Below are 72,089 nucleotides of genomic sequence, written 5' to 3'. Positions count from 1 at the left end.
CGATTTCAGCTTATCGGCACCGATAATCACAGATTGGTGCATACTTAACAGAGGCGCCAATAAACAAAAATCTGCGGTTTTCGGGGGCTTATCAACGCCAGTAAGTGCCGAAAATCACAGAAAAAGCGCTGAAAATACCCAATTTTCGGTTATCGTCGTGCCATCAGAACAGAACCCCTGCCGATAACCAGAGACTGCCTGTACTTGACCAGCTGTTGACTTGAATAATAGAAGGTTGATGTGACAGAGAGGGGGTTAACCATGCTCTCTTCACATATGCCATCCAGTCTTTCATCAGCTGCTGTTGAGTGCAGGTGTGCCTCATAATTCTCTCCCCTATTTGCAGTAGTTTGGCTGAGTACCCAGAATTTTAAGTTCCTCGGACGGGTCGGTATCGTTCTTGGCTAGCACTCTGCTGGGCCCACGTTCGATTCTCCGACCGGCCAATGAAGAATTAGAGGAATTTATTTCTGGTGATAGAAATTCATTTCTTGGTATAATGTGGTTCGGATTCTACTATAAGCTGTAGGTCCCATTGCTAGGTAACAATTGGTTCTTAGCATGTAAAATAAGTCTAATCCTTCGACCCAGCCCTAGGAGAACTGTTTATCAGCTCAGTGGCCTGGTTAAACTAAAGTATACTTAACCCCAGAATTTTTTTTTTTTTTTTTTTTTTCTTTTTTGCTGTGTATTGTATGATACTTTGTGTGTGTCTGAGATGGCTTTAGTGTCTGTTGGCCCACTTTTTCTCTTTATTGTGGAGAACAAACAGGACAAATGCCATTGTGAGGGTCGCAAATGGCCATGTAACCACTTTTCTTGCCCTGATTGTGGTAGGGGCACATTCTGTATGTACACTCGGCAAGAAAAGTGAAGATACAGTTTTCTTTAGATTTCGTTCATCGAATTTTAATTTTTTTCTCACAGAAAACACATAATCTCGGTAAATTTACCCTAGAATATGAAAATACAATGCAAATGATATCATATATGTTAAATCTGCAAAACAAAAACGTTCAGATACTTAAAAACACCATGCATGTCCGAAGTAATCAGAATTTCTCAGATGACTTCGTTCATAGAGATCTAAAAGATAGTGTGTGGATATCTCGGTGTAGTACTATTTATCAGAACGGCAATATTTACTCGTTTTCCGTTATGGACAGGCTTATTATTGCATCATCATACGAGATAATGATAATTTCTTTAATTTTTACACATTCATATTTGTATTTCACGGTGTTAAAAGTCAGCTGGAATTAATGGCAGTAAATGTTGCAACAGCTACGGTAAGTTGACCAAATCTATTTAAATCCGCAAGAGCGTTCTCTATGTGTGGAGCGATTCGGCGCGAAAACACAAGTAACTGGATGTTTCTTGACGTTACCATAGTTTCTCTCTCACTCTCCATTGCTAAAACATACTATACAAATATAGTATCGCTCAATCTCTAAAAGAAAAAAAATAATGAAATGAGTAGCTCTACATATACTGTAGGCCTAGGCTTACACAACAGCAACTCTCTCTCTCTCTCTCTCTCTCATCGTAACATTGCATCCGTTCCTTTATTGTTCCCCACGTTTTTCCTTGGACATTGCTCAAATTTAACTCTTGATTTCACTATGGAAGATCATCGTTTCCGATTATTTAAAGCATTCCGTTCATTGTGGTGTCATAAATTTCATTTGTGTAAGGTTAATTGGTAGGCAAAGTCGAAAAATGTTTAGTTTGCTCAGAACTGTCGCTGCAAATTACAACTTGAACGAATACTGTAAAGCTTACTACTGCATTTAAGTATCAATGATGTCAGAATCGTAGAATATGATTGAAAGTTATAGGAGGTCAAGCAAAAAACCAACACACTAAGACTGAAGCTCCTCCCCTTTCTAAAGTTGCCAGATGTCGCATTATTGAGCACTGTATGTCCGAAGATTTAAAAAAACTGTATCTTCACTTTTCTTGCCGAGTGTACATCTTGTAGAAAGGAATGCATGTTCTCCTTTGTGATGAATGCATGCATACCTTGGCATCATCCCAGTGAGAGTATTATGGCAGAAGGAGAAGGAAATCTAAGAATGCTTTCTGGCTTGCTTAGAGCATGGCCCTGCACCAGAAGTGACATCCAGAACTTTCATAACTCCAGTTACCATCCTCCTTAAGGCAGGATAAGTCACTAATGTGCAAATCTGTTTGTCCCTCCTTAGATGATGAGTAAGCTAAAGATTTGATAATTTTTGAGTACTGTTGAAAATTTGGCCTTCACTTAACATTGCCAGTTCCCAATCTCTTTTTGGTCTTTAAGACTCCTTGGCAGTTAAAGAATGGGATCAACATATCTGTTGCCCTCTCTACCACCTCTCTGACAGACCCCTCCTCCATGCAGGTGCTCCCCCTTGAGTTTGGTGGCCCCTGTAGCTGACTAAGTGGGGTTTGTGACACTCCCCTCCCCGCTTCCCTGTTTAGCATCCCCCTCTTCCCCACTTCCAGGGTCCCAGCCAGGATTAGGGTTCTGCATCAGGGTAGCCTATCTCTGTGCAACTTTCGTGAGCTGTTGCAGAGTCATCCCGTGCAACCTGCTTCCTCTCATCAGTGCTCCTGGTTCTCAGGCTGCCAGCATCAGAGCAGCAGATAGCTCCCTCCCTATTGCTTGCTTCCGATAGAAGAGCCTCTTGTGGGAGAGCCTTTTTGTTATCTCACTCAGTGCATTTGTGACCCCCCCCCCTTGCAAAGTGGGCTTGTTCTTGCACTAGGGAGAGATCACCCATTCCCTCTACCTCTGTAAGTGTAGTCTGCCTTGGACCAGGGAGAGGGGGATTGGATTGGCATCACTGCATGCTCCTCTCCTGGCCCTCTGTCCTCCTCCTGCTTTAGTGCCACTCCCAGAATGAAACCAGATCTTCATTTGGATTGTAGCCTCATTGATGCTCATTATTCTTTGCCAGCAAAGTCTTCTTCTTTTGCAGGACTGTATCGGGAGCAAAAATCTGTGGTGTTTCCCCTGCCTCGTAAAATAAGTCTAATCCTTTGGGCCAGCCCTAGGAGAGCTGTTAATCAGCTCAGTGGTCTGGTTAAACTAAGGTATACTTTTTCCCCTGCCGCCTGAAGGGGTGGCCACCTGAACTGCTGGTGAATAAGGTACAGAGGGGCCTTCCCCCTCCAGAACCCCTTCAGACTGAGCTAGAACAGCAGTTCCAGGAGGTTATTCCACTTACTTGTGAGCTAAATAATCTTGGGGTGGCTAACAAAGGTGTCAATTTGGCTGACAATCTCATCCTCTTAGTGAGTGTCAGGTTCCACTCTAGAGGTGTGACCTTCAGTAAAGTTACCATGGTCAGAGTTATCTTGTGGTGTTTTGGCCAAGGTCAACTACTTGATTTGCAGGTCAGGAGTTTCTTTGCAGCCAGCACATCAAATACTCTCCCCCCAACAAGACAGAAGAAAATCTGCATGCCAAAGGGTGTTGAAGATCTCCCCACAATTATTAATCAATCAATCATCTCCCTCTCTGGCTGGATGCTTTGCTGTGCTGTCTAATGAATAATCTGCCTCTGTAGAGGCTCCATCAGTGCCTTTGAGGCCAATAATTTAGAATCTGTAACCATGGCCACCATTCGTGTTTCATGGCAGTGTGCTCTCGTAAGAGAACTCCTGTGGATGTCTGGCTATCAGTGAGGCGGTTACCTGTGTCAAGTGACAAGGCCCTTACTGTTATGGCTCATCAAGTCAGTAACATGGGTGAACATGATTCTTTATCAGAGTGTTATTAACCTGCTGTCATGCCAGGTATTGCTTTAAAACTGCCTCTCACTGCAACAGCTCATTCTTGGGTTTACATTTCTACTTCCCCTCAGGTAAAGTTGACACAGCTATAGAGCTGTGATGGGAGGATTCCTGAGATTCTCCTTTATCCCAAGAAGCTACGTTAAACCACCTTGGGGAAGCAAAGCATCACTTATGAGGCCTGGATGTACAGCTAAACCTTCTACTTCAGATGCACAAAGGAAGCCTCAACCCCAGAAGGCTAAGCAGGAGTAACAGCCATAATTATCATCTAAGAGGGGCTGAGGAAGAAAGAAAGGAGGGGGTTGCTGAGATTGGCAGTCCCCCACTCCTTGGCTGCCACAGATAGGAGGTTTCCTGTCATGCCATTGAGCAGTGTAACAGCAACATGGAGCAGAGCCCTGGGCCAGTGTCAGTCCTATGGGGCTAGTACAGGCTCTCATTCACAATCACCCTCCCCAGTCAATAACTCCCATTCACTTCCCAATATATGCTGTGGATTTGCTGAAGTCTTGAGCCCTGTGGGCAAAGGTAAAAAAAATTATGCAAACAGGTGCTGTTGAGAGCATTCACCATCGATCTCCAGGTTTATACAGTTTTCTCTTTCTAGTAGACTGGTCATTGACCTCTTGATACTAAACGAGTACACCCATCAGACCCCATTCACGATGGAGACCACTTGCTCAGTGTTAAGATTCCATTGGAGAGAAACTTCATGATCTCAGTCCACCTTGAGGGTACTTTTTTTTCAGATCTCTGTCCATCAGGACTCACAGATACTTCTGCAATAGAATGGTCTTTCCATCCAAGGCTCTGTACTTTGGTCTGGAGACAGACCCTCAGGTGTTTACCATGTTCTCCACTTCAACACACTCAAAGACATTCGCTTCCTAAAATACCTGGACAATTGGTTTATCCTTCTCCAGGACAAACACTTTTCTAGCCATTTGCTGTGATCTAGGTGTAGTGATAGATTGGTGGAAATCTGATATAGTCCCCAGGCAACACATCAGGTACTTGGGGATGCTCGTGACCACATTGCTATGAAGGCTTTCCCAGCTGTTTACTGCCTAGTCATTCAAGGCCATCACAGCCTGGTTCTTATTGAAGAGGGATCAATCAGCTTGGTAATGGCAGGTGATTCTGGGTCACCTCCTGTCCCTGGAAAAACATATCCCATACAGCCAGAGCCCCCTTCACTCTCTTTTGTGACACCTGAAACAGAACTGGTCCTCCTCGAAAGATCAACCTTAGCACCCAGTTCCTCTGCTGAGGACATGTAGGAGTATCTAGCTCGGTGGCGTAATGACACTGACTTTCTTTGGAGTCCCTTTGAGCTCTTCCCCCCTGGAGATGCTCCTTTTCTAGGATGCCTCAAGAGGAGATTGGGGCACACATTTGTGAGTAGAGTTTGTTTCAGGGACCTGGATCCCAAACTTCTTGTATTTACATACCAGTGTCTTGGAGATGTGGGCATCATGGTTGGCACTGCAGGTTTTTCAGGCCAACCTGCAGGGACACTCAGTGGTGGTCATGGGTGGCAACACCACCTTAGTGGTGTACATAACAAGTAAGGGGAGGATGTTGTCCTGCTCCCTGTGCCAACTAGCTCATCACTTATTGTTAACAGAAAATGTTGCCAACTGATGGAATATTTCCTCAGAATTGTCCTGGTTTCCTGAAATTTTTGTTGCATACAAAGTTTCTTCTCATATAGGAACAAATCACAGATTTTTAAAAGTAATTTGCATTTTTCCTAGTTATATAAAGCAAAGCATTTCATATAGGTTTTACCCACCTCACCCACCCCACTTTCTTCCTGCAGCCAAAGGAAGAATGAGAGGTTGAGGAGAGCTTGGTGACACACACACACACACACACACACACACACACACACACACACACACACACACACACACACACACACACACACACACACACACACACACACTCTCTCTCTCTCTCTCTCTCTCTCTCTCTCTCTCTCTCTCTCTCTCTCTCTCTCTATTACCATTCTTGTTTGTCAAGTCTGCAGCTGGTCCAGCACATGTGCCGAGGGATATTCCATGTATGGAAGACTCCAGTTTGTCAGTTGGTATAATTAGAAAAAATACAAATTCTAAAAATTTGTGATAGTTTATAAGTTTAGATAGTGTATAAATTTAGATAATTTGCATTTTTGATAAATATATAAACCCAAAATCTTATATCGTAATCCTACTTGTAACCTCAATTGCTTAGCTGCTGAAGGAAACGTGATACTGGAGGCATGTGAGTGGGTGGTTACCCTTTTTGCCTGAACAGGTTGCTGCCAATTTGAAAACTTTGTTACCAAGCTTCAACAACTAAAACATCTGTCACAGAAGATATATAAAATACTTAGGGTTTGTATATCAAGGAAAAATATAAATTGTAATCTTAAATTTTGCTTTATTTATACAAGTGCAAGCTGCATTCATATTATGGAAAGTAAGCATGTTTAAAGTGGAGCAAATATGACATGAGAATTAATGGACTTTACTGTTTTCAGTCTTTGCTGGTTGTTTGTACGATTAAGAAAGTATTATATCTAACATGTATTTTTACCTTTATTGTAATATTGCTTCTCTTATTTTCAGGTTGGTCATAATATGGGCATAATAAGGCAATGAGCCAACATTGCTTTCCATGGTCACCACTGTTTGATGTTGTGGCTTCTTTTTGTTACTGTTGCCTCATGTTATGTTGACTGGGAACATACGAAATGATTTAGTGTGTTAGTAGAGGTGATTGTTGTCATACCAAATGCATGTATTATTTTTCACTTCTCCATTTAGAACTGTGATGTTTTAGAATGAACTTAAAAAGCAAGATTCAGTATACCCATGTACAGTATGATAATGCCACTAGAGAATGCATTTTCTCATCATGTAGACAGTTGGAATGAAGTCCGGCATCTTTGTGAATTGTTGGATGTCCAAATGTTGTGTGTGGACTGAAAACCAGAGTGTTCCAGATAAAAAATAGTGACTGCCGTTTCCATATGTCCAGTTAAAGTGACGCATACCTACGAGTATGATGTATTATAGTAAGAAATTTAAGTTCTAGTAATTACAAATATGTATTATAAATTGTACATTCCAGTGTTTACAAACCAAAAGTTCAGCCTTGTGGGATTTGTAGTAAAAATATTAAGGTGTGGTTGATCTTTTGTAATATATTTATTCTTTTAGTTATCATTTGTAAAGTGTGATAATTGGGATGGAAGTATTTTGGACTTCATCTGAGTTCAGATCCATTTTAACTTTAAGACAGGTATGAAATATACTCAGCACTCGATAATTATTCAAGTCACACAGACTGAATTTATCAGTTTTACTTGCCTTAAAGTCAAGTTTCCAATGGTGCAACTTGGATATCTATGGGTACATCTGGCTATGCTTAATAATATGTTCACTGAAAGTTTTTTCTTTTCATGCTTTGGATGGAAAGCTATATTAGTACAGTTGATGAGAACAAAGGCTAGGTTATATGAGCATGATTTATATTTATTAAAAAGTGGAAGGTAATTACTGTAACCTTAATTTAATTTTAGAGCCAATATTTTACTTTCAGTTAAACATTTATGTAGAATTTAGCCACAATTTGTTTCACGAATGAATCTCCCCAGCAAATGCTGATCCAGTTTCTGGTTTGGAATAGCATTTGCCACATGAAACTCTTCTAGGTGTTACTCAGATCTATTACAAGAAATGAGTAGTTGTAAATAGGTGAGGATGTCTGCAGTGAATATGTAGGTATTGTGATGATACTGTGTGTGCATTCCAGTTTGTGAGAAATAGACACATAGTTATAATTTTTAAAGTCATGGTGCAAATCAGTGGGATCCTATACCCATGTTTGCAGGCTGTAAATGTATTAGCAACATTGTCAAAAATGAAAAGAGTTAAGGACTATATACTTCATTGGAGGGATTATTAATATAATAAAGGCCGAAGCACAGATAATAGCTGCTTGCTTCATGCCATAAACACATGACGCCTTAGAATAATACCTTTCAGCCTTAATGGCCAAAGTATTTTTTCGAAAGCCTGTTGATGATGACATAACCCAAAGTATAGAACATTTTAGGCTTGAAATAGTTTATTGGAGAAACTGACTCGTGCAGGAAATATATGTGTAAGATTTGGGATTACAGGCTGTCCCTCTGTCTCATGTAAAGTAACGCCTGCCTTAAGCAAATGTTATTCCTGTAATTAAATGTGTTGGTCACATTTCACGTTGATGGAAATTTTAAAAAAGCAATACTGGTAATATTGATGTTGATCAACCCAGTGACCAGTAGATGCTGTCAAGTTGGGCTGGTGTTTAGTGAATTAGAAATAAGTATTATTCCATATGTAACATAGCCTTAAACTGAGTACATTATTTATATATATATATATATAGATATATTACACTATTGTATCTATTCAGTTGATGAAGAGGTGTGAAGAGAGATTCTCAGACTAAATGCAACACATCATTAGGATATTGTTAATAATTTTATTATTATTATAATTATTATTTTTTTATATAGTGGAAGATAATAGTCTGAGAGTTGTCTTTGTAACTCCACGTGGACTTTGTTGTTTGTACATAAACAAAATCTCTTTCAAATTCTGTTACCAAGTTTTAGCATTATATTTCTTTTCCTCCAAACTGAAGTCTCCTGATATTATCCAGTTGAATTTCTCAACTAAATGGACCATATATCCATGATGATTTTAGATAAAGTATAGACAATATCCTCATTATCTTCATTGGCTCTGCTCATTTCACTACTAAGCACTTGAGCCCATGTCATTTTGTTTATGTACTATCAACTCGCCTTCATTCATTCTGTAGTGTTGGTGGCTGCCTCCGTGTTGTGGTAGTTGATGAAGAAGAAAAATTATTTGGTCCTGGAAAATATATTTATTTATTAGTTACTCAATCATGTACTACTGCAAAAGTCTTCTGTAGATACACTGGCATTAAAGTTGCAGTCATTTACATGGTGAACTTGTGATCAGTTTTTGGAACAATTAAGAATAAATGTTGAAGATGGGTTAGGTTTGTCATTGGTTTGGCCTAATACATGGAGAAAAACTCTTGATCAGATTGATGCATGTTAAGAAAGTAAGTTTATGAACACACTTCTGGAATAACTGCAAGATGTGAACTGTTGTCTGTCAGTTTCTCCATGATGGAAAAAAAAAAAGAAACTGTAGCTTATGGATGTTATTGCTTTCTTGACCTTCTTGCATGCTGCTCCAGGAGCAGAGAATGGTTATTGTATGGTGGGGTAAGCAGAAATTGTCAGATTATTCACCAAAGGTCATTGTAGTGAATAAATTGACAGAATTCCCAAAATTTATGATGCACAAGATCAAATACAGCAGCTTAAACTTACACTAGGCTATTTAGTCATGGCAGTGTAACATATTTGCATAATGACTGCCTTCGCATAACTCGGTTCATCTGTATTTGAAAAATACAATGCAATATAAACAAAAAACAATGTCCAAATTTCAGTTGGAGATGAATGCCCCAAAGAAATTTTATTAAAATTCATTATTTTTCAATTTACCCAGTTATGAAGTTTTAGAATGTTGCATTTTCAAGTAAAATCCAATACATTATTCATTTTATTGACAAAATTCCTGAAGCCAACCTCGTTACGATATTTCCAACTAGTCAGATAATTTTTTTCTTTACAAACTTTATTTCAAATTTTTCAGCAGAGCAACCATTCAAATGGAAGTGTTGAAGAGGACATGAACATCATTAAAAAAATTCCACAGAACAAAATGCTCTTTGTGTAAAATGGGAGCAGCACAACAGATTTAGAACAATATAGATAAAAATCAAAATGAACAAAGATAACTTGCATTAAATAAATGGAAAAAGATGAATTGATCTATATATAAAATAAATAAAAATCTGCAAAAAAATAGAACTATAGACAAACAGCAGTTTGTAAGTCAGAAAAAATAGAACTATAGACAAACAGCAGTTTGTAAGTCAGAAAAGGTAAGGAAATGGTGCATGGCATTACAGACTTTCTTCAATTTATAAGCATATATGGCCATCATTGATAGTGACAGGAAGACCAAAATTTCCTGTGTAAGGTTAGTGTATCTTGCTTCATGTATTTTTTTCAGGGTTTACTCTTTGAAGAATATAGATGTGCTTGGTCTACTGGTCTCCATTATTTAAAAGTTTGAGCCTTAAAAGGCATCAGTACCATAAAAAACAAGGGTGTTAACTCGGTGCATTTGAGAGAGTATCTAGGGAGTAAGATTTTCACATTCCTCCTTGCAGGGTTCCACCTTAGGATTTTAACTTGGTTGGTGTAGTTGAGGGAATTGTTGGGCAAAGATGAGGTTTCATGGGTAGGGGTGCTATACTACTAATGATCACTGCTAAGCAGGAACACCTCAGTCTGTGAAGAGTCGGATGCCGTGTGGTAAGTGGCTGAGTGGCAGTGGCATACTGGTGCATTTCATAAATAATTTGTTTCCGTGGGGTACTTTGTATTCCTTTGCTATACAGTACTGAGCACTTTTCAATATTCAAATAATGAACCAGTTTCAAGGGTATCATAATGAGTTTTCTTGACTATTTATGGAGCATTTCTATGAAAATTGCATTTTGGACTGGATTTACACATTCAATGTGGGTTTATAAGGTTTCTTAGACTTTGTGTTTGGTTAGAAGCACTGTATACTCTAACTAAACTACAAGGCTAAGGTAAGGTTTGGGGTAGGCCAATGTCGGGTATTTCATAGAAATTATTTTACTAAAGCGTGGTTTAACCATGCAAAAAACATTCAAATGGTTGACCCAAAGCATGTTTTTAATTAAGGGGTAAAATTGGAGCAAGAGAAAGTTGAAGAATGTGGCAAGATAAAAATGGTTAGAAAGCAATTCAACCAAGGCCCAAAGAGTTTCTACAAAACTTTCAGTACTGTATTACTAAATGGGTGCCTCACAGTGCATGCCCCCCTCAAATTCGGACCACCTTGGTGTGGTGAGGGGGCTCTCGAACTTAGGTATTTTTTTTTCTCCCCTTTTTTTTTTATCCCTAGGTTTGATCCCAAGTGTCCCATATATATAATGATATATTTCAGGAGTAATTTTGTGGATTTTTCCACTTTTGTCAAAATTCACCAAACCTAATGGGAAAACATATCACACCATGAAGTGGAGTTGGATCTGAAGCTAATTAGTGGGAACTGTGGTAGAACCATCTTCTACCTGATAATGTTTGGACCTGTTTTTCAGGTGGAACCATTCTGTGGAGCTGGACCACGTATTCCAAGGAGGGAGGGGGGCCTGGTTCTAGGAATAGGACTCTCGGCTTTCTGTCCGGTTAGCCCATAATGTGATTAGGATGGGGATGACTGTATTATTACAATACACTCAGTCCTAGCAAGCAGGTTTTGCTTACACTTGGGCCATACTAATCATGATATGCCATCCCCTTTTTGGGGTAGGGTAGGGATGGGGACATTTGGGAGTCAGTTCCCACTCGTGCCAGATTGAACTTCATAAAAAGCCAATGATATCTTTTCAAGATTTTTTTTTTTCCTTATGTAAAGTAGTCATAAAGATTTCAGTACCCCTGGGCCCAATGATGGTAAAATTCTGGCACAGTCGATGACTATTGGAACGTCACTCCTGAATCTCCTTAGTATAGACATAAATGCTACAAAGGAACATCCTGTTCCAAGTAAAATATCAATTCCTAAAGACTCAGAGTTTAGAAAATCAAAAAGAAACAAATAAACTGGTAAACTCCAGTATCATAACACTGGAACCATACATAAGGGACAATAATTCTAAAATAGAGACAAGTAATCCTCCTAAAACCCCATCAACACAAGACAACTCATCACCAAATAATGTGAAAAAATAAAAAAGAAATAACCATCGACTCAATCCAATGCTAGTTCATTTTGAACATATTTTTGGACCAGACAATTGGTCCCAATTTTTAGTATTAAAAGCAGAAAAACAAAAATCAACAGCATATTAGAGAAAAAATGATTAAATATACATCCCACACAAACTATGGAATGTCGACATATCAAAAACAATGAATGGCTAATACAAACAACAACCAAGCTCAATCAACAACCTTTCTACAAATAACCAACACAAATGAAATAAAAGTAACAGTAACCAGCCATGAAACACTGAACTATACACAAGGAACAATGAGGCCCCCACACAATGATGAAAAAGAGCTACCATCAAAACAAATCTTAATTGACTCCCTTAAATTAAGATACAACAACATACATGACTTGGAATTATATACTGTCCCAAGCAGAAAGGATGCAAATAAACATATTAGAATAGTCAAAATAAAATTTACAAACCAGGAACTACCACGAAAAATAAAAATTCTAGGACTAAATAGAGAAGTTCTTCCCTTTTTCCCAAAACCTCTCCAATGTTCAGAATGCCTGAAATACTACCATTCAACAAAAAGATGTAGAAAAGGGATTTTGACAAAGGAAAAATCTATTTCTGGGGGAAGACCTGTGTCACCCAGTGAAATTGGTTCCAATTAGCACATTTCTAGGTATAAGATTGCTATATATACCAGAAAAAAAGCTATGTAGAATGCTGAGTTACTACTCCAGTTGATCATCTTAAACAGATGTCGATATATATACCAGGGGTGAGCTATTACGCTTCCACAGGCCTTCGTCCAATAGACTTCTCAATTCTCAAAGTCCCAAATTGGTGAGCGTTACACTTGTAACCCAGAATACTCACCCGACCGCCAAGTAAGCGTCATCACGAGACTGACACGTCATCCCAAATTTAGCACCTACCAAGCTGAGTATTTCTCCCAGGTGGGAAAAAACGAGGGGTGGGTCACTGGGTGACACAGGTCTTCCCCCAGAAAAGGGATTTTGACAAAGGAAAAATCTATTTCTGAGGGAGGCCCTGTGTCACCCGGTGAAATTCCTATTACACGAATTTCTAGGTATAGATATTGCTAAATATACCAGAGAAAAAAAAGCTATCAGGAATGGGGTTACTACTCCCAGATCTAACATCTATTATGAAATAGACGCTGTATAGATAAGGGTGAGTGGATTGTTGTCACTGCCACAGGACTGCACTCTGAAGACATCCCAATGACAAACCCTAAACGTGAGGAGCCGACGACCGCTCAGACCACTGGGTTCGCCAACACCGACCCCAGCGCCTATCTGTACTATCTCAGGCTAGCACCCCCTCACAAGCTTGGTATGCCTACTCGGGAGGGAAACCGATCCTGGGAGGGAGACAAGACAGGCCCCTTCAGGCCAGATTTTCCTTTGTCAAATCCCTTTTCTGAGCTCATCCCTGTGTCAGCCAGAAATCATGACAGAGAATCATACTAAGCTTGGGTGAAAGTCTAAAAGGAACGAACAGTTAGTGAACATGTATAAAAACACTATTATCAAAAAATAGTTTTAATTATCCCCAAAACATGATTAAATAACAAAGGTATAGACAGAGAAACTGAGCTGGCAACTAGGGATACAATTAATACTACAGTAAAGGACATGAGAAACAACTATGCAAGCATAATTAATACCTATGGTGAAGGCACTAAAACTAAATAAACGACAGAAAATTTATAAAGGCATCCATTTAAAACTAAATCGTAAGTATAACATATCGCAAACTTAAAAACTAACACCGCAGAGATTGTACATCATAAAACTAGATTTCAGGCTGTGAAGCATGTCTCAGTCCAGGAGAAAATGGTGCAGGGGCGGGCTAAATGAGGCAGGCGGGCGGGGGGGGAAAGGATAGGGATTAAAGGTTAATTTAAGGCAGAGGGACAATGCTCCTACAGCCACCGTGAGGGAACTTCAGAGCTCTGAGCATTTCAGACAGTGGCGTTTAAACACTGATGGAGATTTCCCAGCCCGTATACTTCTTAGGGCTCATCAAATTCATATTATGAAAATAATGCGGAGGCAGCCACTGCCTCGGATATCATGAACCTTAGGGACTGGAATTCAAGTTAGCTTGCTTAATGAAGTATAGAATTTGTTGTCTGATAGCCTTAAAGCAAGTAAGTTCCTCCTTTTTCCTGATAAAAGAGGACCAGACAAACACTGATAGTTCTTCAATAGGCCTCAAGGTAGCAACTGGGCATAAAGACAGGTCTTGTGGAAGAGGAAACAACCTTCCAGGGGACCACCCATCCTGAGGATCTTCATTTTTTGCTAAGAACCTTTGATCTGGGGAGCAAACCCGACAGGAGAAAAATCCACATGATCTTCGCACCTCTAGAGAGCAGACAGTTTTACATTCTGGCACCTGAAGCTGACTAATTAGGAATCAACGTCTCTCCTTAACAGATCCAAAATAAGAACATTGATCGTTATTAGTTTCTGAGTTAATTTTTAGAACATCGCTAAGAAACCAGGAAACCGTATGGACGGGTCACTGGTTCTCAAACGAAGCACATGCTCTGGGAATGACGAAAAATATGAATCAGCAAATCAACTTAGCCATGCAAAACACCTTTTTCAAAGCTGATTTCGTTGTGGAATGGTGGCCGGAGCAGACCTTTTCAAACAGCACCTAAAGAATGATATTGCCAAATTGGTGGTCATGACTTGAGCTTCAGATTCCTTCAAAAGATGCCAAATCTTTTAACTGCTGAATCAAATGCCCGAGGGTAGAATCTCTTTATCTGATTCCAGAAACAGAATATTAATCGATCAATATCCGCACCTCTGGAGCAGCAATTTCATGGAAGTCCATACAGCGGGCATCAGAATTTTGAGAAGCTGACACAGTCCGTGTTTGCACTATTTCTGAGTCGGGCTGTGGCTTGCATTTGATGACACCGCAGTTTGAGCTCCAGAAGAAGAGGGAACCAACTGCTCTTCTCGCCAGTTGGGTTTTCGCCAGGCTACTTGACCTTTGAATGACCTGAGCTTAGCAACACTCTATCAAGAAGTGTTTTACTGGCGGAAACAGATATTTTCTGCCATTTGTTCCAGTCCACTGACATTGCATCCGTAGCATGAGCTTGAGGATCCAGGTTGGGAGCACATAACAAGTGTGAGTTTGTGATTGCTCGTGGGCAAACAAGTCCAATTAGCGCCCGAACCTGACGCGGATCCATTCGAAGAAGCCTTGTCCAGGGGACCAGGCCTCGACTCCAGCGGAGTTGTCGGGACAGGAGTCTGCAATGATATCTGACTCAGATGGGTAGCTGATGGTGGTGCCAGCCGTGTTTCTCCGCCAGGAGAAAATGGCATATCATCACTTGGTTTATCCGCCTGATTTGAACCTCTGTTTATGCAATGTAAACACCACCGCGCTGTCCAACATCAGCCTGATATGAATCTGGTTGTGCGCTTTTTCAGAGCTAGAAACACTGCCATCGCCCAAATGTTTATGGAACTGACGGAACAGTGCGGAACATGTACTCCTGTACCTTTTCTTTTGGTGAGTACTTTCCCAGCCGCTTAACAGCGCTCGTGTGGATTAGTTAGAGCTGTGAGGGAATTGAAGGGGAACTGACTGAAGACCCTCGACTGTGACCACGGCCGGAGTCTTCTCAGCACCCGGAGTGAATTAATGACACTTTGTCCCTGAGCTGACATTGACTCGCCTTCGCCTACACTCTGTTTATGCTGTTTATGTCTTCAGTTTTGCTTTAGGAGCAGATCTGTTACAGATGCGAAACTGAAGAGAAACCCAGGATTCTTCTCATGCTCTATGAGAGGCTTTCCAGTTTTGGAGGAATTGCCTGGTGGTTTGGCTATCTCTTCATGGGAAGTGTAACAGATAGTTTGAAAGAGACCAGGTCCCACTGGATACCCAGCCACTGAAATCGAGCTCTGAGTTAGGGCGGACTTCGCCCCTGTTTATCTGAAACAGGGATTCAGAAACTTCTGATTACTATGGTCAGAGCCGGGCACTCCCGGCGTTGGATGCCCAAATTATCCAATCATCCAGTACGCCGCCACATATCCTGGACCGTGAACTGCTGCACTCCACTGTTTCCGCCAGCTTCAGTAGAAAATTCTGGGCGCTGGTGTTGAGCCCAAATGGCATGACCCTGAATCCAGTAGGCTTGTTTCAGTCTGAAACCTAGAAGGGAGAGAAGCCTGGCGTAATCGGGACGCGATAATACGCATCTGGAAGATTCATAGAGGCATTTGGGCTCCACGAGGAAGTAGAGTCCGCACCTGCGCGATTGTAAGCATGCGAAATTTGTCGCATTGTATATAAAGATTGAGACGCGACAGATCCAAGATTACTCTTTGTTGACTGGAGTCTTTCTTGGGAACACTGAACAGCCTGCCTTGAAATTTCAGGTGTCTCACTTTCTTTGGTGGCTCCTTTTGGGAGCATCACGCAAAGTCCTGCAGAGCTTTCTTTGGAAGACGGCGATGAAATTCGATCAGAGTGGGGAGGGCCTTGATCCAACTCTACCCCAAACCTTGAGACTATACTGTGTCTATGGACTGAAGGTCCACTGGTCCCTGAACAGGTGAAGTCTGCCGCCCACCTGATTGGTCTCACTGGGAAGGTGAAGGCTTGCCTCCTCTACCACGGCCTCCTCTCCCCCGGGAGAGGGATCGCAAGGCAGCCTTGCCTCTGAAGGAGGCTCTTGTCGCTCCCCTTTCGCTTCCTGAAAGAGGCTTAAATGCACTCCCGGCCCTCATAGGAGGGGTTATACACAGGACGCACGGCGTAGGCGCTGCAAGGGAGTGCTGAGCTGGCTGCACATGCACGAACTGTTGAGGCTGGCCTCGAGGTAGAAGGCTGGCCAACTGATGAGACAGGTACAGCTTGACAACGCTGTTGGCGTTTGCTCCTCTCAGCCTCCTGTATCTCTTACCAGGCCTGTTTTGGGGCCCGGCGGACTCGGGGGTTTTCCTTTTGAAAGCAGGGATACCCCAGCGGGAGCGCAGACTCTGATTGGCCCTGGTTGCCTCAGCCAGGACATTATTGACTTCTCCTTCGGGGAAGATACTAGCCCCCCAGAACGAGCTTTTCATGAGCTTGTTAGGCTCATGTCTTATGGTAAAGGCCAGCGAAGATGGCTTCATGCAGTTCATCCGCAGCCACCATGGAGTCAAACAAGTCCTGAAACTTGCAACAGAGTACTTCACACAGACCTGGAAGATGGCTCGAGCACATTACGTGTGGATTCCGCCAGGCACAGGGGAGTTCAGTGACGGCCCAGCCGACACTCAGCCTCAAAACTCCCTGCTTTCAGGAGGGCTTCTGCAGTTTGGGGCTGCTCTCACTGAATAAGGTGGATGCGCACCTGGGTCCAGCTTACCCAATGGGCAAGTGGCTGGGCATCCTTCCAGAAATCATCGCCTCGGGAAGATCAGAGAGGGGATCAGTCTCCTCGAGCGGCGACGTTACCTTCCGCAGGCATGCCTGGGCTGGTCAAGAAGAGCCACCTTAGTCATGCAAGGGCTGGGATTCTATCACCCAACGAACATCGTGGAAGCTGCTCCTGAAGGGTCAACTTTGTGTTCTCCGCCTGCCACTCATTAAACGCAGCAAATGTAGACCGCGCCTGGTCCCTTGGGAAGATAACTGTCTCTCGGGACATTATCCGTCCTTACCAAGCTTCCTCCTGTCAATCTGGTGAAGCTCTGTAAAGGCAGGTCAGGAGGAAAGAATCTCAACTCCTGAAGTTACCTGCGCAGGTCGACTCCTCGACCGCAGGCATTCATGCCGGGAGCATGAAGGGCCAAACGCCAAGGATTTCTTGTCAAATGGAGGAGGGCGGAGGCATCTGAAATTAAATAAAATCGACCCACTGAGCGCATGAACCTCGAAGAGCATACTCCTGGCTCTGCAACCTCCTGCTTGTTGCTTAGCATCCACCTCCGAGCAAACTTCTGCAGAAGTATACCGGCAAACTCCTTCCAGGTCAAAGGCAGGTTGATGGTGAGGGTTAGCCTAGCTGCCCTCAACTCGCCTCCCCAGCAGAGGGAGTGGCCTTATGCCAGGAAGCCACCGACTATATCCCGTGGCTTCACCGGAGGGAGGGGCTGCTTTATGGGAGGTTGAGGACTGAGAGCCTTCGCCTCCAAGACTTTCTTCAACTTGGGGACAGCGGATTGCGCCCCTGTCCTCCAAGTAAGAAGACTTTGAAAGCCCGAAAAGAAGAAGGTGGATGAAGGGGAATCAAAAAGGGAGCCCACCACTGTCTCACTTTCTACCTCCCTACCTACCTCCTGGTCCCCATTCTGTGTTCATCGGCCCAGGTCAAGGTTTATGGCCGCCACTTCCTCCGACTAATCGCCACGCATGTGCCCCCGTCCTGGGGAGGCTGGGCTTTACCCGGATCTGTCGATGTGAGGAGAGCCACGACTTGGATGGAAACAGCCGCTGAGATCCGGGCACAGGTAGCAGATTTCGATGTTCTCATCCAGAACATATGGCTTCCCCGACGGAACATTCCTACCAAAACCAGCCACCCAGGCTCGAAGGGAACCCAAGGCATCACTGCGGGAAGCTTGGTCGGCCTGGAAGAGAGCAGGGACTTAATAACCGAGCGCTCAGTGAAGAGATATATAAGCAATATATCAGGAACATAACGACGGAAACAAGCGAGGCAACCAGGTAAACTATAGGCTTACCGATCATTCCTGGATTCGTGAAAGAGCTAAGCAAACTACAACCGTCTGGTGCTACACGATGAGGTCGTTCATCCGACTGCACAGCCCGAATGGGAACGGCAGACAACGTGCTCCATAGGCTTGGTGCAGCACTGCAGCACCGGCCTCACAACGCACTCGTCTGTAAGTGGGAAGATGGTTATGAACATACTACGCATGCGTGCCGGAGCAGAACCGGCGGAGATAGGACTCAAACTATAGCAGGCAATGGAGATAATTAATTTATATCGACCAGCCGAGCATTCCGCGTGGACGAGCAATCAGAGCAAACATGACACACGCAATTATGAGCAATGAGATAGTTCGACTGGAGCAGGACCTTAACCTAGATCATGTAACCTTAATTGTAAAATCAACTAGTATAATTACTGCCGGAGTCCAGCAGTAAGTATTAATTATACCGACCGGGCCGACATTCTGGCGGGACGAGCAAACTCAGAGCAAAACATGGACACACACTAAATTAAGGAACGCCGGAGATAGTCTCGATCGGAGTAGGACCTTAACCTAGGATCATGCAACTCTAACGAAAAACTCAACTTAGTATAATTACTGCCGGAGTCCGCAGGCAAATGGTTAACAACATAGATAGCAGTACACTGCTGGTCATAGTGTTCCGGGCGCAGACCCTCCAGATCCCGTGCTCGTCACTTGTTGGGCAGGAGGGCGGGGTAACCACATTTCCAGCACAGCGCTAGAGAACTAGGTGTGACTAAGGCCAACCTACTGAAACCGAACCACTGGAGTGGTGGGCCAGGTAAGAAGGCAACGGGAGGACCGGGACGGCGGAGCGGAAACCAGCGAGGAAGTGTTTGAACTTGAAGCGTGATCGGGTTCGCTCCACCGAGGAGAGGAACCAACTAAACATCGGGCGAGCTGCTGATACCAGAACGAGTGCCAGGAGGGTGGGTGACTTCAATCAAACCAGACTAGTCTCTGCTGGGTGACGATCGAAGAGACCGACTGTCCCCACACGCTAGGAGATGATATACCACTGGCAAAGCCAGGAGTGCAGTACTTAGAAGGTGGAATTTGAGAGTTATGTTCATGGACGGGGACGCCACATCTGACTCACCCCACGGCGTCGTGAAACAGACGATCGACTTCCTGCGCGTAGAGATCATATGACACTCACCAAAAGTACTAGGGGAGGATAGGACAATAGCACTATTCTAAAGCAACGCAACTCACCTCTGAAGGTGCAGCCCAGACAGTAAAAGGGAGGAGAGAGAGGAGAGGAAGAGGGGTGGGAAGTAGAGAAATTCCGTAACGCAGTCCAACTAACAATCGACCCATAGGCAGAAGGGCAATGCATAAAGAAGCATCCTCTTTATTTTTTCCTCTCTCCTCATTAGAGGAGGAGAGGATGGGGAGCCTAGATGCTCACAAACCTGAAACGAGCGTGTAAGGCGGAGGAACAACAAACAGGAACTCTCTCGACCAGCTTGCACCCTCCTCCCCGCTCGGGCTTGCCAGTCGGGAGAGATGGGAGCTAAGACAATGCCAAAGCCTAACTCTGAATAGCTCTAACCCACCGGGACAGCGAGGGCTAGGTTAGGATCCCAATTTCTGATAAGTACCGCTTAAAGTTAACCAATAAATTCATAAGATACTGCATATGGATCGAATATACAAAAATATAAGAACTTGTGCTGCGCATAGCCCAACCTATTTATAAGAACAGGAGGCAGGTAGCCAACTGAAAGCTGCTCCTGGACGCTGAGTCTGACCACAATAAATCTGAATTATCCATGTCATCCATTACACTACAAATCAGAGAAACTGACAAAAGAAAGCATCACCTTGGAGAGGGAATTTACTGAGCGAGAGGCTTCTGGTATAAGCTGGTGAATTAACTAGAAGAACTGTGGCCAGGGGAGAAGCTCTCCGTAGGAAATTTGACGCTAATCAAGGTACGCCAAGAACCGCCCGACAGCAGATAAACCTCCAAAAGGAACTTTTGAAGTGGAATTATGAACATGAATAAATTGAAACGATCTGAGGAGAAACCATGGTGAAACAAGCTGTAAGGGTAAAATTTCAAGTGTCATCTATGGCGAGGCGGCGAACGCTGGGAGCGCCCGATATGACCCTGTAAATACAACTTATGGGCCAATAAGAGCCTCACTGAGAAGAAACCGCCAAGAAGATGGTAATAACTCATAACGGAAATTGCTTTGAAGACACAATAACTCCAAGGAAAATTGGGCGAAACCAGCACAAGAAAAAGCCTCTCCTAAAGGAAATACATGCTAGAATGGAATGAGTACAGATGACGCTGGGGTTCGGGTTGGCGGGCAGGCAGTGTGGCGCAGATTGGCCCCTCACGCCCGGCTTCTGGTCATTGATGTCTTCAGAGTGCAGTCCTGCAGGACAATACTACCTCTTATTTATACCGACGTCTATTTCAGAATAGATGTCTGATCTGGGGTAGAATCTAGCATTCCTGATAGCTTTTTCTCTGGTTTAGCAATATCTATACCTAGAAAATTCGTGCTTAATAGGAATTTCACCGGCTGACACAGGGACGAGCTCAGAAATAGATTTTTCCTTTGTCAAAATCCCTTTTCTGGGTCGACCTGTGTCAGCCAGTGAAATAGTGACAGAGAATTAGCTATAGGAAAGCTTGGTGGCCCGCCTCAAAGAATACACAACTGGAACTAAAATAAAACATTTAAAGAAAACTTCACTGTGTTTTAATACTGACAATTCAAACATTATCCACAAAACCAGAATTCAGAGGCACACAGGTAAAAATTCAGAAATTCACAGTAAAATTTTGAGGTACTCAGATAAAAATTTTGAATACTATGATATTAATCCAACTAGGATACTTAAGGCTAACAAAATAAATGACAATGAGGCATTTGTGGAAATAAATGGGCTAGGCTAAGGGCAGAACTGACCCAAGGGTAGGCGTAGGGCAAGCTGGTGAGACAGGGGGTCAGGGACTAAATTCATATAAACTAAACCTGAGTTGGACCAGGAGGAACCATTACCCACATGCAACTGTGGAAAATTTAAGGGCCTCTAAAGACTTAAGATAGTGGCGTTTAAATACTTTTGGTGATTTCCAACCGTATACTTCTTAAGATCATCAAAATTCATATAATGAAAAAGTTAGTAGAAGTGGCCACTGCACAGAACATCATGGACCCTAGGTACTGATTCCGGATTTGCTTGCTTAATAAAATAAAGAATTTGTTGTCTGATGGCTTTGAGTGAAATATTGCCCCTTCCCTAACAAAAGGGGACCCAAGTTCTATTAGAGGTCCTATCTAAGTAAGCCCGTACAGTATTGACTGGGCACAGAGATAAATCTTGTGGAAGAGGGACAATCTTCCAAGGAGACCACCTATTCTGCGGGTCTTCGTTCTTTGCTAAAAAACTAGGATCTGGGGATAACAGAACTTCACCTGACGGGGAGAAATCAACATGATTAGATTCTCTAGAAAGAGCAGACAGTTCAGAAATTCTAGCCCCTGAGGCTAGACTTACTAAGAACAGAGTTTTCCTTAACAGACTCGGGTATGAACATGAAAGATTATCAGTGTCTGATGCCAACCTAAGAACATCATTTAAGTACCAGGAGACCGTGTGTGGACGGGTTGCTGGTCTAAGGCGCGCACATGCTTTAGGGATAGATGAAAAATACGAGTCTGAAAGATTAATATTAAAACCATGTAAAAATATTCTTTTTAAAGCAGATTTAGTTGTAGTAACAGTACTAGAAGCCAGACCCTTCTCGAATAATGACCTAAAGAAAGAGATTGCTAGGTTCGTGGTCATCTCATGAGCATTTGATTCTCTCAGAAACAAGGCTAATTTCTTAACTGCCGAGTCATACTGCCTGAGGGTAGATTCTCTTTTATCAGATTCAATGAATAATATATTAAGAGGGTCAATTTTGGCGTCTTTAAGCGCTGCGTATTTCATGAAATTCATAAAGCTAGGGCACTGAGAATTCTTGAGGAAGCTGACACAATCCGAGTTTGTACTATTTGTGTCAACTGTGGGTTGGGAATAGGTCTGGGAGTGAGCTTCAACTCTAGAAGTAAAGGAAACCTACTGCTTTTTGGCCAGTTGGGTGCCACCAGTGCTACTCGGCCTCTGAATGATCTCAGCTTGTGCAAAACTTTCATCAGCAAATTTACCAGGGGAAACAGATAGATAGATCCTTTGCCACCTGTTCCAATCGATTGTCATTGCATCTGTGGAATAAGCCAGAGGGTCCAGATTGGGAGCTACGTAACAGGGAAGTTTGTGGTTGCTCTCTGTGGCAAACAGGTCTACCTGGAGACCCGGTACCTGAAGACAAATCCACGCGAATGACTTCTTGTCTAGAGACCACTCCGACTCCAGTGGGGTTGTCCTGGAAAGTGAGTGCAATTTTCACTGGCTGACACAGGTCGACCCAGAAATAATGCTATATGTGCTGTATGTCCTGAAGATCAAACAACAAACTGCAAATTGAATCATCATGCAAAATCTAAAGACTATATTTTATCAATATTATACAGAATTACAAATGTTAATGGACAGAACTGGTATGCCCGTTAACGAAGCCAAACTCGTACTGAAGGTGAGAGGAATCAATGATCCAGAAATTCATCAAATCAACTCTCAACAAGATCAAAGAATTATAATAATAATAAATCTAAAAATTCAAACCAAAATCTTATACCAGCATATCGGATCCTATGTACCTACAACAGAAATTCCCAACAAAAATATTTCAACATCCAATAATGGAAACATAATTGGGACACAGATCAGAATCATTCCTTCAACACTCGGAACATGTTTCATCATAACATACAATCGTTTACCTAACAAAAAATGAAAATGTAACCCGAAATTTCATAAATAACTTTACTATGTTCCGAAAATGCCCTTTAACACTCCATCAAGATGGCGAATTATGCTTGGAATCCTTAAAACTTAGAAGAAACACGATCAAAACTCAAATAGATTTGCTAGTAAGGAAATATGAAGAACCAGTCAATGCATCAAATATTCCGCAATCAAATAAAGTTACAAAGAAACCACAAAGTAACACAAACTCCCTTGAAATGTTATGGGATATAGCTAAATCAGCAATTAACTTACAAAATTTAACTCCTTCCACCAAACAATGACCAATAAAATAATTCAATGGAACATGAATGGACTTTCTACTTGGCTTTGGCTAGGTGAAATCCAGAGAATACTAAAGGAACACAAGCCTATTTGCATATGTCTGCAGCATACTGGCACAACTCCAAATAGCTTTAGAAACTATAAAAAGGATTTTGACAAAGGAAAAATCTATTTCTGGAGAGGGGTCCCGTGTCACCCGGTGAAATAGTCCATTCAGCACTTATTTCTAGGTAATTCCGTTGCTAGATACCAGAGAAAGCTAAATGAAATGCTGGAGTTACTACCCCAGAGCGAGCTCCACTAGATGGAGTCGTGTATGGAAAAGGGTGAACTACAAAAACACGGAACCTTATCCTATAGAGATTCCCAATGTCAAAAGTCCTAACGAGAGAGTGCCGATACAAGCCCATGCACTACTCGCGGACTGTATACAAGGCAACACTAGCCGCGTTCCATGTTAGCACCACCTCACTAGAATGAAGTTTATCAAGGGAGGGAGAGAATGAAAAACAGGGTGGGTCACGGGTGACACGGGCCCCTCTCCAGAAATAGATTTTTCCTTTGTCAAAATCCTTTTTCTGGATCGGGTCCCATGTCACCCGGTGAAATAGTAACAGAGAAATAAACATCATTCTTATGCTATTAAAGACTTAAATAGAAACGTTGAAAACTAGAAGAATTCTACCCTGAACATTAGTAAGGTCCTCTAAGTTCATGTAATGAAAATAATGTAAGTGGTCACCGTCTAAGATCATGAGCTTAGAATAGCACCTGAATAGGCTTGTATTAAGAAAATACTTCCTGCCTAATAGCAGACCCAATGACAGTGCCCCCCCTCATCAATAGTGGATGGCAAGATAGGAACAGCTATATATGTTTATAGCGATTCAACTTATGAACCTGTAAATATTATATCACTGTCATATCAAATAACTGCAATCAAATTGCATATGCCAGACAATCAAATTATCTCTTCTAAATCTATATAATCAGCCAAATTTTAACTCAAACTTTAATGATTTATCACAAATACTAAATATTGTAAATGGCCCCTACTGATGGTAGGTGACTTTAATGCCCATAATCCATTAAGGGACAGCACACAGCTAGTAACTTGGCCAGCACAAACATTGAAAATTGCATAAATGATCAGAATTTACATTGCTTGAATGAAAGTGATTCACCAACGTACTTCTCAAAAACTCATTTAACTTTCTCTTCAATAGATATTTCATTATGCTCACTGGAATTAATCGAAAAATTGGAATGGAATGTTCTAGACGATTCACACACAAGTGATCACTTTCCAATTGTTTTGAATTATTTGAACAACAAAAAACAATAATTTCCCATAAAATATAACTTAATGAAAGCTGACTGGGATAAATATAATTTACAAACTAGAAATATGCCTCCCTTTCCACTAAATCAAAACCATGATGTCACAAATGATTTATTTTCCAATTTTGTAATCAATGCAGCAGATAAATGCATCCCCAAAACTTCTTCAACTCCTAATATATGCACCGTTCCATGGTGGTCTAACAATTTATCTCTCTTAAATCAAACCAAACACACTGGCACATAATTTGAATAGACTACAGCCTAGATTAAACACCCTTAATAAAGGCCCTTTTAACATAAACAAACTAAACAAGATAATAGTTATAAATAAAACTATTGATCACAATAAACCACTTTACAATAAATATAATGCAAAGTTTCAAAAAACAATAATATTTGAAAAAGCTCAATTGTGGAAAAATTATATTTCAGAGTTGTCACCAAATACTTCAATTAAGGAAATATAGCACAAAATTCATAAAATCAATGGTAAACGTACAAGACTACCTAGAAGCCCAATACAATATAATGGCAAACTAAATCATAACCTACAAGCTATTTCAAATACATTAGCCAAAGATATAGAAGATATTAGCCCTTATCCTAATTTAGATGAACACTTCAAAAGAATTAGAACACAAAAAATGAATCATACACTTAATTTTGAAACTGATGAGGACCTTGATTATAATCAAGAATTCAATATGAGTGAGCTTAATTTTGCCCTAAAATCATATCGATCATCAGCTCCGGGTCATGATATGATTTCTTTTGAAATGATCCAAAATTTACCTACACTAGCTAAAGAATCATTATTAAAATTATATAATAACATATGGCTAACGCATGTCTTCCCAACTACGTGGAGACATGCAATAATCATACCCATCAGTAAACCAGGAAAAGACCCTAACAACCCCACTAATTATAGGCCAATATCTCTAACAAGTGGCTTTTGCAAACTGTTGGACAAAATGGTTAGTTTGAGATTAACAAGTGTTATAACGAAAACTCAATTTTATCACCTACCCAATTGAGATCAATACAGTAGCTGGTAGATCTACACTAGACCCATTAACTCATTTAGAAGATATTAAAAAAGGATTTGAAAAGAAAAAGCTGACAGTGCCTATTTTCTTTGATATAGAAAAAGCATATGATACCACATGGAGGTACAATATTATGCACAAACTCCACAAATCCGATATTTGAGGTCACCTTCCAATATTTATCAACAATTTGTTAACAAATCGTACATTTCAAGTACACATAGAAAATACATATTCAAATTCCTACATACAAGAGGAGGGTATCCCACAAGGCAGTGTTTTGAGCTGCATCCTATTTGCCCTGGCAATAGATGATACTACTGTGAACCTGCCTGAGGGTGTACAAAATAGTTTGTACGTGGATGATTTTGTAATATATTATTCAAGTTATTCTCTGAGACATACTCAAAGAATACTTAATATAGCAACAAATAATATAACCACTTGGACTAACTCAGGAGGTTTCAAGTTGTCGATAAATAAAACAAATGGCATTGTCTTCTACAAAGACAAAAGATGGTTGAAACAACAAACCATTAAGTTATATCTTTATAATGAAGATATAAACATGTGCAATAGTGTTAAAAATATTTGGGTATAATTTCTGATCAACATTTAAATGGGAAAGATCATATCAAATATATCAAAGCCAAAGGATCTAAAGCCCTTACATTATTATAGAAAATCTCTCACACCAAATGGGGTGCAGGACGAGAAGGACGAGATACAATGTTATGTTGTACAATGCAACAGTACTATCAATTATAAATTATAGCTGTCCAATTTATTCAACTGCCTCAAAAGCAACTCTAAAATCTCTAGATGCTTTACATCATGAGGGAGCGTGTATATGTACAAGAGCCCTCTGCTCATCTCCAACTGTCTCTATTATAGCAAAAGCAGGCCAGCTGCCTCTAAATTATTACAGAGATCTAATTACTTTAAGAAGAGGCTTATCCCTTCAAGCAGGCACATCTGTATTAAATAAATTTCTCAATAATCAAAATACAAATAATAACCCAAATCAAAACTCATTTACTAAAAAAACTAATCATCTATTGAATTTACATAACATGATACCCAAATTTACCCAAGAAATAAATCAGATCACACCATGGACACTAAAAAGGGCAAAAATATGCACATATCTATCATATCTTTCAAAAAAATATATGTTCAACACAGAAATGTACCATCAACATGCCATGAAACACACAAGGCGGAAGGGTAATCCCTTCATAATCTATACAGATGGATCCAGAAATAAAGCTGGAGTGGGCTCATCAGCCTATTCAAGTGGTGAAACTATCCAAAATGGGTCTTCCTCTAATATCATCAGTATTTACAGCTGAATTAACAGCCATACAATTGGCTCTCCACATTATATAAAAAAAATGAATTCCTTCAGCACTCATATTGAGCGACTCAAGAAGTGCAATTGAACCAATAGGATCATTTAAAGCAAATAATCACCTTGTCCAAAATATCCAACAAGAAATTCATCAATTAATTACAAATGGCCTTCAAGTTCATATTTGTTGGATCCCAGCCCATGTAGGCATTGAGGGTAATGAGGAAGCAGATAAAGTTGCTAAATTGGCTTGTACAATCCCCCAACTACTATGAAAGCCCCCATATCAGACTGGCTAGCATCAGTTAAACCTTTAATTTATAGGGATTGGCAAAATGATTGGTCAAATGCACCCTCTCAAAACAAACTAGACAAATTAAGAACGAAGTTAAAAAGCAGCATTCTTCTACCAAAGAATTAATGGAGTAATTTTAACAAGACTCAGAATAGGACATTCCAGACTCACACATGGTCATCTGATGTCAACTCCACACACAAATCCAATAACTTGTGAAAGATGTAACATCCCAATACCAATCAAACATATCTTGATTGACTGTCCCAGAAGGCAACATGAAAGAAATATTTATTTACAAAACAAATCAATAAAGGATATTCTAGCTGAAGGTAATAACTTTTCAATTAATAATATAATTCTCTTCTTAAAATTAAATTAATAAATAAAATATAATTTCTTCCCCCTCCTTTTTTCCCTTGATTTTTTATGTTATTTTAATTTCTTCCCCTTTTTTATTATTTATTTATTTATTTAATTACTTAATTCTTTCACCCCCGCCTTTTTTATCCAGCCTGAGAAGAACCCTAAAAGGGTTCAGAGGTCTGGTTAAATAAATTTATAACTAACTAACAGTGCATGCTGTATGTAGACGAACAATGCTGATGTGTAGAGTATCTTGGATGAGGAAAGAATCAACATGCATTTTGAATATTCAGTTGTGTAATAAAATCAACTGATGTAAACATAATATCAAAATGGAGAACACATAGTACCAAGGGAAAATACAAAATAAAAATTAGGAAGCTGGAATTACAAAAGTTTGAGATGAAGATGAAGTACATGCATAGATTTCCTCTGTAGAGTGAGGCAGGATGAATGTTAGGTGAAGGTGTAGAGGACAGTGCATGAGAAAGAAAAACAAGGTTACCAAGGGAATAGGGAGAGAATAAATATTTTTTTAGAGGACCTTAATATAGTTCTGTGCCAAACCCAATGACTTTGTTGTGGGCAACAATGCAATATGTAATGTTATACGGGAATAACAAATTTATAAAATGTTGAAGTCTTGTTGCTTTCATATTCATGCTAGTTTCAAATGAACTGAGAATGCATGGGATGTACACCAGTTGGGTTACAGAACCACTCATCATGAAAATGGATGTAAGGTTATGATGAGCAAAGATCATACTAGCAGGCCTTCAAGGCACAGAAGTCATTCACCTTACCTTTCATTGCTTTAGGGTTACTATTTGAAGTCTTGCAATCTTGCCATGCCCTCCGATGAGGTGAGCAAGTATAGCAAATCACTTATAACAAACACTGTAACATTGCCATTACAGAAGCAGAAGCAGATACCTGGGTCTCTTTGCTAGGCTTTCAATTTTCTAAGGAAAAAGCAAAGCTTTCATGATTTATAAAGATATCAGATGGAAAAAAGAATTATAATGAAACAGAAATGAGAGTGTCTGATCATTAAAATCCAAAATGTATAATACTTTAGTGCAATTTTTATATACACAAAGTGGAAAGAACAGACAGTACGGGAGTCTGCCCCTCCTATTAAGTAATGAAAATTAGCATATAGCCTACAAAATACATTACCCTAGGACCAACTCACGCTGCATTCAGTGAACTGCAATTTCTTAAAAATTAATAAACAGCCTATTCTAGCCAGTAATTTGTATTTATCATTCAATTCAAAATGATATTTTTATGATAAAATAAAGTTTTGTACATACTTACCCGGCAGATATATACTTAGCTATAGTCTCCGACGTTCCCGACAGAATTTCAAATCTCGCGGCACACGCGGCAGGTAGGTCAGGTGATCTACCTTTCCCGCCGCTGGGTGGCGGGAATGGGAACCATTCCCATTTTCTAATCAGATTTTCTCTTCCACCTGTCTCCTGAGGGGAGGCTGGGAGGGCCATTCATCGTATATATCTGCCGGGTAAGTATGTACAAAACTATTTTATCATAAAAATATCATTTTTGTACATGCAACTTACCCGTCAGATATATACTTAGCTGATTGGCACCCTTGGAGGAGGGTAAGAGACAGCTAATATCTAAAAAACAGGAAACAACATATGTTGTAGGATATAAAAAACCATGGTTCTTACCTGATTGGGCAGAAGACTTCATGGATACTGTCTATGAGTCTGCTTGCCTCAAGAGCTTCAGCGAGGTTGCGACCTATGACTGACAGCCCTTCTGGATCGTGTCAATAGGGCTGACCGACTTACATGACAGAGCCTTATTATGGATCGTGTCAATGGGGGCTGACCCACTTACATGACAGAGCCTTTACCTGAATCATATCAATGGGGGCTATCCCTCTTACATGACAGAGCTTTAGGTATCAATAAACAACAAGGAGTACAACAACCAATCCCGACCACCTGACCAAGTCTAACCTTGTTAGTGTTACGAATTGAAAGGGGGCTTTACTTCCAACACCCTCTTCCAATCAACCTTAAAACACACATCACAAAGCATTAAAATCAACTAAAATAACTAAATTATAAAGGATTAGTTTCAGCTCCCTGTCCCAGCACCGAATCCGAAGATACGTACGCTCCTAGAGAGAAGCACTTATCATAAGTAACTCTAACATCCCTCAAATAATGAGATGCAAAAGTCGAATTACATCTCCAGTAAGTCGCCTCTATAAGAGCCTGGAGAGACAACGTCTTGTGAAAAGCCAATGATGTCGCAATGGCTCTCACCTCATGCGCTTTCACTCTAAGGAGCTTTAGGTGCTCATCCTCACAAGACAGATGCGCTTCTCTGATGACATCCTTAATGAAAAAAGCTTGAGCGTTCTTCGAGATGGATCTACTAGGATCCCTGACTGAGCACCAGAGACTCTCGACTGTACCTCCCAGCTGTTTCTTCTTATCTAGGTAGAATTTGAGGCTCCTAACCGGACACAGAGTCCTCTCCAACTCTTGCCCTGTCACTGACGAAAGACCTTTCACCTCAAAGCTTCTTGGCCATGGTTTGGAAGGGTTTTCATTCTTCGCCAAGAAGAAGGGTTTGAAGGAACAAATAGCTGAGTCTTTCTTAAACCCAACCCTACCTTCCAAAGCCTGCAACTCGCTTACTCTCTTAGCAGAAGCCAGAGCAAAGAGAAACAGTGACTTCCTGGTCAGATCCCTGAAGGAAGCTTTTTGGGGAGGTTCAAATTTCTTGGACATTAAAAACTTTAGAACAACGTCTAAATTCCAACTGGGAGGCTTTGAGGTCTTGGTCTTAGACGTTTCGAAAGACCTAATTAGGTCGTGAAGGTCTCTGTCTTCCGAAATATTCAGACCTCTGTGTCTGAATACTGAAGCCAGCATACTTCTGTATCCTTTGATCGTAGGAACAGCGAGGTTGCACTGCTCCCTCAAGTAAAGCAGGAAATCAGCGATGTCTGTCACAGAGGTATTGGAAGAGGATATCTTCTGAGCCTTGCTCCATCTTCTAAAAACCTCCCACTTCGATTGGTAGACGCGCAGGGTAGAGGTTCTTCTGGCTCTGGCAATAGCCTTTGCAGCCTTGTGTGAAAATCCCTTCGCTCTGACCAGTCCTTCGATAGTCTGAAGGCAGTCAGATTGACAGCGGGGAGATTCTTGTGGAATCTATCGAAGTGGGGCTGTCTGAGAAGATCGCTCCTGTGTGGAAGCGATCTGGGAAAATCCATCATCCATTCCAGTACCTCTGTGAACCAATCTTGAGCTGGCCAAAACAGGGCGATCAGGGTCAGTTTTGTGCCTTCTGAAGAAGCGAACTTTCTTAATACTTCCCCCAAGATTTTGAATGGGGGAAAAGCATATCCGTCTATTCCGGACCACTCCAAGAGAAGACCGTCTATAGCAACTGCCCTCGGGTCTGAGATCGGAGAGCAGTAGTTCTCCAGTCTTGCGTTCCAATGAGTCGCAGAGAGGTCTATATTCGGCCTTCCCCAAAGGCTCCACAGCTTCTTGCAAACCTCAGAATGGAGAGTCCACTCCGTGGGTAGGACTTGATCTTTTCTGCTTAACAGATCCGCCCTCACATTCCTTTCCCCTTGCATGAACCTAGTGAGGAGTCTGATCTTCCTCTCCTCCGGCCACAAAAACAACGTCCTTGCTGTTTCGTAAAGGGAGAAGGAATGTGTTCCTCCCTGTTTCCTGATGTAAGCCAGGGCTGTAGTGTTGTCCGAGTTTACCTGTATTACTGATCCTGTGACCAGAGGCCCGAAATGGATGAGGGCTAGATGCACCGCGGAAAGTTCCTTCTTGTTGATGTGCCAGGTCACCTGTTCCCCCTTCCAGGTGCCTGACACTTCTCTCGAGCCCAGTGTTGCTCCCCATCCCGACTCTGAGGCGTCTGAAAACAACACTAGGTGAGGGCTCGGCAACTGAAGAGGCAATCCTCGGTTTAATTTCTGAGGGTCCAACCACCAACGGAGATCCTCCTTTACCCTGTCCGAAATCTGGAATGACGCTGACAAATCCTGAGACTTCTGATTCCAATTCTCCTTCAGGTAGAATTGAAGGGGTCTTAGGTGAAGTCTTCCTAAGGAAACGAACTGTTCCAGAGAGGAAAGGGTCCCCAGCAGACTCATCCATTCCCTCGCGGAACAATGTTCTTTCTCTAGGAAGGCAGTCACCTTCTCTAAGCAGCGATCTCTTCTTTCTCGGGATGGAAACGCTTGAAAATCCAGAGAATCCATCCGAATCCCCAGGTAGACAATGCTCTGCTGCGGAATCACCTGGGACTTCTCGAGGTTTACTAACAGTCCTAGGGACTGGGTCAAATTTAGTGTGATAGACAAATACTCCAGACAAAGTTCCTTCGATTGTGCTCGAATCAGCCAGTCGTCTAGATATAGAGAGATCCTTACTCCCTCTAGATGTAGCCAGTGTGCTACATTCCTCAAAATGCCCGTGAACACTTGGGGGGCCGTCGAAAGTCCGAAGCACAGGGCCCTGAACCGGAACACTCTTCCCTGAACCACGAACCTTAGGTATTTCCTTGAAGAGGGATGAATGGGTACGTGGAAATATGCGTCTTGAAGGTCCAGGGACACCATCCAATCCCCTAGACGAAGAGCAGACAGAACCGAAGAGGTCGTCTCCATTGTGAACTTCGTCCTGATAACGAAGAAGTTCAGGGCGCTTACATCCAGTACCGGCCTCCTGCCCCCCGAAGATTTCGGCACCAGAAACAGCCGATTGTAAAAACCTGGGAAATGGAGCTCTTGAACTGGTTCTATGGCTTCCTTCTTCCTTCTCCAGCATCTGTTCTACTGCTTGAAGAAGGGCCTGGCTCCGGACAGGATCCTTGTACTTGGCTGATAACTCCCTTGGAGTTGTTGTCAAGGGAGGTCTCTCCCTGAAGGGGATGAGATATCCTTTCTTTAAAATAGAGAGGGACCAGTCGTCCGCCCCTCTCTGTGCCCAGACTTCGGCAAATCTCAGCAGTCTGGCACCTACTGTTGTCTGGAGGACATGAATATCACTTTGACTTCTTTGCTGGACGAGCTGAAGACCTTCCTCTTCTCTCTGGTCTTCGACTCCGGAAAGAGGCTCTTGAAGAAGGGCCCCCTCGAAAGGGCTCCTGAAAGGGTACCTTCTCTTCTTAGGAAAAGGAACAGCAGGTCTCATCCTCTTGGAAGACTGAGCCAGAAGATCCTGGGTAGCCTTCTCCGATAAGGAGCGAGAAATCTCCTTAACAGTCTCCTGGGGAAAAAGATGGGACGACAGCAGAGCAAACAACAGAGAGGACCTCTGGAGAGGAGAGACAGCTTTAGTGAGGAAGGAGCTGAAAACTGATCTTTTCTTAAGAATTCCAGCTCCAAACAAGGCAGCAACTTCGGAAGATCCGTCCCTCACTGCTTGTCTAAACAAGACAAAACGCTGACAAATTCATCCATGCTAAGGAATTCTGGGTCCTGCATCCTCCTGGCCAACGCCCCAAGAGACCAATCCATAAAATTAAAGACCTCCATAACTCGAAAAAGGTCCTTGAGGAGATGGTCCAGCTCACACATTCCCCAAGTCGCCTTCGCCGCAAGGAGAGAAAGCCTTCTGGAAGAGTCCACCAGAGACAAAAAGTCAGCATCCGCCAATGAGGGGAGACCCAACCCCATCGGTTCCTTGGTCTCGTACCAAATATCAGACTTCCCCGAGAGTCTAGAAGGAGGAAAAGAGAAAACAGTCTTGCCTGCTTCCTTCTTCGACTGCATCCACTCCCCAAAGCCCTTAAAAGCCTTCTTCATAGAAATTGTGGGGTGCATCTTCACAAATGAGGAGGGTTTCGACGACTTGGTACTTGCCCACAAGGACCCAAGAGAAGGAGGGGCAGCATGACTAAGAGAGTCTCCAAACTCCTGAACCAATAAAGCAGCCAGTCTCTTGTAGTCCGAAATACCAGCGTCTTTGGGGGATTCATCCTCTGAAACGTCCTCCAAAGGAGCAGCCGGAGAAGAAGGCTTGAAGGAAGAGGAGCGCCTATCAGGAGAAGAAAGCTTGAAAGGAGAAGCGTTCCTGTCCATCAAAGAGCGCCTGCCAGGAGTAGGGCGCCTGCTGCCAGACTGGCACCTGACAGGAGAGGGGCTCTTGTCCACCGAAGAGCGCCTGCTAGGAGAGCGGCGCCTATTACCAGAAGAGCGCCTGGCAGGAGAAAGGTGCTTGCTGGGAGGGGGGAGCTTATCATGCGAGAGGCGCTTGCCAGAAGAGCGCCTGTCAAGAGGAGAAGAGCGTCTGTGACGAGAAGAGCGTCTGGACGGAGAGGCGCTCCCTTCCGAAGAAGAGCGCCTGGTAGAAACGCGCCTGCTGGGAGAAGAGCGCCTACTAGGAGAAAAGCGCCTACTCGGAGAAAAGAGTTTGCTGCTGGAAGGGCGCTCGCTGGAAGAAGGACGCTTACTGGAGCTCTTGATAGGAAGAAAATCGTCCTTCCTACGAGAAGAATCCTTGGAAAGAGAACCCACAAGAGCAGACAACTGAGCTTGGAGACCGACCAAAATCTGCTTGGTCGACTCCTGTACTCCTCCTGGAGAGGACGAGGGGGATCTTCGGGCTCTCTTCTTGATAACCGGAGATTCCTCTGGGAAGCGCTCCGGGCTTGAATCTAAGGCGTCTCCTCTAGGAGCCTTCCAGGACCTCTTCAGAGGGCGCGACTCCTCAGCCGAACTCCATCTGCGCCTTGGAGAAGACGAGTCAGAAGCAGAAAAACACTTCCTTAGGATGCCTTTCCTGTGGCGATCCAAGGCAGCCTGGGACGCATCAACAGGGTCTGCCGAAGGGACGCCTGACCGTTGGGGATGCTCTACATCCTCCTTGCGGCTTTCGACATTCCTCCTCCACTGGTCCTGGGAGTTTGGAAGCGGTCTAGGCCTAGGAGCAATGCGGAGCCGATCAGACGCCCCCTCCACTGCACTGGGGACACTGCACAAATCACTATCACTCTTACCTTTCTCTTCTTTCATCGCATGCAGTTGCGATTGCATCCTACGGATCTCCGCCTTCATTGCAGCCATTTCTGATGACGAATCCGCAGGTTCGGTGAAGGGAGAAGGGGCTGAAACCAGAGTTTTAGGAGAATCTACAATGTTATTAGTGTCTACTTCAAGCTCATTAGAGCGAGACCTACTAGAGCTTCTAGAGGAAGCCTTCTTAGCTCTATCCTTCTCAAGTTTCATCACATAAGAATTCAAAGCCTTCCATTCCTTCTCAGACAGATTCTCGCATTCCTTACACCTATTGTCAAAAGAGCAATCATTCCCCCGACACCTCATGCATACAGTGTGAGGGTCTACCGAAGCTTTCGGCAACCTCACCTTACACTCTTGCCTAACACACACTCGAAACACCGGTGCGACATTAACATCAGACATCTTGACAGAAAAATCCTAAACAAATCCAAAAAACAGTCCACAATAGCGTATGCCAAGCCAAAGATCCAATACATCACCAAAATCCGTTCAAAAAGATCCTCAGCAAGCGAGAAAGAAATCCAAAGCAGGAGGAACCAACAACAGATGTTGCCGGAACCAGCGACAGAGAAAATCTGATTAGAAAACGGGAATGGTTCCCATTCCCGCCACCCAGCGGCGGGAAAGGTAGATCACCTGACCTACCTGCCGCGTGTGCCGCGAGATTTGAAATTCTGTCGGGAACGTCGGAGACTATAGCTAAGTATATATCTGACGGGTAAGTTGCATGTACAAAAATATAAATTTACATATTAAATTTCATAAAAATATCTGCTAACTGAATTACTTCTGAAATATGCAAAATACACTATTGTACAGTTTAGCCTTAACAAAATCATACCTGATCACAATATTTCTACCTCCTTGTGCTTACTGGATATGTACATTGCACAGAACTCATGCAGTATATGGAAAGCTTTAAACATTATTGTGTCTCTCTGCATAAAAATTCCTACTTATTGTGCCTCCCCTGCTCTCTCTTTGTATAGTATTGCACCCAACACAGTAATGTAATGTTATAAACATATTTTTCAAACTGTGTCTGGGTGTGTGCTCTTAAGAAGCATCATGTTATGAAACACGATGCACATATGGTGTGGCCAGACGCAAAAATACATTAAGTTTTATAAAATTATCTCATGCAAACTGGGGAGCTGACAGACCTTCAAATTGCTGTACAAAGCACTATCATGTCTATCCTAGAACTATGGGAGCTGGATACATATTTCAGCCTCCGATACAAAGAAATTTAAAAAGTGGAGCAAACAGATCGAATTCATAACAAGGGACTCTGAATATGCACTGGAGCTTTTAGATCTTCTCCCAACTCTTCTATCCAAGTCAAAAGTGGTGAACCAACTCAAATTCTTCATTGTGACCCAGTAATACTGCAAGTGCAGTAAAAATACAACTATGTAATTCACCAACAAGCAGACTTGTTCCTACATGAATACAAACCACCAGTCTTTACATAGGAATTACCTTCAGCGCAAGCTGGAGCAGGCTATTCTACAGAACATGGTTGTTTGGTAGTTGCACTACTAATGGGAGAGGTGAGGGGTACCCTCACCACCTCCCTTCACTGAGTAGCATAACCACTTGCCTTACAGCCTTCATTGAGAGCGGACGCAATCCTGTCTTCCTCTGCCCAAACGTTTCCTGGTTGTTCTACCTGCACTTCAACTTTGTTTTTCCCTTCCTTTTGTTTTGCTGTGCTTGAAGTATAATTGTGATATATCTTTTCTTATTCTTGGATATCATGCAAAACCAAGAATCATTTACTAAGCCTAAACCTCGCTTTTGCCTGGGTATGGGAAAGCGACGTTGCAATTGCTTTCTCTCGCCCTTTGAGGTACACCCGTTAAGGATCTTCTGGCCAAATCAATGAAGCGATACAAGCATGAGAGGACTTCAAGGAAGAGACCCCGTTTCCCTTCGACGTCACCAGTATCTTCTCCACCAGCTTGCGCCTCCTCCCATTCTTCAGAGAGTCCCGTTAGGCAGACAGACCCAAAGAGGAAGAAGGTGGTGGCTCTAGACTGCAAGAAGACCCTTCCCCTTCTGAGGGTCCTGTTAGGCAGACAGACCCGAAGAGGGGAAGGGTGGTGGCTCTAGACCATGAAAAGGCCCGTGAGCCCTCTCACAATGTGTTTTATTCTCTGGAACAAGCATGAAGACCTCTCTACAACTCTTCCCCATCCCAGGACGGGAAACACACGTCTCAAGTGTTCTCGGACATCCAGGACGCAGAGTACAACTCTCCCCTATCCTAGGACGTGGGACTCCCATCTCGGGTGTCTTCAGACATCCAAGGCACAGAATATGCCTATCCTGTCTCAGGACGGGGGACCCGCATCTTGGATGGCCCCAGACATCCAAGGCACGGAAGCAGCGCACCCTGGGATCAGCCATGATGCGGCTGACACCCAACCCAGGGTACCGGTGCTAAATACCAGACATCTCGAATGCCAAGTAAAGATCCTTCTTCTGTACAGAGCTCCCAGGTTCTCACCTGGAGGCTCATCCCCATCACGATAGCAACATTGTCTGGAACACACTCCCATGCCCCAGTCGATCCGAGCACACAGGTCTCCTTGGCCCGTGTCCCCGAAGGTTCTTACCCCTGGGCTCCAATGAACCAATGCTGCTACAATAAGCACTCACGGTCCCTGGAACGAGACGCAGCCTAAAGGTGCAGACGTCGCCCCCACCCCCGAGTCCCTAGCTCAGGGAGTGGCTTCCACGAGCTGTCCTTGGATGTTCCGAGGGTCGGGTCCCGAGTCAGCATCTGGGTTCGCATGTCAGACAGACCAACAGAGGCCTCTGCCTTGAAGGAAAGTCCTGCGTGTTGTTGGGACAGACCATGCTCTCGCATGATGGGGCGCGATCATTCTCCTTGTTCGCATGAGCGAATCTACTCTCCTCAGGATAGCTCGTGTGCATTTGCGAGGGCGTGCGTGCGCTCCTAGGGACAACCCTGGTTCACCTTCGTGTGATGGGAGCTCTCCCAGACCAGTACATCGACCGTCACCATGAGTTGACAATCGTTCACAGCCTTCCTCTCCCGCTGAGGCTTCAGCCTCTGGAAGGTGAACAAAGGGTGCTAGGCCCCTCTCACTAGTTCCTTCAATCTCTTGGGGCTACAGTAATACCCCGAACTTGCGCGATTCGAGTTGCACGAATTCACAGACACACGAATTTTTCTTTGGAACCTAACTAATGGTCATACACGAGTTTTTCACAGACGCGCGAACATTGAGAAACCCTGCAAAAGTGTTTGTTTAATTTTTGTATGTAATTTATAAGTTTTCAAGCTTTTATGTGTAAATTAATTAACATTAAATATTATTAAAAGTAATAATTTCTCTCTCTCTCTCTCTCTTTTAGTGAGATGAATTTTTATGGTACATGTATACAGGTATGTTTATTTGTATGATAAATAAACTTTCTGAGTCCAGTCCCGTGTCAGCCGGTGAAATTCCATTGTAGCATGAATTTCTAGGTATAAAATGCTAGATATACCAGAGAAAAAAGAGCTTTTAGGAAAGCTGGGGTTACTACCCCCAGATCGAGCGTCTTCTCCAAGGAAGACGTTGGTATAACGAAGGGTGAGTGAAGGATCACTACCACGGAGTCTTACTCGAAAGATCTCTCCTGTTAAAACCCCAGAAGAGAGCGGTGAGCCGTTACAGCCCCCACACACAAACGCCCGCCAGCTCGGCGACACCAGCGCCACCTACCTCATTCCATTTTCTAGCACGTGATCGCTACCATTCCTTTTTTGTGTGCTCGTGCCCTTTTGGATTTATTTTCATCTTTAATCATGTCATCGAGCAGCTTTACCATCTCCAAGTTAAGTACCATCTTATTGTGGGGTTTTGTTCTACATATTGGCTGTAATGGTCTCGTCTTTTCACAATTATGAGAACTTATTATGATGCCACGGCGTCCTCCGCCAGCCATGTCGACCGCGAGGCGACCCCATCAGTTCTTTTCTGTTGGGGTTGTCTCCTTGTCGTTATATGTTATTTATTGCCCCATGGTTCTCCTCCTGGTGGGTTTCCTGCGGTGGCCCCCTCCCCTTTTTTCGAGTATTACATATTGTTGGCCTGTCGGCCTAATTTAGGGTGATGCCCCGTCCAGGTCCCCCAGGCTGGGTTCCTTGTTATTTTAGTCTACATTAGGCTATTAATTTATTATTTCTTGGCGATGGTGCTCTATTTGTTTTTATTCTTTGTTTACCTCCTCGAGGTAGCGGCAGCCTCAGATCTAACCGCTTCCCCGAGGTAGGCTACGCACCTGTTGAGCACATTTTTATTTATTCCATGTTTGTGTGTGATGGTTTATTTAGTGGAGTCTAGGCTAGTTTTGCTTCCCTCCTCTTGCCCTTGGCGTGGAGGATCCATCAGGTTGAGGGAGTTTTGGTTGCGGTTTCCTCCGGGGTCGTTTTTTGGAGGGCAGAGTGAGCCCCTTAGTTCTCTTCCTTCCTTTGGGGGAATAGAGTTCTTTGGGTGTGTCTCCTCTAGGCTAGTCGCCTTCTTGCCCCCTCTTCTCGGCCCCGGTTGGTTCTCGGCACAAAATTTCTCTCCGTTTGCCTTCCTCCTCCCTTCCGCACTCCTTCCGTTATCCTAGCCTACACTGGGTTAGGTCTTTTATTAGGCTTCGCCTAGTCAGGAGTCGGGCATTGAGGCTCGGTCGCATCCCTCCCCTAGTAGTAGGCCACCCTCCTAAGTTTCATTATGCTTGGAGTGGTGTGTGTGTGCAGTTGAGCGGGTGAATCATTTCCCCCTGTCTCCTGTTTTCATTCTCGTAGCCTACCACTCTCCCCCACTCCACCACCTCCCCCCCCCCCCTCCCCAGCCTTGCTCTACTCGTGCGGGTGACGCTAGATGGCGTTTTCTCCGAGTTGAGGGACTCCCCCATTTGGTAGAGGGATTCGCTCCCTCCCATATAGTCCCTAGCATCGCTGTGTTGGTGTTGGTGGTTCGTTTACTCGTAGCTCGAACGTGTTCGAACACTCTCTCCCACACTTCTTTTCTCCCCGTCGGGTTTCTTGGTTGGGTTATTATACTTGCTCCGGCTTATGTTATGTATCTTACGAGCATCTTGCCCACCTTGTTTCACTGGCGGGGAAGTCCGAGAGGAGGGGAATATATATAAGGGGGGCGGATCCCTCCGGTCTCCGGAGTGGTTTGCTCCTTTGTACCATCACTTGTTTATTTTTATTGTTTATGTATATACATATTTAGATAAGTGTATTTATCTAACGGAGTACACACCTCCCTCCTTTTATATATTTATACGTGAGTCCGGTTCTGCACCCGGGGGTTCCGCCGTTGATTTTACTGGCAACCCTTGCGGTGAGTTCCTGTTGTCTCATACCTTTCATTCCCCGGAGTATTCCGGGGTCTGGAAGTTTTTTACCTTCCACTCTGTGTAATTTAGAGCTTATTGGCCTAGTTTTTAACGAGGGATTTCTCCTCCACCGGAGTATTCCGGTTGTAAGCTGAAATTCCCGGCCTTGCCGGCTTTAGATTGCTTAGAGTGGTAGGTTCATGTACTTTTTACACTTACAGACTGTTCGCTGTGAGGAGCCGGGGTGCACCGCTTCGCTGCAGCAACCATATGGACACGTAGTGTGCCGGACCCACGCTGGTTGTGCGGTCCGGCTCGACGACCTAGTAGTCTGGCACCCCGATGGCTGTGAGGTTTGCTTCGCCTTGTGTGCGAGCGTCCAGGACGAGTCGGTAAGTGACAGTCTTCTTCCGTATTGCGCTCCTCATATCGAATACTGTTTACATGGTTCTCGAACTATTCTTTCGTTCTGCTAATTGTTGGTTTTCTTACAGGCGGACGAGTCCTCCAAGAAGTCTGCCTTGGAATCCCTCCGAGCTTGGGTGGCTGGGTTTGGAAGGAACGTTCCGTCGGGGAAGCCTTATGTCCTCGACGCCAAGTTGAGGGACCTGCTTTACCCTGGCGCACGGGTGGCGGCCACAGTGCCAGAAGATCTTGCCACCCCCATCATCCAGCAGATCCGGGATGCGACCCAGCCACCCCAAGTAGACATTCTTTACGCCGAGGTTTCGGAGGACGTCGCTGCTTTAGACTTGGACCTGGAACCAATGAATACAGAACAGGACCAGGTGGTAAGTAGCGAGGTAAGTGAGGTTGTGGGGGCGGGCCCCCTTTTTGACTCCCCAGCTTCTTTTGTGTCCTCTTTTACAGGTTTCGTAAAGTCTTCCTCCTTGGGTGATAGAGCTCCATCAGCCATCCCCAAGTTGAAGTTGAAGACTTCATGGAAGGCGAAGGGCTATAAGTCCTCGTCTTCCAGGAAAGCCTTGCCTTTCCCCCCGTCGAAGGCTAAGGTCTCAGCACCTGTAGCCTCCGGGAGCAAGTCTGGTTCCTCCGGCAAAGGCGCGAGTAAGAGGGCATCAAAACCAAGCCCTCCTCGCCAGCCTGCCTTTGACGCGGAGGCTTTCGCGAACCAGCTCTTTCAACGGTTCTCGCTGGAGGTCGACTCAAAATTCACTAAGATATCAGAAAAGTTGGCCAGCCATGACAACATACTGGCGGGAATGGCTCGCCCAGCCGCAGCCGAACCCCAGTATGTCATCCCTGATACAGCAGACCTCCCTCCTTTTGACGTCGGGAACCCTTGGCGTTTCGCCCTCCGGGCCATCCAGCATGATGGCAACTTAACGGTCGAAGGTCTTGGCACGAGACGGTTGGAGGAACTAGAGTTCTTTCCCGCCGATCTCTTGCCCCCCTACCCAGGCTTCGTTAGGCTGACGGAGGAAGCATGGGTTCGTTCAGATAAGGTTCCTAGGGAGACTGTGATCGTCCCTAGGGACCAAGCTCAGTCGGCTCTCCTGCGCACTCTAACGGAGTGGCAGGCGGACAATACGAAGTTGACGCCTTTCAAGGGCAGCTTTACCATGTTCGCCCTGGGTGACAACTTGCCCACCCCCTGTTTGAACAAAGTCGCTCTGGCTACGGCCCGAGCGTGCTTTGAAGGCAGTCCCTTACCGCAGCTGAGGGAAACAGACTCCACTTCCCTGGTATTCCCGGGAGGTGACGAGTTCTGGACGGATGCACCATCCACTTTCACTGTTGGGAAGTTGGACGCCTTTTGTGCTTCCTCCCAGTTCAGTGAGCAGCTCTCCAAGCTGCCGGAATCCTTGCTAAAGGCGGAGTTTGATGCCCGGACTAAGCTAGCCCGGTCCCTGAACTCCGTCTGCCTTACGGAAGCCACTGCCGTCTCCTGCGCTGACGAGCCATTCTTCCAGGTTTTGGCTAAGTCCCTGCTAGCTGGTTTTCAGTCTGACCTATTTGAATTCATCATGGCCAGACTCGAATGCAGGAAGTTCATTTTTGCTGATGCCACCATCCGTCACGAGCCTAACAAGCTCGTGAAGAGCTCGATCTGGGGGCCTAACCTCTTCCCGGAAGAAGAGGTTACGAATGTCCTGAGTGAGGCTACAAGGGCCAACCAGAGTCTGCGCTCTCGCTGGGGCATCTCTGCCTACAAGCGTAAGACCGCAGAATCTGGCGGTCCCCAGGCGAGAGGAGGCAAACGATTCAGGAGGCATAAGAGACCCCACCATCAGGCGGTAGTCCAAGCCGTCCCGGTCTCGGCAGTGGCACAGCCCTCCACCTCAAAGGCCCATCCCCAACAATATGTGCTGGTTCAACCAGCTCATTCCTGCAGCCCTCGTATGTTGCTTCGCCAGCATACAACCCCTACCTATGAGGGCCGTGGATACTTTCACGGCCTTAATAGGAGCGCAAGGGGGGGAAGAGGCAGGGCCCCTCATAGAGGGAAATCCAACACCACCCCAAGAGGTAAGCCTGGACGTGGTAGAGGGAACAAACCCGCTCCCTCCCACTGAGAGAACACAGGTAGGTGGTCGCCTGTATTGGTTCAGGGACCAATGGACCTTCAGCCCTTGGGCACACAGCATTGTGTCCAAGGGTCTAGGATGGAGCTGGATCAGGACCCTCCTCCTCTGACCAGGTTTTACCAGCCACCCTCACCAATCCTGCAGGATTACGTGGCAGAATTGCTCAACAAACAAGCAATAAAGAAAGTAAGGCACGTAAAGTTTCAAGGCAGGTTATTCACTGTTCCCAAAAAGACTCCGACCAGCAAAGAGTGATCCTGGATCTGTCGCGTCTAAATCTCTACATAAAATGCGACAAATTTCGCATGCTTACGGTAGCTCAGGTACGGACTCTACTTCGCGTGGAGCCGTCACCACCTCTATCAATCTTTCAGACGCTTATTATCACGTCGGTTGCGCGGAACTTCTCTCCGTTCCTCTGTTTCAGACTCGGGAATCAAGCCTACTCCTTCAGGGTCATGCCCTTCGGTCTAAACATTGCACCCAGGATATTTACCAAGCTGGCGGACACGGTAGTTCAACAACTCCGGTCCCGAGGGATATCCCTAGCAGCGTACCTAGACGATTGGATAATTTGGGCACCAACAGTTCTGGAGTGTCGGAAGGCTACGTCCATGGTCATCAACTTCCTGGAGTCGTTAGGTTTTCAGCTGAACAGAGAGAAGTCCCGCCTGACTCCGGAGTCCCGGTTTCAGTGGCTGGGTCTCCAGTGGGATCTGTCCTCTCACACGTTATCCCTCCCGCCTCCCAAGAGGAAGGAGATAGCATCTCTCACCAGAAAATTTCTGAAAAACCAATCAGCATCCCGCCGGTCCCAAGAAAGAGTCCTTGGGTCTCTTCAATTTGCCTCAGTGACAGACCTGCTCTTAAAAGCAAAATTAAAAGACATAAACAGAGTGTGGCGGAGTCGAGCCAATGTCAAGCTCAGAGACAAGGTCTCCTCTATTCCTCGAATCTTAAAGGCGAGACTGCGGCCTTGGGCCACAGTCAGAGGCCTGTCCAAGACAGTTCCGCTTCAATTTCCCCCCCCGGCACTAGTTGTTCACACGGACACTTCCTAAGCGGCTGGGAGGATATTCACCAAAACAAAAGTACAAGGAACGTGGTCCACTATGTTTCAGCAGTTCCATATAAACACCCTGGAAGCTATGGCGGTTTTTCTAACTCTAAAGAAAATCTGCCCCCCCAACCGGATTCATATCAGGCTGGTATTGGACAGCGCAGTGGTAGTTCATTGCATCAACAGGGGCGGCTCCAAATCAGGTCGAGTAAACCAGGTAATGGTTGCTATCTTCTCCCTGGCGAACAAGCACAGCTGGCATCTGTCAGCCACCCACCTAGCGCGAGTGCGGGCGTGGTGGCAGATTCCCTGTCCAGGGCTACTCCGTTGGAGACGGAGTGGTCCCTGGACGGGGAATCCTTCAATTGGATTTGCCGCCAGGTTCCGGGTCTCCAAGTGGATCTGTTCGCGACGGAGAGCAACTTCAAGCTCCCCTGTTATGTGGCCCCGAACCTGGACCCCCAGGCGTACGCCACGGACGCGATGACAGTAGATTGGAACAATTGGGAGAAGATTTATCTGTTCCCTCCAATAAACTTGCTGCTGAAAGTATTACACAAACTCAGGACATTCAAAGGTCAACCAGCCCTGGTAGCCCCTATTGGCCGAAGAGCAATTGGTTCCCTCTTCTTCAGGAACTGGGATTGCGGAGTCTTCGGATTCCCAAGCCCACACTGACCCAGACAGTACAAACCAAGACTGTGTCAGCTTCCTCAAGAATTCAGAATGCCCTAGTTTTATGGACTTTATAAATTTCGCAGCCCAAAAGGGAGCAAACATTGACCCTGTTAACACTCTGTTTCTAGAATCAGACAAGAGATTCTACTCTTAGACAGTATGACTCAGCAGTCAAAAAATTAGCCTCCTTCCTGAAAACATCTGAAGCCAAAATCATGACGACTAATTTAGCAGTTTCCTTCTTTAGGTCACTGTTTGAGAAAGGCCTTGCCCCGGCCACTATTACCACAGCCAAGTCAGCCCTGAAGAAGGTATTCTTATATGGCTTTAAAATTGACCTTACAGATTCCTATTTTTCATCTATCCCCAGAGCATGCGCTCGTCTGAGACCCGTATCACGCCCACATTCGGTTACGTGGTTCCTCAATGATGTCCTTAAGTTATCATCAGAGATGGACAACTTTCAATGCTCTTATCAGGATCTGTTAAGGAAGACTTTATTTCTGATTAGCTTGGCTTCAGGTGCCAGAATCTCAGAGCTGTCGGCTCTCACTAGAGGTGATGATTTTGTGAACTTCCTCCCGTCCGGAGAGGTCCTCCTTTCCCCTGACCCTAGATTTTTAGCCAAAAATGAAGACCCACAAGACAGGTGGTCCCCTTGGAAGGTGGTGCCCCTTCCACAAGACCAGTCTTTATGTCCAGTGTATACCCTTAAGTCTTACCTTTTAAGAACTCCACAGAGTAAGTCGGGTCCTCTTTTTATCAGGGAGAAAGGTGGTACTCTATCACTAAATGCAATAAGACAACAGATTTTATATTTTATTAAACAAGCCAACCCAGATTCAGTTCCTAAGGTTCATGATATTCGAGCAGTCGCTACTTCCATTAATTACTTTCATAATATGGACTTCTCAGAACTCTCTAAATACACGGGTTGGAAATCAACTCTAGTGTTTAAACGCCACTATTTAAAATCACTCGAAGCCCTGAAATTTTCTACAATAGCTGTGGGAAGTGTCATCTCCCCACCTTAATTAATCATCTTCCTTATCCTCCCCTATCCCCCCCGCCCGCCTGCCTCATTTACTTCTCTGCTTATCCTCCTGGTTGATCATGCCTCACTGCCTTGCTCCTCATATTGATGTATCTTGTCTCTGTTGAGTGGAAACTGTGATCTGACATGTTATGATTGTGTTTTTCTTGTGGGGTACTGGGCGGTGTTTATTTTGCTCCATGTACCCCAGATATATATATATGTACTGTATGTAATTATTTCCCATTTTATATTGTCTCTTACGTGTGTAGCTGTAAGATTACGTGTGTAGCTATAAGATTGTGTATACCATTTAGCCTATGTAATTTTCATATGTCATTATGCTTTGGTAGTATTAAGTATTTTTGGGGTTTTTTCCCTGCCACACTGGGGACTTCCCCACTTTTTCATAATGTTAAGCTTTTACTGTACTTTAGGTTTAGTATTCTTTTTCACATGTAAGAGATACCCTGATTAAAACCATTTTCGTAACTTATGTTTTTTTCTTCAGATTACCTTGTTTCCTCGTAGTTTGCAGCCTTGGCATGATTCTCTATCACTATTTCACCGGCTGACACGGGACCGGACTCAGAAAAGGGATTTTGACAAAGGAAAAATCTATTTCTGAGGAAGGTCCCGTGTCACCCGGTGACCCTCCCTGTCTCACCTGTTGCTTCCCCCCCTACTTGCACATGCCAAGTCTGGGGTTAGTGCTAGCCTGGAATGAGGTAGGTGGCGCTGGTGTCGCTGAGCTGGCGGGCGTTTGTGTGTGGGGGCTGTAACGGCTCAACGCTCTCTTCTGGGGGTTTTAACAGGGAGAGATCTTTCGAGTAAGACTCCGTGGTAGTGATCCTTCACTCACCCTTCGTTATACCGACGTCTTCCTTGGAGAAGACGCTCGATCTGGGGGTAGTAACCCCAGCTTTCCTGAAAGCTCTTTTTTCTCTGGTATATCTAGCATTTTATACCTAGAAATTCGTGCTACAATGGAATTTCACCGGGTGACACGGGACCTTCCTCAGAAATAGATTTTTCCTTTGTCAAAATCCCTTTTTTACCTAATAATAAGTACTAATTTTCAAATATTAATAAGATTAATAATAATAATAATAATAAAACTGTAATTACAAAATTCGTATTATTTTGAACAAACAAATTCTCCCTCCTCTTTTGTAAGAAGGTGGAAGGCAAAAGCTGTCAGACATGTCACTTAACATGACAAGAAGGGGAGTGTTGCTAATCAGTGGTTAAATTTTTCTTGTAATTCTCTCTCTCTATGTGTGTGTCCATAATAATTTATAAAAAATTTCACTCTCTTAAGTAAGGACAACTGTTATCTCTCTCTCTCTCGTTCAAAGTTAGCCAACCTACGTATTACAGCACTGTTTCTCTGTATGTCTTTAACTGTACAGTAGATAATTTTGAATTATCTAATTTTACCTGTACCGTTTACAAACTGTAAATGCACCGTTCTAAAACATAGAGACATAGAGCATTTCAGGACAAAGAGAAGGTGACAGAATAAAGAAGCTTTTAAAAACGAGGTTGAGAAGACTTCTAAAAATAGATCGGTGGAATGGGGGAGTGTCACACTCCTATATTCTTAAGTCAACCATTTATTTCTTTTTTTAAGGGTAATGTATTAAGCTAACTTTTAAATGAAAATACAGTAACTTTAATTTCATTTAAAAGTTTAAATACTGAATTTCCATCTTTTGATATCTAACATAAGAATAACTTTCTCTCTCTCTCTCTGTAATAATTCATAAATAATATAACTTGATATTTCAAGTAAGGACAATATCTCTCTCTCTCTCTCTCGTGTTATTCTCTCAGTCTCCGTAATAATTGATAAATAATTTCACTCTCTTAAGTAAGGAAACCCTTATCTCTCTCTCTCGTTCATAGTTAGCGCTCACACATTTTTACAACTTATTAATTCTCTGTACGTCTTTACCTGTACAGTAGATGTTTAAATTGATCTAATTTGACCTGTATCGTCTACGGAGTGTAAATGCGCTAGTGTTGCAAATACGTTCTAAAACATAGAGACATAATAACTAAGAGTTGTATTAGTCAAAATATAAAACACTGTTTGTTCATGAAAAAGCATTTCAGAACAAAGAGAGAGAGACACAGTATAAAGTTGTTGTTAAAAAGAGGTTGAGATGATTCTAAAAATAGATCAGTTGGAAGGAGAGAAAGAGAGAGAGAAATTCTCTTCAAACTCTCAATTTTTATGTCAACCATTTATTTCTCTTTTTTAAGGGTAATGTATTAAGCTAACTTTGAAATGAAATTACAGTAACTTTAATTTCAGTTAAAAGTTAACTTAATAATTTGGGAGCATGATTAGGGTCATATTTAGTGTTTAAACTTTAGAAATAAGCATTTATTAGCATTTTTAGAGACCATGCCAAACTTATGCGAAAATTCACCCTGCGCGAGGGGTTCTGGAACCTAACCTTGCATAAGTTCGGAGTATGACTGTACACTGGAAGCTGTGGAACATACAGGACTCGGGTTGGTGACTGGGATTTGGCCTCCCATCGCAGCCTTTCGTATGTCTCTGATGAGGGTCTCTCACCTGCAGAGAGAACAACTCGAGACGACTGCGACTTGGAAGGGCCAGAAGGTCCTCTCCCCAAGGACATGGATACCCCCAAGCTGCAGGGCTCCTACACTTAAATTGTTAAACTGATCCGTCAGTACAACAATCTCAGGGACGAGACCCTGGCTGATGAAGGAGTTGTTTCTTCAGGCCTCAAAGCCCTGGTCAGGCCCCACAGGGAATCTTTACTATCAATAGAGCTGCCATGGTTGAAGTTTGCAGAATCAGTCCTAGGTCAGGAGAATTCTCTCGTCTCTGGAAGGGAGAACTCACTTCGAGCCAGCCGCTCATTTAAGCTGCTTCCTCCACCACTCCCTCGTCAGAAGAAATTTTACAAACCATCAAAGAGGTCAATCCCAACTGCACAGATCAACCCGGACTTAGTTCGCCTCGGTCCAGTTCTGTCGTTAGAGCAACTCCAAGTGGAAAACATTTCCCTCTCACACCAGGAGTCAGCCACCTTAGAAACGACTGCCATGGCAGCATTTCAAGTGGTCTCTTGGATTGACCACTGGTCTACAACAGTAGCCGAGGTTATCCCTTCCTCTTCATCACTCCCCAATGAGGAAATGGATAACCTAAACAGACTGCTCCTGTCCGTAGGTAAGACCATTACTTACCTGGCCCACCAGACAGCTAACCTATGGGCAAACTTGATACTTAAGAGGCAAGACACAGTTCTCTGCTGAGTTCTGAAGTTTTTAAGTCCCGAATCAGTCTTAACCTTAAGGAACGGACCTTTGCTGGGTTCCACTTCTCTCTTTAACAGAGAACAAGTGGATGCCGCAGTGGATCGTCGAAGGACGGATGACGACGACTGCCTCATCCACTGTGCAGTGGCAAAGACCTCAGAGCCTTCACGCACCACTGCAGCCTGACCCTCAAGTCAGGCTGGCCCTTCCTCTGCAGGTCCTAGGAAAGCACAAAATTGTAAGGCCCAGTGCAAGAATACCCAGTCTTCTTTGGCCCGTCGTCAGGAAGGGTGCAAGACAGCACCCCTTTCGTTCCTCTACCCAGCCAAGGAGAGGAGGTAGGGGAAGAAGAAGGGAGGAGGACATTAGAGGTGGCATTCCCCTCCATATGCTGCCAATGGTGGGGGGTGCCTGTCGAGCCATTGGGCAACATGGCAATGACACATAGTGGAGTCCTGGATAGTGAATGTCCTTCGGGTGGGCTGTTTACTTCCCTTCGAGTCTCCCCCACCCCTCACCAGTATTCCGGTCTGTCTACAAATGTGTTCTTGGCTCGTCGAAGGACCTTGCCCTACAGAACGAGGTGAGGGCAATGCTGAAGAAGGGTGCTGTGGAAGTCATGACAGACCAGTCTCCAGGCTTTTACAGCAGGATCTTTCTCATGGAAAATGCATCAGGGGGGGATGGAAACCAGTCATAGACCTGTTAACTTTGAATCAATTTGTTCGACAGACTCAACTCAAAATGGAAAAGACTCAGTCAGTTCTGGCAGCCATCAGGGAGTCCGACTTCATGCTTATGGTGGATCTGCAAGATCCGTATTTCCAGATACAGTACCCATCCATCAGTCTTCTCGCAAGTACCTCCACTTTATCCTCAAACGGGACGGTGTATCAATTCAGGGCACTTTGCTTTGGGCTATCACCCGCTTCACAGGTGTTCACGAGTGTTCACCCTTGTTTCAACTTGGGCCCATTCGCACAGGATACAACTTCTGAGGTATCTCGACGACTGGCTAGTCCTGGCAAACTCTTGTTTGAAGTTGCTCCAGGACAGAGACCGTCTCCTCGATTTTTGTCACAGCCTAGGCATTGCGATAAATCTCAAGAAGTCAGACCTCATACACAAGCAGAGGTTAAAGTACCTGGGCATGCTGATAGATGCGGCAGCAGTGAGAGTCTTTCTCTCAGACTCCCGTATCAGCAAGTTCAAGGAGACAGCGCAGTTATTCCTGCCATGACAGGAACAACCAGCTTGAATGTGGCAAGTCGTTCTCCGTCACCTATTGTCTTTGGAGAAGCTGCTCATGGGACTTTACCTTCGCTCCCTCCAGATAAGTGAGATAGGACCTAGCCTGGTGGCCAGATGACAGGAACCTCGTAATAGGAGTTCAACTTCACACTCCCCCTATGGAGATGCTACTGTTTTCGGATGCCTCAAGGTGTGTGGAATCAGAACGACAAGCTCTTGCACATCAACATCCTGGACCTTACAGCAGCCTTTCTGGCTCTCCGGGAGTTCCAGGATCGAGCAACAGGGCACGCCATGGTACTCATGATTGACAATACCATGGTAGTGGCTTACGTAAACAAACAAGGGATACTAGTGTCTCTCCAACTTCATCAGCTGACGGTGCAAGTGCATGAGTGGGCAACAGCGCACACTGTGGCGTTGTCGGCCAGATAACATCCCAGGCATAAAGAATGTAGTGACAGACAAACTCAGCCATCAAGGTTAAGTGATAGGGACAGAATGGTTCCTACACCCACATGTCATGGGAAGATTGCTCAATCTGTAGGGACGACCAGTGATAGATCTCTCTGCAACACAGCACAACAGGAAACTTCCAGTGTTTTGCTCAGTCGTCCTAGATCCTTAGGCTGCAGCGGAGGACACCTTTCAGCACCCGTGGGATAACCTTGACGCGTACACTTTTCCTCCATTCTGTCTTATTCGCCAAGTGATCAACAGGGTAATGGTCACCAAAAATCTCAGAATGAACCTGGTGGCTCCCAAATGGCCGCATGCCAAGTGGTATCCAGACCTGCTGGCTCTGCTATCCAAGGCACTGAGAGAAATTCCCCCGTGATATGACCCCCTCTGTCAACCCCACATAGAGAGGTTCCACTAGTCCATAGAGTCCCTATCCCTTCAAGGCTGGAGAATATCCAGCATCTCCTATGAGCGAGAGGCTTTTCTCGCCACACAGCATCGGAGATGTCCGTATTTCTGTGGAAATCCTCTGTGGATATCTATCAAGGGAAATAAGCCATCTTCTGTGGTTGGTGTCATGGAAGGGGTTTCTCTCTGGTCGGAGCTACTGTTCAGCAGGTAGCGGACTTTCTAGCCTTCCCTCACCGAGAGAAGCATCTCTCTGTCTCAGTAACTAAAGGCTACAGAATTGCTACCCTGGGCTTAGTTCTACACCTAAAAGACATAGATCTCTCTTCCTTATGGGAGATCTCCACGCTGATGAGAAGCTTTGAAAAGTCTTGCCCTCCAGGGAACTCAGGCCCCCTGAGTGGGATGTGACTCTTGTCCTTCGCAGCCTGACTTGTGCACCTTACGAGCCTCTATAAGAGTCATCAGACAGGGATCTGACCCTCAAGACTGTATTTCTGCTTGCCTGGCATCGGTGAAGAGAGTAGGCGAACTTCATGGTCTTTCTTATAATGTTAAACACTCAAGGGGGTGGGGATCTGTTTTGTTCAAATTTATTCAGGAATTTGTGGCAAAGACTCAGAATCCATCGGTCCCTGACGCCAGATTCGAGTCCTTTTCGAACCCCTCCCTAGAGAAATTTGTGGGTAATGATCTAAAAGAGATGCTACTTTGTCCAGTTAGAGTGCTGTGGCCCTACCTTAGAAGGACTCGGTAACTCAGGCCTGAGTGTCAACGACTTTTCGTTAGCACTGGCAAGACCAACAAAGAGGTGTCAAGAACACTATATCCTCTTGGTTGCGTGAGGCTACCAAGCAGGCATACTCAACATCAAACGAGGAGGACTCAAGTACGTTCCGGGCCACAGCTCATGAAGTTAGGGACATTGTGCCCTCCCTCACATTCAAGAAGAACCAGTTGGTATATCAGGTGCTAAGAGCAGGAGTGTGGTCGCGTCAGACGACGTTCACCTCCTTTTACCTGAGGGACATTGCCCATAGGTCCTTGGGCACCTTTTCCTTGGGTCCTGTGGTGGCTGCTCAACAAGGTGAGCGGGACAGGTAGCATCTGGTCTAAGATGTACAGTAGTAGAAGTGAAAGTGTTTGTGTTTATGTGTGTGACTGGCCTCCCTCCTTTCTCCTTCTCGCACCTTCCTCTCACGGTTTATGTGTGTGACTGGCCTCCCTCCTTTCTCCTTCTCGTACCTTCCTCTCACGGTGGGCAAAGGATAAGTTTCCAGACCGACATATACTGGACGGACACTAATCCAGGTGAGTGATCAGCCTTTCTATTTTTTCATTATTATGATCTAATAGAAGCATATCCTGCCCTCTCTCTAGCAAGGGGAGAGAGGGATGGACAGTAAAACCAACCCATTACTTATCTCAGCTTTATTGTCTCCGACACAGTGTTCTTCCAAGCCTTTTTCGGAGTAATGCTGCTTTCACTCCCATTACTATACTCTGAAAAGCCAAGAAGTCTGACAGTCAAGCATACTTTTGTTCCCCTGATCAGAGGCATGGGACTGATTCCTCTGCTCGACATTACACGGCCAAGACAAATTTTAAAAGTGATTTGTATTTTTCCTAACATACAAACCTGAGGTCTTTACATAAACTGCCAGTTCTTCATTGGAAGGGTGGATAAACCTCTCAGCTAGCATGCTTTCGGCCCAGCATTCGACTCTCCGACCAGTCAATGAAGAATTAGATTAATTTATTTCTGGTGAGAGAAATTCATTTCTCATCATAATGTGGTTCGGATTCCACAATAAGCTGTAGGTCTCATTGCTAGGTAACCAGTTGGTTCTTAGCCACGTAAAATAAATCTAATCCTTCGGGCCAGCCCTAGGAGAGCTGTTAATCAGCTCAGTGATCTGGTTAAACTAAGATATATTTGACTTTACATAAACTGCCCACCTCAAGCTGTAAGGTGTCAAAGAAACGAGCAGGTAAAAGTTACTGCTACTTCATTACAGATCCAGGCAGTTTATATAGCGGCCGACTGACGCCGGCCCGCGAGAGACAATGGAATTGACTGTGACCTGAGGTCGAAACAATAAACAATAATATGCAGTGAATGAGTACAAATTACAATACAAAACATACAGAACTACAATATGGATACAGTCTTGATGCCTGTGAATGAAGAAACATGTGATACACAATGTGTGACATTTGTATAAACACGCATAAAGTAAAAATGGTTAAAAATGCGTGATCTGGCATGTTTTAGGCATGACTAATTGAGTTTGAAGAAAATGGGAAGTCACCAAAGAAAACATGCTCAGCGGAGACTTAATTAATGGCGCCGCCGAAACACTACGCTGGCGCCGATGTGGTGACTTTACAAATACTCCCAAGGCGAGGGACGCGTCTGACTAATCCCTGTATCTGCTGGGGCGCTGAAGGGTGCCGCGGCTCCTTGAAGATAACGGAGGGGTCTCCCGCCTGTGAGGCTGCTGGTTGGGCGGTCCCTTCCTGGGGCGGCCGCGCCTGCGGGGGTGAGGGCGTGCTGGAGTGCGGTTGGGCGGAAGGGGTGCTGCGTCGCTGTCGGGACTCTCCGACAGAAAGGCAGGCTTTAAGCGGTCTATTGAAACCCAGTCGTCCTTGCCAGGGAGTGCCAGCTGGAACGCCTTGCTGTTTCGTTCCAGCACGCGGAAGGGTCCCCTGTAGGGCTTGGTTAGTGGTGGACGGACGGCGTCGACTCTGACGAAGACGTGGGTGGCGGATGACAGCTGTGGCGGCATGAAGGTGGTTGCTTTGTCGATGTATGAGCGCCTGCAAGGGGCGAACTTGCCGGCCACGTCGCAGAGCCTCTGCAGTGATGGGGAGTGGCGTTCATCCGTCACGAGCTCTCCCGGCACCACGAGGGGTTCCCCATAGGTTTGTTCGGCTGCAGATGGGGTGCCGTCGGCTCTGGGGGCGGTTCTCAACCCGAGGAGGACCCACGGCAGCTGATGTTTCCAGTCCTCGGCGGTGCAGCGGTCCATGAGGGATGACTTTAGGGACCTGTGGAACCGTTCGACCAGGCTGTTGGCCGCTGGGTTGTATGCTGTGGTGGTGTGGTGCGTGGTTCCCAGCAGTTGAGCCAGGGCAGACCACAACTTGGAGAGGAAGGTGGGGCCCCTGTCGGTTGTGATGTGGTCCGGGACGCCGAAGCGGCTAACCCAACTGGAGAGCAGGGCCTCGGCGCACGCGCTGGCGGTGGCTTCTTGCATGGGTGTGGCTTCAGGCCACCTCGCTGAACGGTCTACCACCATCAGGAGGTATCTGGATCCGCCTGATGAGGGAAGGGGCCCGACGACGTCAATGTGGATGTGGCCGAAGCGGCGCCCTGGCTGTGGGAACTCGCCTACCCCCGACTGCGTGTGACGACCCACCTTACTGGTCTGGCACTGCAGGCACTGTTTTGCCCAGGCCGTGGCGTCCTTTTGCACCCCGTGCCAGACGAACTTTTTTGAAAGCAGTTTGGCTGTGGTCCTGCCGGAGGGGTGTGAGAGGCCGTGAATTATGTCGAATACCTGGCGGCGGCGTGAGGCTGGAACCAAAGGGCGGGGCTGACCTGTGCTGATGTCGCAGAGCAGGCTGGGGCCTTCGGGGGCGAGGGTCACGTCCCGCCACTTGAGGGACGTGATGGCGGTGCAGTATGCTGGGGTTTCTGGGTCAGCAGCCTGTTCTCTGGCAAGGTCCTGGTAATCTACACCAAGCTGCACTGCGTTCAACTCGACTCTGGAGAGGGCGTCTGCTACGGGATTTTTCTTGCCGGGGAGGTACCTGACAGAACAGGTAAATTCAGCTATGGCTGAGAGGTGGCGCTGCTGTCTGGAAGACCATGCGTTCCCCTGCTTCGTGAAGGCATGAACCAGTGGCTGATGGTCTGTGAAGATTGTGAAGGGCGTCCCCTCCAGGAGGAACTTGAAGTGCCGAACTGCGCGGTACATCGCGCAGAGTTCCCTGTCGAAGGTGCTGTAGCGGGTCTCTGCAGGATTGAACTTCTTGCTGAAGAAGGCGATGGGCTGGGGGGCGCCGTTGATGATTTGCTCCAGAACAGCACCTCAGGCGGCGTTACTGGCGTCTGTCGTCAGCTGGAGGGGCCTTGGGATCCTGGTGTGCCAAGGCGGTTGCCTTGGCGAGGGCGGCCTTTCGTCAGGGAAAAGGCCTGCTGCTGGCTGGGTCCCCAAGACAGGGACTTCGGTTGGCCTTTTAGGACTTCCGTCAGGGGGGTCGTGGTGTGCGCGATCACGGGGATGAACCGCCTGTAGAAGTTTACCATCCCAAGGAACTCCTGGACAGCCTTGATGGAGGTGGGTGTTGGGAACCTGGCTACGGCTGCTACTTTCGATGTAAGAGGGCGGACGCCTGTCGGAGACACCTCGTGACCCAGGAATTCTGCTTTCTGGACGCCGAAGGTACACTTGTCAAAGCGGACGACGAGGCCGTTCTCTTGGAGGCGCTGGAGGACTGCCCTGATGTGTCTCTGGTGTTCCCTGTGAGACCTGGAAAATATGAGAATGTCATCGACGTAGCAGACGCAGAACTTTAGGTCCCCCAGGATGCTGTCCATGAGCTGCTGGAAGGTGGCCCGGCGTTCCTCAGCCCGAAGGTGGAGAAGGCGAAACACATAGGACCCGAAGGGCGTGATGATGGCTGTCTTTGGTATGTCCTCTGGTGCAACAGGTACCTGGAAATAAGATTTAAGAAGGTCCAATTTAGTGAATATTTTGGCCCGTGAAAGGAGGCCGTGAGGTCCTGCATGTTGGGTAGAGGGTAATGGTCGGGCTCTGTTGCAATGTTGAGCTGCCTGTAGTCGCCGCAGGGTCTCCAGGAGCCGTCCAGTTTCTGCACCATGTGGGGGAGGCCCATGGACTGGAGGCTTTCCTGCAGATGCCCATCTGTTCCATCTCCGCGAATGCTTTTTCGCCTCCTGAAGGCGCTGAGGGGAAGCCTGCGGAACTTCGCATGTGTCGGGGCCCTTTAGTCGTTATATGGTGGTATATGCCGTGCTTGGCTGGGGCCCGGGGACTTGGCGGCTCGGGCTTAAATACCTCAGGGAACTCCGACAGTAGGTGTGCATACTGGTGGGGGGCGACGGCGCTGATGGTGGGTCTGGGTCCCGCTGTTAACGGGAGAGACCAGCAGGAGTCGGTATCGAGGAGGCGCTTGCGCCTCATGTCGACTAGCAGGCCAAAGTGCGCCAGAAAATCGGCCCCCAGGAGTGGGGTTCCTACGTCCGCGACGATGAAGTCCCAGGAGTAACTCTGGCCAAGGATGGAGATCGACAGGGGCCTGGTGCCGTAGGAGAGGATGGGGGTTCCGTTGGCGGCCGTCAGGAAAGCGGCCGGGTCTGATGTCTGGTTGCGGTCTTCTCTGGATGCTGGGAAGACCGATTTAAAGGCCCCTGTGTCGACCAGCATCATCCTGCTGGAGACGGTGTCGCAGACGTAAAAACCTACTGTTTTTGAGGCCCTGGGTTCTTCGGCTGCCATGGCGGCCTGTCCTGCTGGCCGCCGCCACCCCCGTTTTTTGAACGGGCGAACGAGCAGGGCGGCAGGCAGTTTCGGGAGTCCTTTCCGAACCATTTGTGGTAGCGACAGAAGCCTGGGGACCTCCATCTGCTGTGGTTCGGTGGACGTCTGTTGGCGATGGCGTTGACGGGCTGCTCTACGTCCTCTTCAGGCTGGACGGAGCTGACCGGCTGTGTGGCCGGTTTTAGCCGCTGTGAAGCCTTGACGGAGTCTGTGAGATGTTGCACCATCTCTGAGGTCCTCGATAGGCATGGTGTAGGGGTGAGCGATCTGGTTGCGTACCTCCGGGAGGAGTTGGCGAAGGTAGATTTCCCATGCGAAGCTTATCTCCTGCTGCTTCTCTGTGCCACCCAAGTCTGGTAGTGACAGGAGATCCACGACCATGCTCCAAGCGTCTCTTGAATTGATTTCGTGGTGTGGGTTTATGGCAAGGTCGATAGCACGGGCGGCCCGCTCGGCGATGGGCAGGGAGCAAGCTTCGAAGAGGAATTTTTTGTGGTGCTGTATGTGAGGGTGTGTGTTTCGGGTACTCGCGAGATGAGTTTTCTGTACACGTCCTCCGGAAGGGCGTTGAGCACTGTGTCGGCCTGTAGGCTGTCGTCCGTCAGGTCCGCAATTCTGAAGTGGCTCTCCACCCTGCGCAGCCACATCGATGGGTTCCCCTGCATAAACGGCAGCAGTTTTACGGTGAGGGCGGCCCGTGATTGTGTTGCCCGGCCGTCGTGTGTTCGGGGCGCTGGCGTGGAGTTGCAGGAGGGCCTCGATGCCGGGGCGGGCGCGGGTGTGATGGGAGGTAGGTAAACCTCCGAGTCCGCGGGGTCCGCGTTTAACTGCATGAAGGAGGGGATATCCGCGTCCATGCTCGCTCCTTTGACCACTTACTGGAGTGGGGTACTCGCGTCAGTACGCACTTTCGTGTGCCGTGTGGTTCCGCTAATGACGCTGGTGGGGTACGCCGACGAGAGTCAGCACGCTCAAACGCTGGTTACAGCACCGTGTTTAGGCCGCTAAGAGCGTTTTGGAGAAATCCTGGAGCCAAGACTAAGTCGCCGTGTCGGTCCGTTAATGGCTTCGGGATACTCCGGGGGTCACCACTGTAAGGTGTCAAAGAAACGAGCAGGTAAAAGTTACTGCTACTTTATTACAGATCCAGGCAGTTTATATAGCGGCCGACTGACGCCGGCCCGCGAGAGACAATGGAATTGACTGTGACCTGAGGTCGAAACAATAAACAATAATATGCAGTGAACGAGTACAAATTACAATACAAAACATACAGAACTACAATATGGATACAGTCTTGATGCCTGTGAATGAAGAAACATGTGATACACAATGTGTGACATTTGTATAAATACGCATAAAGTAAAAATGGTTAAAAATGCGTGACCTGGCACGTTTTAGGCGTGACTAATTGAGTTTGAAGAAAATGGGAAGTCACCAAAGAAAACATGCTCAGCGGAGACTTAATTAATGGCGCTGCCAAAACACTACGCTGGCGCCAATGTGGTGACTTTACATAGCCACCCCTCATTCCATTACCTGGGCTATAAGGCAAGGGGTTACATGACTCAACTAAGGGAGGTGGTGAGGGTACTCCTTGCCTCTCCCACCGGTAGTGCAACTACCAAACAACCTCGCTGTGTAGAATAGCCTGCCCCAGCTTGCGCTGAAGGTAATTCCTATGTAAAGACCTTAGGTTTGTATGTTAGGAAAAATACAAATTACTTTTAAATTTTGTCATTTTTTGATGAAAGAAATATACTGTATATACAATCACTCAACATATTTTCCAAATTTATAAACAATCACTCACCACCTATCCAAATTACTGCCAACAGACTGAGATAACAAATATCAATGTAAAATTTCTTCCAGTAACAACAAGACTGCGCCTTTCATATACGGAGTATTCTTCAGTGCAAGCTTGAACAGCTGTAGAACTTTGTAAACAAGGAGGGTAATATAGTGGCGATGGAGAGAAAGGGAGGTTACCCAAGCTTTCCTCATGTACACCATTCCATTCTTCCTCCAGCAGCAATACTAGGCGGATCTATCATTGTACTCACCCGTTTGTGTCCTTGGATGAGTTACACTAGATTTCTTCTCTGTTGCCCTGTGTGATCACTAACTTAGGTTTGTGTTGCCTGGTCATGTTTTTCTTGTCTGATGGAGAATAAACAAGGCCAATGCCATTGTGGGGGCCATTGGCAGCCATTTAGCTGTTTATATATCCCATTTCTGTAGACCCACATACTGTTTGTATGGCTTGTAGAGGGAGGAAATGCACTTGTGTTCTTACTTGTGAGGACTGTCTTTCATGGCCATCACCCAAGTGGGAGAAGTAAGGCAGGAAGAGAAGGAAGCCTAGGAAGGGTTTGCTGGCTCCCCTGGAGCATGTCAATTCACTGAAAGTGACGCTGAGCCCTTCCAAGACTTTCTTGTCTGTGGTTACCTTTCCCCCCTCAACCCCTGCTCCTCTCTTTCTAGGAAAAGTAAGTCACCTGGTCAAATCTGTTGATACCTAAATGGATGGGGAAACCAGATTTATCATCTTTTAAGTATTTATGGAAAATATGGCCTTCCCTAACATCCTTGGTTCTCCATGTCTTTCTGCCTTTCTAGATTCCTTGGCAGGAAAGAATGGTGATCAGCAAATCACCATCACCATCTCTTCTACAACTAAGATGGTACCCTCCCCTCCTCCTACAGGTAACTCACTTGGACTGAGGTTCCCTATTTAGTAGAACAAGTGGAGGTTATGACTTACCCTTCCCCCAAAACCCTGGCCAGATTACTGGTGCATAGGTCATACATGGAGGTATATATCTGTGAAGAAAAAGCATTACTGTTTTCCCTCATCCTCCTTGGACTCACCACCTTGCTGTAGGAAGATGTCCCACAAGATGGGGTCCAGGTGGACTTTCTCCAATTGCTCCTCTTGTCAGCAGAGCAGAGACATCAGGTCACCCTTGGACAACCAGCATTCTTGGTGCAGGGGCAGTGCTTTGTCACTTCCCTGTTTGAATAGGACTCCTGCTCCTTTCCACCACTCGCCTTCGCGCTCTCATTGGAAAGAAGCTGCGCTTTTACCCTCCTCCCCACCCACGTCTCTGGCCCAGGGTCAGATCCGATCCCAAGATAGCTTGTTTTTGTGCAGCTCTCATGAGCTATTGAAGAGTCAGCCCATGTAGCCTGATCCTTCTCTGCACCACTCTCTGTCACCCCTACCATCAGCATCAGAGCAGCAGACAGAACTCTTTTTCTTCCGTTCTTTAAATCTTTAGCTGAAAACCCTTATGGATACAGCCAACGGACTAAAAACCCAAGAGGGCTCCATAGGGAAATCAATCTGCCGAGAGATAAGTTATGGGAAAAGGTGTTCAGTAAATAAATGTGAGGGAATAGAAAATTAGTGATACACCTGAATTCAGATGTCAGCAAGGGGCAGGAATGAATTTCTGAAGATTTCACAATTGCACTAAGCAAACTATTCCATATTTTAGTTGTAGCTAAAATAAGACTCATAGCAAACTGAGTAATCTTAAACCTGATATTAGAAAATAACACACCTTCGGGTGCCCACTGACAAGGCTCTTCATCACCTTATTGCTTGGTGGGCTTTGTGCTCTCAGCTCCTCTCCAAATGGCTCCATTCTGCTGTAGGAAGAGACTTCTATTTTCTGAATATCATTCAGAGTGCAGCCCTGTTGATTTCACTGGTCTGCCTTGGCTAAGGCATCATCTGGTGCACGACAAGATCAAGAGGAGGTGTGGGAGCCTAAACCTGGCATGGTTTCTGCTCCCTCAGAGGGGGCTTCCCCTCTGAAACCCCTTCAAGCTGGTTATCTTGCTCATTTGTGACCTAAACAATCTTGGGGAGGTGACCTCGGCATCAAGTTTACCCACAATCTCTTCCCTGAAGCAGTTTCTGGGTTCTGCTTAAGAAGAGATCTTCTTTGTCTGGATGCGTCAATTTACTGCCTGACTAAATGACCTTCTCCACTTTCTTCACTGAGACAAACACCTCTCAGTCTCCGCTGTGAAGAGTTACTGTGATGCCCTTTCCCAGGTTGTTTGGCAGAAAGGTTTGGACCTTTCCACCTTAGTTGAGTTGGCCACACTTAAGAGAAATTTTAAGCATTCATACCCTCCCCAGGGTCTTTGTTCCCCAGAGTGGGACATCTCTGGTTCTTTGCCTTATGGTTGTCCCACACAAGCCATTGTCTTGTTCCTCATACAGAAACCTAACCTTGAAAACAACCTTTGTACTGGTCTTGGCCTTGATGAAGAGAGTGGGAACCGCATGGTTTGCCTTATCTCCTCTGGCACTCAAAAGGGTGGGGTTCTCCCCCCCCCCCCTTCATACTGGAATTCATTGCGATAACTCAAAATCCCTTGATTGCCAACAACAGATATGAGTTTCTCAATCCCTTCCCTCTGAGACTGTCGGAATGGAAAGGAATACAAAATTTAGGCCAAAGGGCAAGCACTGGGACCTATGAGGTCATTCAGGGCTGAAAGAGAAATTGAGAGTAAAAAGTTTTTAAAGTTGTAAGAAGAGGAAAACCTTGCAGTTGCACTATGAAACAATTGTTAGGAAAGGATGGAAAGTAAGATGGAAGAAAAAGAATATGATTGGAGGTACAGTAAAAGGAATGAAGGGGGTTGAAGCTAAGGGCCGAAGGGACTCTGCAAAGAATTTCAAGTTAATGCCTACAGTGCAGACTTTGATGATGGAAACCTGGACGAGATGTTATTGTGCTTGGTCATTGCCCATCAGTGCTATCTAAAAACAATGTTCCTTAAGGCTGGACTGTAGAAGGCTTCTCATTACCAATGGTTGTCAAGATGATGTCTAGGAACACACTTTCCTTCTGGCTTTGTGAAGTAATAATACTGGCATATGAATCCTCTCTGGAGTTTGGCCTTCACATCTGTCAGAGGGCTTATGAAGTTAGGGATGTAGGACTGTCTCTCGCCTTTCAAAAGAACTATTCTGTTCGTCAGGCAATGAGGGCTGGGGTTTGGCACAATCAGACTACCTTCACCTCATTCTACCTGAGAGAGGAATGAATGGTTATCTCTCTTCCTTCCTTTCCTTCCATTACTAAGTGCATTCAGGCTGACGTATATGGTGGAACCACATACTGGCTTAGAATGCATTGCCCTCTGTCTCTTTTTCTATAACAAAGGAAAGGAGAGATAATGTAGAACCTTTTCTGAACTCATCATTTATGATTACCCAGAAAATGCTGTTTATCAACTTGACAATCTCTTTAGAGTTGCGGTTCTCACTTGGAAAAGGCAACAAGATGAATGATCTCTCCTATATAACTCCATCGGCTCCTTCATGGCGAAAAGGGCAGGGCATGGGAGGTGACCGGCGCTGCCACATCAAATATTCCCACTCACGTTGTATGGTATATGAAGGCAGCATAAGTTATACAACACAAATATAATTGGTTGCTAATCAATTTTTGCCAATTATTAAAGGCCCTCGTAATTTTCTAGCATTTAACAACAATAAAACAACACGTTTATTCTTAAACGTGACAAAAAAATTTCAGCGCTGCCAGTTCCTCTCTCACGTGTTTTGACCTCAGGGCATAAAGATGTCAAACTGCCCGTGCCTCCACAAGGAAGTTCAGTCAAAACACTCACTGACTCATTAAGGAGTCTGTTACAAACAACATGGAACGATGGAAGGAGGTCCTCATTCGCATTAATCTTCATCCACAGGCTCGAGAAATCGTTCATAGGGTCGTTAAGTCCTTTTCTAAAGAAAAAGCAAACCGTGGACCCATTGCGGATATCAGAAAAACACTGCAACGCGCCTCAGAAGCAACAATGATACCGGAGAGAAATCAGCAGGATTTGCAAAGAAGGCAAAGATAGGAAAGAGAGATGCGGCACAGCAATTTTCCTGGAACGGAGAAGCATCAACCGAGAACCGTGACAGATGTCAAAATCAACAAGAGCGTTTTACGTAGAACTGTTTTAGACTCATGTAAGGAAGGAAGTACCAACGCTTGATATAATCAAAGACGTGTTAAAACACAATATATATTTTTCATCGGGTATGGGCATTCATGCAAAGGTATCTTGTATGTTATAACGATAAAAACTGATACAAAAACAAAGAAAAAAAATGAAATATTCCGAGTAAATGGCAAAGCTGGAGCTAAGTCTGTGAAAGAAGATATATGAATAGAAAAATGTTATGAATACTCTTACTGGAAAGAAACGAAGGACCATATTATGAATAGATGATAAATTAAATAGCTGCCAGTAATCTTATTTGTGTAACCTATGTATATTTATGCTGCGCTCTCTTATCTGTTTACACACACAATCCTTTTCAAATGCCAATAGCTCTCTCTCTCTCTCTCTCTCTCTCTCTCTCTCTCTCTCTCTCTCTCTCTCTCTATATATATATATATATATATATATATATATATATATATATATATATATAGAGAGAGAGAGAGAGAGAGAGAGAGAGAGAGAGAGAGAGAGAGAGATATTATATATATAGACACATACTGTATATATACACAGTAAATTGACACAAAAACAAGTAAATTAAAAGTTGGAAGTCCAGTAGCGTGAGATAATCAGAAGGAAGGTCCAAAAAGAGATTCAATTAGGCCTATATGAAAAACAGAGACCTGGAAGAATGGAAATATTTTCGAAGGAGTGTCGAGCGAGGCAATAGGGAACACCCAGAAGTATACTGCTCCCAGGAGACATTAACAAACGCCAAGGAGGTTAAACCTCTTTGACAGAAGCACGGATTAAAAGGGGTAAATGGGAAGGGTAGGCCTTTAAAAACTCGAGAGAAGTACATTTGGCAACGTAGGGGACAACGCCTAAATCGCCATGAAGGAGCCGATAGTGGGTACTCATCCTTTTACCTAAGACTATCCCCCACCTAAGGGGTAAATCTCCGTAGGTAGAAATAAAATTTTTTAATGTAGTTTTTATCCTAAGTATTCACACCAAAGCATTTCATGGGTTTCACCCAACTCATCTACCCAGCCTCGACCTAGTGAACAAAGGAAGAATGGAATGGAGTGCAGGAGAGCATGGGTAACACCCTCTCTCCCCATCACCAGGTTACCCTCCTTGTTTACAAGTTCTTGTAAGGACTGGAGATTGAGTGACATACTGGCTGGGTGTTAACTGGTTTATTGGTGGTTCCTTACTGAGATAAATGTACATGTTGTTTTAGATTTAGCTGGCCTTGTGCCAGCACGGGCTCTTGCTCCTAGAGCAGCCCGTAAATGTACAGAATCTTCCAAGATGTTACTGACGTGTGCGAGCGGTAAGGTAGCATCTACACACAGACAGGGGAAAACAGAGGTACAGATTCGGGCATTTGTGTTTGTCGGCAGACAAACAGATGGCGATATCAAGAGACATAATAAAGGTATAGTGTTAAAACATACATCAATGGAAAGGCCAGGAAATTCTACGTATGGCCAATTGCATGAGATTCGAGACATTAATGAATACAATGCAGTAGCATAATATATGTGAAATGGAGAGACGTTTGGCGTCTTCACAAACAGAAACTCACATATAGTTTGATACAGAAGATTCAGTGGAACATTATGAGTGCATGATTAGAATGCTTGCATGGCAATGCAAGTAGTGGCGATTGTACATAAATCAAGACAACAATGGTTAGGGAGAAACAGACGGAAATATTGTATGGTTGGAATCGCGTTCTGTCTGAGAAAGAAAACGAATGTCCTTGTTTTGTCTTGTCCACTCCGAAGGATGACGATTCACGAACACACGAACACACACGTGTTTGGAAGAGACGGCGTTGGGCTCTTACATTCTAAGGGCATTCCAGCTTGTGCTGAAGGATACTCCATATATGAAAGGTTTTGGTTTGTATACCTAGGAAAAATCAAATTACTTTAAGAATGTTTTCACAGCAAAATTATGTGTAACAGGATTGGCTATTAAGACTATTAAAGATAAACCATCACATATACGCTTTAGAAACTGTTCAAAATTTTCATCCAAAATGTACCCTTGCACAACAAATAAAAATTTTTGCTTTACAAAATGTACAAAGATGGTAAATATGTAGACAGATGGATTTCTGTCCATGTAATCATTAAAAGAAATGAAAACAACTGTTGAAGCAGTGAAAGCTGCAAGACATTATCTACTAGATATGCTTGTAGTGATTATATATCCTTAAAACCCATTGTAACCAATAAATAGCAGATTATATGGAATCATGATCCTGACAGTAACAAACTAAAACAAATCCAAGCTTGGCGTTGGAATATGGAATTCATCCTATCAAAAACAACAATGCAATCAATGTTGACTGTTCTGAGAACAGGACACTCGTTTGACCCATGGATATGTGATGAGTAGCCCAAATGATCTAATCACTACAGTATATCTATACATACACACTGTAGAGTAACACAAACATTAAATTTTTTGTGTAAGTGTCCAGATTATCAACAACAAATGTCTAATTTTGGAATCAAATCAATTAACGACATTTGTTCACATCATCACTTTCAATTAACCCACTTTTAAATTTTGAAAAAATATTTGAAAAAGTCTATAATTTTTATTAATAAAGACAAAATTCCTGGTGATGCATAAAAGTCTAATAATCATTGTGTCCACATTTGCTTGTGTGTGCACACAGCTTATTCAAGACATATTACAGCGTATTTATTTGGCATGGTACACAAGAATTTTATGAAATCTTTATACCATTCGAAACAGACTGTAGGCTACTTGACCTATTTCATTAAGGGATATTAACCATATCGGATCTTGGAGTAACAATGATACATGACAAAAAGGAGAGGGGGTGGGGACTAAACTGACTGACATTTTTCAATTCAGTTCTGTTTGATTCCAACTACTACATGTACTGCCTTTGTAGCACCACCACCTGAGCTCCTTAGTCCTCGTTTCTAAGTTCTTTTTTTGATTCTCGTCTCTCATGTTCTCCACAGTGCGTCTTTCTCCTCTTCTATAAATTGTACGAGATAGAAAACACAAGACAAGTACAGTAAAGATCTGGATGCTGAGATATTGTAAGTGGCTGCAAACACAGATCATGGACAGCAATGCAAATGTCTTAAAATGAGCATTTCAAAATGGTTATATTGTCGGTAATGAAACAATACAAACTATATATTTGATAAATGAAAAGTGTCTTGATTTATTAGCGGTTGATGGAACATGGTTTAATCATTTTGATACTGCAATGATAAATGAAATGATGCCTCGCACTCACACTTTCACATTCCAACAGAAGGGGGTCGGGGAGGAGTTGGATTCTGTTATTAGCAGCTGTTCTCATCTTCAAATTATAAAGAGAACCCAGGTAACTAGTTTTCATTTTGCTGAAGTAAGCTACAAATACTTAGATCTGAGAATCCCATTTCCTGTTCTCTATAGACGTTCATGCTTGTGTCAATACTTTTATACTCTCTATAGACCTCCATAGTTACGCGTAAGTAGTTTTATAGCATACTTCTGGAGAGGACTGACATGACTACTACAGAAGTCTATACCTGTGGGGTCTTTAATCTATGGATGGATGTTCCAGAGAGCCATAACACAGTTGCCTTTAATGAGTAACTGGAATCACATCAACTGATTAATAATGTTGAATGTACAACAACCTCGACTGGACACACATTAGATCTTGTTTTGAGTGACTCGGAAAATAATGGTGCACTGGATATTAGTGTAAAGAAGTGCACCATATCCCCAGTACAACGTGATAAAAGAAAATAAGTTTTAGGAATTGATCGAATTTTTTCTCCGCATAGTGATCCAGAGGATAAACTAAGTTATTAATATTCCTTGAGATCGTGGAACATTGACCTGTCAAGAGCAGAATATGTAAATTGTCTTATGAATGTTTATAATCGGGTAAATAAAAATGAGTACTGTACTATAATAGTATGTGCCTGTTAATGGAGAAATGCATAATCACTAAGGACAGATCACCATGGTTCAATGGTGAGATTTTGAGGCAAAAAAAAAAAAAAAGTACAAAGACAAAATGCATGGGAAGAATATATTGTGGGCAAAACCGTTACAATGAGCAAATAAGAGAAAAACTGAATATTATCATCAGAAAATCCGAGAAGCAGGAATGGATATGAATAAATTATACTGACTTGTGGATAACTTAACTGGAAATGTAAAGGAACAAAGGCTCTCTGAAGGTTTCAGTGATCAAGAACTAGTGGATAATTTTCTTGAATTTTTAAGGATAACTGGCTCACTTTTGCTGAAATGCCAAATCATATAAATACTGCACCAGAAACAAATGAAAAACTAGCGAGATTTAATAGTGGAAATAATTGATGATATCATGATTATTAAAGGGGCAAAGAAAACATACTGCAACTGATCTGACGCTAAAATCTGTACTTGTTGGGGTGGAAAATTTTTCAAGCTTTACTGTACTGATATAATAGTGAAAGTTTAACTATCAGTATCTTTGAGAGCAAGTTTCCTACATCTGAGAAATGGCTGTTGTTTAGAAAAGTGTATTCTACATAGAATACTGTATGCTCTGTTGAGAATGATCTATTAGAAAGGATGGATGAAGGCAAAAGTGGTATTTTGGTCTTGCTAGATCTCAAAACTGCTTTTGATACAGTTGTATATGAACTACTTCTAAATTATTTACAATCAGTTATCATTAATGAAGAAACTTGAGTATTTGAAAATCTGCCTGTGTGACAGAAAGTGAAGATTGGGAACTCAGACTCATCTTATGAAACATTAAGAGGAGGAGTACTCAAATAAGAGTATGAGGTCCAATCTTATTTTGTATTTATACAACTGGGTAGTCTAACATACCACAGGGGCAGGGGGGTAAATTTCAAGCTATTTGCGGATGACACCCAATTTTGTTTTTATGAACAACCCCCAAGACACAAGTGAGAAAATAAATGACATTCTTACCAATGTTTAGGAATGGATGAAATTCCAGCAATTGAAATTTAATGAAAATAAAACTGAATTAATGTTGGTTAGAAGGAAAGACGTCTTGAGAAACTTTGGAGATTTTCGGTAAAAAATATATATATATATATATATATATATATATATATATATATATATATATATATATATATATATATATATATATATATATATATATATATAATTAGTAATGTAGGTCCAATCGCTGACAAAATACGTGACTTAGGCATACTACTACACTGTAGTTTGTCTCTTAGTACTAATCAAATAAAAAATATAAGTGTTACTGGCCATCATCTTTGAAATAATGCCTTTCTTAAAAAATATCTTGATGAGTCTCCTATAGAAATAAAACGTGATTAATTGTACCATAATTAGAGTGAATTATTACAATTAAATCTGCATAAGATGGCAGCTTAGGAACTGCAAAATATGATAGAGCGGCAGATTAATAAAAGGTGTTGCACCACGTGACAAGACTACCCCTATATTGAGTTCTAATGTTTAATATGTGTAATGACTCTGTAAGGACTGAGGTATGAGTGACATACTGGCTGGGTGGCTTGCATGGCAATGCAAGTAGTGGTGATTGTACATACATCAAGACAACAATGCTTAGGGAGAAACAGACAGAAATATTGTATGGTTGAAATCGCGTTCCTGTAGAGAAAGAAAATGAGACACTCCTGTTTTGTCCTGTCCACTCCGATGGATGACGATTGACGAACACACGAACACACACATGTTTGGAAGAGACAGTGTCGGGCTCAAGGTCTATAGATTAAAGAGGTCTTCAACTCCCGACCCAAAATATGACCGTTCTGCGCAGGTACAGATCGTGACGTAGGCCGGACCTATAGGTGCGGCCTTGACCATTTCCACCCAAACATACCAAAGTACAGCGCGATGATCAGAGGACTTACGACTTCCTGAAACAAATTATTTATTATAATTTCGACACTAACATGAAAAAAGATCTCCTTTTAAATTGATTATTCAGGTTGAGAAAGCTGGGTTTCCTGTAGTAGCCATGGTTAGTGACTTAGGAACAACAAATGTTAGTTTATGGAATTCCTTAGGCACTGATATAGATAATTCTGCATTTGTTAACCCAGTAGATGATAACAGAGAAGTACATGTGTTTGCCGATGCACCGCACCTCATAAAACTCATAAGGAATAATTTCCTTGATCATGGATTTGTATTGTTGGGAGATAGGTTTGCTCATTGTGGTTCAGTTAGGGAGTTAATTATGAAAAGCAAAAAGTGATCTACGGACAGCACATAAGCTCTCTGAAAAGCACATCAATGTAATGGGCATGCAACGCATGAATGTTAAACTAGCGGTGCAATTACTGTCCGAAACAACATATAAATGTCTTCAGTACTTCGGTAACAAAGGTTTGCTGGAAGATAAGGACTGGGAAACCACAAGTCAGTTTATTTGCCTTGTAGATACCTGGTTCGATTTATTTAACTCTCGGTGCCTCGTGATAGGAAACCATCAAGAAATGCCTATGGGATGAATCTGGACATACAAAATAAAACGTTGCATGATGTGATTCGGGTGTCTAAAGAAATGAAAGTGATGAAAAGCAATAGGCTCTACCCTTTCCAAAAAGGCTTAATCTAATCATGCAATTCATTAATGAAGCTGCTGAGAATGGTCAAAGATATATTTCAAACATCATATATTCTGACTTACAGGCTAAATCAAGATGGTCTTGAACACTTTTTTGGCTGCATAAGGCAGATGGGTTCATGTCATCAACATGCATCACCCGTTGCATTTAAGCACCGAATCAGAGCCCACATTCTAGGCAAAGAGAGCAAACTGTTAGGATCAAACTGCAACGTTGAAAGTTGCAATAGTGATATGATGACATCAACCTCATTTTCCAGCTTTCCTGTTGAACAAAAGCGCATCCTATGTAGATGAAGAAACTTCTATCCAAAAGAGCTAAGCCTGCCGGCTATGTCGTTTTGTTTGCCAGTGGAATTTGGTAATGATTTGCAAAATGATGACAATGTAGAATTGGAAATTGAAAAAGAAGAATTAGGAAATGCGATGGAAGATGGAGGCTTACAATACGTTGGTGGTTATATAGCTCGTAAGTTTCCTGAATATGAATTCCTTGGAAGTGCAGCGACGAAGGGAGATGGTTCGTGGATTGGTGCCGTAAGTGCAAGAGATGGAACGCTGTTGCAACCAAGCGAGGAATTTTGGTGCATTTAAAAACAATGGAAAAAATATTTCTCTGTTATCACGGGGAAAAATATTTAAAACTTGCAAAAGGCGCCACAGATAAACTGACTGATTTAATTAGCGAGTGTTTTAAAAGCAATAACATCACATTACCAATCGAAGTTATTAAATTTTTTGTTAGATGTCGTACATTCTTTAGAATTCGTGTTTTGAACAGGAGTATTAGTTCATCAAGAAAAGCGCCAAAATAAAATGCATAAGCTCGCAACGTGATATAGAACATAATTGAAGCATATACTTTGTATATATCATTATTTATTTTGTAAATTTAAACTGTCTAATGCTCAACAAATTTCAGTTATTTACATCATCAAATATATGTTTGGTTGTTTTAATGTAATAAAGTTATGTATTTGTTATCTTACTTTTATTTTCCCTAAAGGAATAAAATATAAATCTCTAAAAAGATGAAAAAACAAAGCAGAAAGAATAGTTCCTTTATTTTCTTATGGAAGTTCCACAGCTTACTCAGGCACGGCATGGTCTGAGTGACGTCACCGCTCTGACCCACCACAACTCCCACCATCCGGCTACCTGCGCACTACGGTGGCCTGAGAAGACCTCTTTAATCTATAGACCTTGGTCGGGCTCTTACAAATACTCTCTGATTGTTTGGAAGAGACGGCGTCAGGGCGATGGGCTCTTACAATGTTTCCCCCCCCAAAAGCGAGGCATCGATGCGGAAATTGTCTTGCCGACAATTGTAGTTGGTTCGAAGGGCTTGGGCTAGGGGCGGGTAGGAGGCTGAAGGGCGGCGCCGGCCAGCAGGAGCTCGGGGAGGACGGGGGTGGGTTGAAGGGTGACGTCAGATGATCCTTCGGTGGCCGGCTCGAGGGCTGAAAGATGACGGCGGATGATCCTTGGTACCCAGCTCGAGAGGGGTGGCAGCAGGCTGAAGGATGATGTGGCTGGTCCTTCGTTGGTCAGCTCGTCCAGTACGAGTGCGGGTCCGGCTTCAGGTTTCCTGGAGGAGGCATCCAGGGCTCCGGTGGTGGGGTGGGTCATCTTGTAGGGTCGGACATCTACTGAGAACTCGGGAACGGCAGGAAACAGCGAGGCAGCGAAGGGTCTGTCGGCGCGTGGGTCATCATCTTGGGTCGGCTGGGTCCTTCAGGTCACTCCGGGGTCACCAGTGTAAGGATTGAGGTATGAGTGACATACTGGCTGGGTGTTAACTGGTGGTTCCTTACGAAGATTTTTGTACAGAATCTGGGGAGATGTTATTGACGTGTGCGGACCGCCACGTAGCATCTACATACAGACAGAGCGAAACAGAGATACAGACTTGGCATCTGTGTTTGTCGGCAGACTAACAGATGGCAATATTGAGAGACATGATTAACATACAGTGATGAAACATATATCAGGACAACAATGCTTAGGGAGAAACAGACGGAAATATTGTATGGTTGAAATCGTGTTCCTGTAGAGAAAGAAAACGAGATGCTCCTGTTTTGTCCTGTCCACTCCGATGGATGACAATTGATGAACACACGAACACACACGTGTTTGGAAGAGACAGCGTCGGGCTCTTACAACTCTACCAAACTGTCAAAACTGGGTGTCCAAAATTATATGAATGACACTGCGTATAATACAACCAGCAAATGAAGTCAATACAAGAATAGCTACATGTGGTCTCAAATTATTTGAGCTAAGATCCAATTCGAATGTTAGTTTTAGACCCATTACTATACAATAAGCTCCCACTTGATATCAGGAGCACTGAAAAGATGAAGTTGCTCAAGAAAAAATTAATGGATTTGTTTTTCTGAGGACCATGACAGTGTGGATTTCACAATTAAATATGGAGTAAGCGTATAAGATCTCAGAGTGTCTCCGCATTATTATGCATTATGGCGAGCTGAGTTTGTGGGTCTCGCAGAGCAATTTCAACAGAGTGGGAAAAAACGAATGCACAATATTCTTTCTTCTGCAAACATGACGATTTCTGCTATATTTTTTCCTTTCTTGATACAGTTGCTATACTGTAGTTCTCTAGCTTGTACTCCTTCTTCACTTAGTTCCTTGCATTTCAATATATAGCAGATCTGGTGCTGGCCCACACACCGCACATGCAATATGTACCCCTCCATGCTTTTCTGA

The 72,089-nt window shown here is 44.2% G+C and overlaps 2 protein-coding genes across 22 annotated transcripts in view; one reads left to right on the top strand and one right to left on the bottom strand.

Annotated features, from left to right (window-relative positions):
* lap (like-AP180) overlaps positions 1 to 7,980 on the top strand; it is a 425,173-nt gene extending 417,193 nt beyond the window's left edge. For 15 of the 21 annotated variants that reach the window (XM_067123886.1, XM_067123884.1, XM_067123883.1 and 12 more), the window contains one exon: positions 6,399 to 6,537. The gene's annotated coding sequence lies outside the window, so the exon portion shown is untranslated. Of the gene's footprint in view, positions 1 to 6,398 lie in introns of all 21 variants that reach the window. The other 6 variants (XM_067123896.1, XM_067123900.1, XM_067123893.1 and 3 more) reach the window with 3 other exon arrangements.
* Positions 7,981 to 33,448: 25,468 nt separating this feature from the next.
* Positions 33,449 to 35,260, bottom strand: LOC136849513 (serine/arginine repetitive matrix protein 1-like). The gene is made up of 2 exons (XM_067122857.1): positions 35,032 to 35,260; positions 33,449 to 34,854 (listed from the first exon to the last, which is right to left on the bottom strand). Exons 1-2 carry the CDS (start codon positions 35,258 to 35,260, stop codon positions 33,449 to 33,451), a joined length of 1,635 nt encoding a protein of 544 aa, XP_066978958.1.
* Positions 35,261 to 72,089: the final 36,829 nt, after the last annotated feature.

Source organism: Macrobrachium rosenbergii, chromosome 21 (assembly GCF_040412425.1).
Source record: "Macrobrachium rosenbergii isolate ZJJX-2024 chromosome 21, ASM4041242v1, whole genome shotgun sequence".
In the NCBI taxonomy this organism is placed as follows: Eukaryota; Metazoa; Arthropoda; class Malacostraca; order Decapoda; family Palaemonidae; genus Macrobrachium; species Macrobrachium rosenbergii.
This window is presented reverse-complemented; position numbering and strand designations above follow the sequence as displayed.

Excerpts from the sequence above, each read along its gene's own strand:
- LOC136849513 (XM_067122857.1), bottom strand. The coding sequence starts at position 35,260 with ATGAAACTTGAGAAGGATAGAGCTAAGAAGGCTTCCTCTAGAAGCTCT. Across the intron at positions 34,855-35,031 it reads TGCGATGAAAGAAGAGAAAG|ACCCTGTTGATGCGTCCCAG; the intron begins GTAAGAGTGATA and ends TCCCTTCGGCAG.